The following is a 72089-nucleotide window of genomic DNA, read 5'->3' on the forward strand; positions in this document are numbered from 1 at the left end:
TTACAGTTTATACTGTAGTTATAAACTGATTAATTTCAAAGGAGGTATACTAAATGAGTAACATAACAATCTATCATCAGTTTCTGAATGAATTAGTATGTATTTTATTCTGAGAAGATTGCAGAATAGCTGAAGCTGTAGGGGGCTTTTTTGTTTAATATTGTTGGTAGAAGGTACAGTATGTATAATGTACACTTATATACGATCAGCCGATGCTGATGTTAGTATGCAGGGCCATCCTCATTGCAGGACAGTCATCCTGGGCCCGGCGGGTTTGAAGTCTGAAGTGGGTCCCAGCTGTGCCACATTCCCTGATTAGCTAGGCGCCTATTAGCTAATACTTGCCCGCTAGCCAGCTTTAAATGAATTTGTGGCCAGTCAGTTTTAGATTCATTGGTATCCAGCTGGCTAACCCTATGTGTTGTGTCCTATGCGTATGTATATTGCCAGTACACATGGGACTCTGCTACCCTACTATTAGAAATCATGGGGCCCGGTACAACAAAATTATCAGGGCACCCCTCCCCCCCCAGGGGCCAATGGTTAACACGCTTAGGGGCCTGGGGCCCTAATGGTCCCAGGTTATACATTAAAAAGAAAGATATTCCCAGAATCACAATTGTTGGTGCTGTAGTTCAGCTGGCAGGCCCTAAGGATTTGTTCAGTCAGTAATCGGAGATAGGGAATCGCAGGCTAAGGGCAGGTTTTTTCATAAAACCTATATGGATTTTTTAAATAAATGCATATTGGAAATAGGTTTCTTCTAATGGAGAACCTGGTACTGGGCTTGTAGTTTTTGACATCCCCTTTAAGGAATCTGCGCCAACTTTGTCACTAAAGGGGGTGTTCACAAGCCAGTACAGGATCAGGATTCCAAAGTTTTATTAATTAAAGAGGGAAAATGAGGAGGTGCAATTTAGACAGGTTAATTTCCATTTTCTTTAATGTAACTTTAAGGGCCCGGCCATATTGCACTTTCATGGGCCCTCTTGCTGTCAGGAAACTGCAGGTTTGGGAAGGGAGGGCAGGAACTCGGGTTCCTGCATGATCTTTTGCAGGGGCGTAACTATAGAGGAAGCAGACCCTGCGGCTGCAGGGGGCCCAGGAGGTATAGGGGCCCCACGAGGCCCTAATTCATATACAATTTCAATAAATATTGGAGAAACAAGTCAACCTCTAAACATTTTGGGGGCCTGAAAAATAATTTGCTGTGGGGCCCAGTTATATCTAGTTACGCCACTGATCTTTTGACTACACAGCTCTATGTAAGATCATTGGAGAGTCGCTTTCCTTCAGCCTATCCAATCCTCGTTCGACTTTATTTTTCTAATATTGAAGTTTAAACTTTATTTTTTTCTACTTCTCATGTCTGCCTAGAGCAGCTCTGGGAAGGGGATCACTGACTCCTCTAAATTGTTCTAAATTGATACATTATTTGATACATTAGTTATCTTTGGCCCTGCTGAGCAGAATCCCTGAGTATGTGATGTGCGGGCCAACCCAAAGGCCACGGGACCTAGTACCCCACTTCTGCAGTTTGAGCTCCTAGTTATATACTTAAGCAACGATGTGACCCACCATCTTCCATGGTGCGGGTGCAGGTGTATAAGTAGGAGCTCACGGCGGGTTAGGATCGGGTGCGGGTCAAGGTTTTCTCAACCCACACAGCACTACCCTGAGTTTCATTAAAGGCAGCTGTTAGAATTGATACTAATTGATAGAATAGTTGCTAACACCATAGATGCTGCTGCTGTGAAATGTATCGACTATTGTAGTAAATAGTAACATTGCACATATTCTACACCTAGATCACTGAGGTGCCCTCCTGAAACACCAGAGAATGGAACTTTAAACTTACATTTTAGAAAAATAAAAAATAGAAAGCAATTTATTTTTGGTGTATTATGTGAAACCCACTAAACTGAAAATGGGTTTGGAAGGTGAACAAGCCCTTTAAGAACCAAAGTTTATTCCCCTTAGAAAGTTTCTGTTGTTATGTCTTCTTGTACATTTAACTTTTAAGTGTTCGACTGGCCCACCGGGATAACAGGAAAACTCCCGGTGGGCCCAGATGTCAGTGGGCCTCTTGGTTCTAACCATTTTGCCTATTTTATAGTCATTACCTATTTCTTTTTAGGAACAAAGAGGCTTAATAATGGAAGAATAGAATATTGTATGCAAAGAAAAGAGACTAGTAGATTAGGTGGGTGAATGAGAAGTGGAGGTTTGGAAAGTGGGCCCTCAGCCTAAATTTATCTGGTGGGCCCCTGGCATCCCAGTCCGACACTGGACATAACAATCTCATACAATGCTGGGTCTAAGGTTGAGGATGCACAAGGCAAGCTCCTGCCTGGATCACCGTAAAAGCCTCTCTAAAAGGGGGGAAATGTACATTTTATTTTACTGTGGGTATATTTTATTATGAATGTTCATTAGACATAAGAGCAGTCTTATTTTCAGCAAATTCATAATTATATTAGAAGCTAGGTTGTGTGGTGACTACTGGAACAATAGGAAGTTTGTTATACATGTGCATGACCAAAGCCAGGACATAGTTGAGGCGTGATGAAAACAGTTCTGTGTAACCACTAATAGAAATAACTTGTATGGCAGCTATTCATTGGCCCAAGACTCAATTAGTTGGATACCAAAGAATATATGGCCCCCCCAGTGTCGCCATAAGGGGGGAACTGGGGGACAATTGTCCTGGGCCTCGTCTATTCAAAGTGTTAAGGGGGGGCCTGGCTGTGCTTCCTGGATTAGCCGGGCCCCCATGAGCTGCAGAAGTAGGAGCCAAAAGGAGCCAAGCCGACAAAGGGAGCTTACTGAAAGGTAAATTCCACTAAACACAATGTATCTTTTAAACCCCTGATCACCAATGGTATTTTTTTTTAAACTTTTATGGAGGGACCAATGTTTTTCTTTTTTTTACTTATGGGCTGGGCCTTGGAGCCCAGATAAATTTGTTGTGCGGGTCCCTGCAAATTCTGATGGTGGCCCTGATGATGGAGAAGGTAACCTATATGTTGTGGATACGGTTGCCACCTGGCCAGTGCTGGTAAAGATGGTGGCTGATCCCAATGTTAGGCTGGTATTTTTTTTCCAGAAAAGGTGGCCACCCTTATCATGGATGCAAGGGTGAACAGAGAACGAAAGCATCTGCAATTTAAAAGGGTGCTTCAACTTTAACAGCTTTTTGTACCAAGTAGGCCAAGTGATCTGCATTTGGTAGTCATTTTGTGTGGTGTTTAATCCCATTCGAGAGCTGTAGGCATAGGAAGAAGCCAAACAATTCAAAAAGTTGCTGAGAACTGCCTCTCATGTAACATACTTAAAAGTTAATTTCTATCTCTCAATATAAAGCAGCAAAACACATTTTGTAAGCGTAAGAGGCTTTTATTGTTATTAAAAAAAAAAAGACACACTCTTTAATACTGGCTTCATACATTTAAGATTAAGACTCAATGCGCACTCATTCCACTTGCTGCCAGCGGCACCACCTCAGTGTTACTTATGACACGGGAGAAAGGGGCGTGCGCTTCCTCTCAGGCCCGTCTAGTCTCTGTGGTGGTGAGTTCCGCTGATGAACGCACGGGCGCCATATTGTTTGCAAGGGAGAGGAAACATTTGGTTTGGTCGCTGTAATATCTCCTGAGCAGAAACAGAGCAAGACGGACGCTTAAGGCGCACACTACTCGGCGCGTTGATAGAGAGATATATGTAAGTTAAACTGTGGAGATAAGATGTCAATGATGCGAGGTCCAGCAGGAAGACAGATTTAGGCCTGAAGCCTTAGTTTAGGGGCGGGCTACTACGCGGCGCCTTTTCGCACAGATTTTTCACTGGTGAATATTTTGCACCAGAGTTTCCAATAAACGGGTATTTGAGTGCGGATAGAAGTAGGAGCCGTGTGGAGTCCTGTGGGGCGGGATGGAGAGGTGCTTCACGTGCGGCGGTCTATGTTCTATGGAAGCTTTTCTATTGACATTACATGGCTTTATACACCGTAAATGAACACTACTTTCAGCCGAAATGCAGCTGGATCGGGTCATTTCCCGGATGTTATCATGTAGATTGCTGCAATGCAATAGCATGTGGTAAAATGTAGCCTTTCCACTTTGGCATGGCGCTTTTAGCATCATTTCAGCTTTCTCTTCCAAGTCAGCTTTGCATTTTTGTTGTCCCAATACTTCTCTGAATGAAATTGGCTGTATTTTGACATTGGAATACAAGATAAGCCATTCACTATTCAGCTGACTGCCCAAGTGCTGGCCTGACCCTGTAATGTCTCTCACGTGCCTACATGTATCTCCAGCTATAGAATCCTGCCAAATGGGACTTTGTGCCTGTTGTAACTCAGTGTGAGGGGACAACCATTGCAAATGAGCCCTTATTTTAAAGCGAGTGAGAATTGCCTGCAATTTTCAAAATCAGACCCGCAAACCACATTTTTGCTTGAATTCGCTGAACACCAGTAAACCAAAAGTAATGGCAGAAATGGGCAGGGGAAAGAATGTGCTGTATAGAATATCCATAAGCCAACCTGCGCTTGTATCTGTTAGTCTAGTCCTTCCTACAGGTTACCTGCTTTTTCTGCTGCAAAGCAACTTATTTGTAAATGTTTAATCACATTCACATTATTTCACTTTTTTTTTTTTTTATAAAAACGTAAGAACAAAGATAATGGTAGTAGTAGCATGTGCAAGCATCAGGGGAGATTGTAGCCCCTGCACTACCCTGAGGTGACTTTTACAATGCCGTCCATTCCCCTTACCCATCAATTCTTGACTTTCCTGCATCAGTGGGGCTACATTGCTATGAGCCGAATCATTCTTCTCTTTTGGTTTTTGCTGCCCCTGGTAACTTGCAGGGTGCTGCCTCCTGAGGCAATGTCCTTACCTTGTCTCATGACACCCTAGTAAGTAAATATTTAATAACACTTTTTTTGGCAGAGATCACAGCTTGTAAACATCTTTTGTATCCAGCCAAGAGTCCTTATTATAGAGATTTGTGCCCACTTATTCTTGCAGATCACTTATAATTGATATATTATCTTGCATGTATAATATCTGCCCACAGTTTTTCAATGATGCTTAATTGCAAAACCTTTAGCTTGCTCTTTAAGTAGCTCATGGTGGTTTTTGAGGTATGTTTAGGACCATTTAGATCAGGGGTCCCCAACCTTTTTTACCCATGAGCCACATTCAAATGTAAAAAGAGTTGGGGAGCAACACAAGCATGAAAAAGTCCCTTGGGGTGCCAAAAAAGGGTGGGATTGGCTATTTGGTAGCCCCTATGTGGACTGGCAGCCTACAAGAGGCTCTGCTTGGCACTATACTTAGTTTTCTTGCATCCAAGCCTGGAATTCAAAAACAAGCACCTGGTTTGAGGACATGGACAGCAACATCCAAGGGGTTGGAGAGCAACATGTTGCCCACGAGTATAAGTTCAAAACGGAGGACAAAAGGACAATATGCAGGATAACTGCCAATGTGCAATTTTATTGCTATCCACACGACATGTTTCGGGCATCACAGGCCCTTTCTCAAGTGTTGCCCACGAGCTACGGTTTGGGGATCACTGATTTAGATCATGGGTCCCCAACCTTTTTTTTTTTTTTACCAGTGATCCACATTTCATGAAAAATTTTGGAGACAACACAAGCATGAAATAAATTCTTAGGGGGTGCCCATATGCAACAAAACTTACCTCCAAGTCAGAAATCCAAAAATAAGCACCTGATTGAGGCCACTGGGAGCAGCTTCAGAGGGCTTGGTGAGCAACATGTTGCTCTTAAAGGGGTTGTTCACCTTACAAACACTTTTTTCAGTTCAGTTGTTCCCCAGAAATAAAGACTTTTTTAAATTACTTTCCATTATTTATTTTTTACTGTTTTTCCAAAATCTAAGTTTAATGCCCCTGTCTCTGATGTTTGTCTGGAAGCTCAGTAATTCAGGTGCAGACTCTAAATTGTTACAATTTTGCAACATTTAGTTGATACATTTCTCAGCATCATCTCTGGAGTATTAGCAACTATTGTATCAATTCTAACAGCTGCCTATAATGAAACCCAGAGAGTCTGCTCAGCAGGGACAAATAAGAAATGTATCAACTAAATGTATCCATTTAGAACAGTTTATAGGGTCGGCGACCCCCCTCCCAGAGCTGCTTCAGAAGGTGAAAAATTACACTTTACACTTCAATATTAGAAAAACCATCACCCAGAAAATAGGAAGTCATTGGAAAAAGTCGTTATTTATGGTGATCTAGCTGAAAACAACTAGTTGTTTGAAGGTGAACCATCTCTGGTGGAACTAAAGTCTTCCTCGAACATGAAGTTCTTTCCCAAGAGGATCATGACTTCTTCCACTGATATGAGTAGACAGGAGAATACGTTTATAGGAGAATACAAAAATTTAAGCTGTGCTTGGGTTATATTGTTCCTTTATACCAGGGGTGCCCAAAAGTAGACCTCGTATTCGTAAAGTATGGACGCTCCTGATGTACATTTGCAGGCAATCATAGCTGTCACTATGAAGAAAGAATTAGATATGACAGTCAATTAAAGGAGTGGTTCACCTTAACATTTAGTATGTTCTAGAATGGCCAGTTCTAAGCAACATTTGAATTGGTCTTCATTATTTATTTTTTTATATATATTTTTTTAATTATTTGCCTTCTGACCCTTTCCAACTTTCAGATGGGGGTCACTTACAATTTTATTGTTACTTTTTCTTACAGTATATTACTATTCAGACTCTCCCCTAATTATATTTGTCTCTTATTCAAATCAGTGCATGGTTGCTAAGGTCATTTGGACCCTATCAACCAGATGAAACTGCAAACTGGAGAGCTGCTGAATAAAAACTAAATAGCTTAAAAACCACAAACAAAAAATGAAAACCAATTGCAAATTGTCTCAGAATATCACTCTCTACATGATAATAATAGTTACCTCAAAGGTGAGCAACCCCTTTAATTACTTTAACTGCAGTTGTTAGTTGGCATCAGGGGGCCGAAAATGCAACCCTTGGTTGTTTTCTGAGAGAATCAGCCTTGTGTCAAATTACCTGTTCTCCAGTGTATCTTGTAGCTATTTTGCTTTTTCTGCCTGGCACTATTTATAGTACCAGTAGAACTAAATATAAATAGTACTGTCATTTTAAGCAGTGTTTTTAATTTTTGCATTGTTTTCATAGCAGCAGTAATAACCAAAATAATTCAAATCCAAATTTTGCAAATTATTGGTCCTGTCATGTTCAATGTAGCCTGAATGTGGCTGTGCACTGGCTGAACTTCCAGGAAGCCAAACAGTTGGCCCGAGAGTCAAACTATTTGTTTTGTAGTTTCGCCTTCCAAACTAATTGCCAAATACCACTGTTAACTTCAGTCTAGCTTTTGGCCCAAACTAGCAAATCATAACCGTTTGTGTGGATGAACTTCTACATGTGTCTGATAAACTTTGTGACCATGATTGTAATCTGAATATTTTGACCCTGCCCATTTTCTTATTTTCTTGATTTACTAAAATTTTAAATATGATTTACCAAAATATTTAATTCTAGGTATATCTTTTGAGAGAAGTTAGCAGGGATGTGGGATCAAAGTGGACAACCATGGCAACAATGGCCATTAAATCAGCAGCAGTGGATGGAGTCATTTCAGCAGCAGCAGGATCCAAGTAAGTAGACAATCCAGCATTTAGTGGTGTATTAAGCATATTTTGAGATTACTCTTTAAAAGTAAATGTTAAGTGATTCGTATGAGTTAAATTCTGCTCTGTGTCTGTTGCAGGTCCCCATATGTTCCATGTCAGCACTGCTTTAATAATACATATAATAATTTTCTTGCATGTTGTGCTGAAAGAATTGTGAAAAAACTGTTTAATTATTACTACCCACTCCTTCCCTCTGATAAAGAGCAACAGGATACTGGTTTATTGATTACCATCAGAGCTGCTTCTAGTTATCATAATGGGTCTCTACTTCCAGGGCCCTCCACAATGTCTTAAAGGCTATTATTTTATGATATTTGACTGATGTCACTTGCCACAGGAAGTAAGTGCTAGTTTGAGTGTTCTTCTAAACCTGATTTGTGTTTTCCAGGCCAGATAGACTGGGCTGCTTTAGCACAAGCATGGATTGCTCAAAGAGAGGCAACGGGACAAGGAGTAGTTGAGCAGCAAAATATGATGCCTAATGGTCAGGATCTTCCACCAATGGAGCCAGGGCCTAACAATCATGCCAGTTTTCAGGGAGATCTAAACTTTAATAGAATGTGGCAGCCTGGTAAGTATTTTGAGATTTTGTTTGTTTAAACATTAGTAGTGTAGCTGTTTGTGGTTATTTTGTTAAACTATAACTATTGCATTAAATGTAGCAATATTTAATTTTTGCAGAATGGGGAGGTATGCATCATCAACCACCTCCACATCACCCTCCTCCTGAACAGCCCTGGATGCCCCCTGCTCCAGCTCCAATGGACGTTGTTCCTGTACCTGAAGACAGCAATAGTCAGGACAGTGGAGAGTTTACAGTTGAAAACAGACATATGTTTAACCAGAATAATCACAACTTTGGGGGACCTCCTCCTGAAAATTTTCCAGTGGGACCAGTGAATCAGTATGATTATCAGGTGAAAAAAATTGTTACTTTTCACATATACTTACACATTGTAGAGGGTTTTTTAAATGAAAAACCTTAACATAATGTTACATCTTACTTATTTGAAGATGAGCAGTTTTCTTATGCCTCAACACTGTCTGTACTGCTTCACACTTTTTTTTTTCTTTTTGTTCAACAGCATGGTTCAGATTTTGGTCCTCCAGCAGGATTTCACCCACCCTATTGGCAACAGGGACCACCTGGACCCCCAGGTCCCCCAGCTCCACCTCCAAACCGCAGGGAAAGGTCCTCTTTTAGAGAGAGGCAACGTTCACCTGTACCTGTTCCTCCAAAGCAAGAGCCTTTACAGATTGGTATGTTGACAATCTTTGGCCTACCTCATCTTCAAACTGTTCTAATATTTTGTGGGTTTGTGACTTCTTTGGATAGATTTCTCTTTCAATGTCTTTGTTTCATTTGACTAAAATATGAAAGAATGAGTCAGCGAAGTAATGTAGGTAGGGATAATGTTGCAGACGAGAGGATGGGAAACCATTTCACTTTGTATCACATTGTCCTCTGTGTGTGTGACAAATGTCACTGCCACTGTCCACACTTCAAAAAAAAAAAAAGCTTTACCTACAGTGAAGTATGCTGGTGTTTTGTAGCATGCAGTGGGTCTGGCTTGTTAAAATACTAATTAGAGCAGATGGTGCAAACTACTGTAAAATAACCTGATTATGTGAAAACTGAATCATGATATAATTCATCTTACAGCAGGCAAGGGCAAAGTAACTTTTTAGTGACTTGAACATAAGAAGACCTGTAAAGAAACATTGAAGTCTGACTTGTGGCACATTGTATCAAGAGATGGAACAAGCAGGAAGCAATTACTTACAATTACATTTACAAATAATTTTAAACCGTTGCAGATATTGAATGCTTAGTAAAGTTTCTACTATATTGTACTAAAAGCTAATTTAAATGTGAAGTCGAACCATGTTTTAAAACTAGCTTTCATTTGTATAATAATGTAATGTGTTCTTGATTTATTTACTTTTTGCATGACTATAAGATGCGGTTAAGAGAAGAACGCTGCCAGCTTGGATTCGTGAAGGACTTGAAAAAATGGATAGGGAAAAGCAGAAGAAGTTGGAACGCGAGAGAATGGAACAGCAACGTTCACAGATGAAAAAAGAGAGAAATAACCATGATTACACTGAAGATGAAGATGGTCCTCATTTGCCCCAAAAAAGCAAGTTTGTAAGTGTAAAACAGAAATAAAGTCGATGTATGGATATGCTTTTATTTAATGCCTCTTAGATGGGTGGCTTAGAGAATAGGTGCAAGTGAAGTGAATAATAAACTTTTATTCATTTATGGTTGCAATGTTCTGTTCCTAAATATATCCTGTCATCCTTGAACAGCCCATTTTTAAATGTTTTAGGGCTGTTACTCTTTCTTTACAAGTCTAGCGTTTCTTCACCAAATATTTTAATTGTTAAGCTTTTGTTTTGAGTGGTTAAGGAATTTGAGCTATTGTATGTTCATGCCCAGCAACAAAATGGTTGAATAAATCGATTATAGTTTTTCTCTAGTTATAGAAATCTCTAAATGTATCATTTACAGTATATGTAGCTATAACTATGTCTGGCTGCAAGTTGTACTGGTTGTTTATTTATTTTTGCAGGACAGTGATGAAGAGGATGCAGATGATGAAAATGCAGAGGACCAAGGAAGTGCCAAAGGCAGTCATAGCCCTTCACCAGCCCCACAAGAGGAGAATAATGAATCAGAATTCACTGAAGAAGAACGGGCATATCAATTGGTATAGATGAATAATTGGTTCTTATTTCTTGAATTTCACAAGTCATTTTATAGAGAAGTTTTTCTGTCAGTCTACCAAAAACCTACATATCAAATAAAATACTTAACTATCTTTAAGTGAAGAAGTGGATGAGTGGTGAAACGTTTTCTAGACAACTCTAAAAGTTTAGCTGCCTTTTGACTTAATTGTACTAGACATTGTACATATTTATTATGGTTATTTTATTTTAATTGAATATTGTCAAAATACAATTATTGTGTCCATTTGTGACTGTCCTAAACTTTAACGTTTATTTCTCCTAGATGATTCTGACAAAGATGTTGCTAACAGAAATTCTTTTGGATGTTACAAATGAAGAAATTTATCATGTTGCTAAAGAAACACACCGAAAAGCAACAAAAGGTAACCCATTACTTTTACGCATGGCTACATTATATTTAAACCCAAATACCTTATTGGCTATATAAATCTAATCTCAAAAATGCCATTAATTATGTATGCACCCAAAGAAGAACAAGGGTTCACAAAGATGTTAATATTTCTATGTCAGAGAAATTACTTTCTAAAGTATTCTTAATTTAAATCTTGGCATGTGCTTATTAATATTACATTATATTTTACTGTGCCATCTACCTTTTGCACTCACCCAAAATAAGTTCACCAGAAAAAGAACTTACTATAGCTTGACTGATATGTGGAAAATATGCTGAAATGTAGTGTTATTGCAAGATAGCCTATCTACAAAATAGCATGATGAATGCTGTATTAAATCAGCACTTTCGCTTTTTCTTTAATAAAATAAGCTTTATTACATAACAATCTAAAACAATTTCTCTAGTAACTGTAAAAATATTTATTCTTTATATATGTTACCAGAATTGGGGTAATGCAGATCTGATTTTTTTTCTTTTCATTGGATGCTGTATTTTAACCTTTTTTCTCTCCCCCAAATAGCAGCACTAGTAATAAATTTTGCATAGAAGCTCATGACTTTGAGGTCGTGGCTATGTGTTTTAACATGTTGTTCCTGTTGTTGATGTGATACAAAGCTCCTGCAAGGCAGCTGGCACAGTCCAGTGCACTGGCTTCCCTTACTGGACTCGGTAAGTATTGTCCATGATTTCTGGTTGGGTGAGGGGCTTTGGCTATAACTTGTAAATTGTCTGCACGGATTTAAACGCATGTACAATGTTTTTCCTGATTATGTGAACTAAACTATAAACGTCCAGAACTTAATGCCAGGCCTAGAGGAAGTCGCATGGAGTGGAATGGACTGTGTTGTAAGATTCCATCTGTGTTTTGAATAAAGGAATGCTAATATTTTGGGCAGGAATGAAAATTAATTGGATCACACACACATTGTTAAAATAAAGGAAGAGAAAACTTTATAAAACTTTTCTCCTGCAGTTGTTAATAAGATTTACTCAGATGGAATAATTTTGTTTATCAGTAGTGGTATCTTACAAATGCACTGTTAATCTCATTATACAGAAGTAATCTGTCAATCAGATATAATCAAAGAAAATGTAATATCCAAATATCATCCACCAAAAGTACTGATTACTGTAACTCTTGACAAGATAAAAGTGCATTCTAAATGTGATTCTTCATTTCCTGGCAAAAAACTTCACATACTAGGTGGTTATACTACAGTTTAACTACACTTTTGTAGTTTTAAGTGATTATCATTTTGTAGATGTATTTGTGTAAATTACAAATCATCTTAATATCCAAGTTTTTTTTTTGTGTAGCAAATAATCATCTTTCGCTAAAATGAAAGTATCAGCAGTTTGCTTCTCTAGGTTTTCCTTTAAAGTGTGCCTTAAAGGGAGTGTTCATCTTTACAAGACATACTCTTACACAAGTATTTTTTTTTTCCAAAAAAATATATTTGTAACTTGTCATTGAAAAAAAATGTATAGTTTAGGTACCTACAGGTCCTAACGTGCTCTGCTAAGTTTGGAACATTGCTGCATAATTAGTAAACAGTAGTGCATGTGCCCTTTATCTTCATAGTCATTTGCATATAAATCAGTGATCTGTTTAGACATTAAAGGCGAAGGATGGGGGCATTTTATTGCCAATAGATAAGCTGCAATAGGGCAAGATATTCTGTAGAATGTTTTACCATACCTGAGTAAACCGCTCTAGAAGCTCTCTGTTTGATGAGGAAAGCAGCTGCAGTATTAGCTTGGTGTGACATCACTTCCTGCCTGAGTCTCTCCCTGCTCACTTATAGCTCTGGGTTCAGATTACAGCAAAGAAGGGGGGGGGAGCAAACTGAGCATGCTCACGCCCAGGGCAAGCAGGTTTAAGCTGAAGGCAGGAAGTCTGATACAGAAGCCCATGTGTACACAATAGAAGGAAAGAAATGCAGTGTTTCTTTTGACAGGAGGACTCTGAGCAGCATTACTTTGTTGGGTTTACTGGTATATTTAGGCAGACCTTTCTGATAAGGCTTGCTTAGTTTTAACCTTTTCTTCTCCTTTAAGGAACATGTTTATTAACATTGGAGACAAGCATCACAAGTGATGTTGCCAGTAGCAACCAGTCATGTCTTTGCTTTTGTAACAGGCAACTGTTCAAATCTATTTGCTGATTGGTTGCTATGGGCAACATCACCGTTGATGCTTTTCTCCAATATTCATAAATCACATCTAATGTTCAGTTAATCTAAATAAAGGACATGCAAATGAACATGAAGAGGTAGGGTCACGTAACATTGCAGGATTCAATTTTTACATAACCCACAACAGGCAGGATCACTGCCTGGGTCAGCAATTCCAAACAGATTGGGCATTGTGGATTTGCAGAAATGCTATGTTAACAAGGTATCTAATTTAAAAACTATGCATGTTTTTCTATTGACAAACTGCAAATATGTTTTGTATGAAGAAAATGATTATGTAATATGTCTTGTAAAGGTGAACATCCCCTTTAACTTGATAAAGCTAACTGGAATATAGCATGACATTGGCATAAATTAGACTTGTTTCATCCAGACAGTTATACCTATTAAATGTTACCATCACATCACTGGTTATTTTCTAAGGCTACTAGAGCTAGGAGAAGGTTTTTCCCACCAGTTCATGCAAGCTTGAAGCTAAAAGCCCAAAAGCACCCTGTGCCACCTTTGAATGACTTTAATGGAGAATTTTTGACATTTCTACTACAGGTCTTAAAACAGTCTGTGTATTTCATACCAAGAACTATCTGTACCAGTGGGTGTCAGGAGGTTTCTATTAAAGTCAATAGTCAATTGAGTCAATGGGACTTTTTTGACTGGTGTTTTTGAAATACACCAGTCAAAAATGGGTTGTAAGAAATATAGGGATAAAAATCAGATGTCTACATATAGCTTGTTTTGCTTGATAAACAAGTGTCACCATCAGTCTCTTCAAAAAGCAGTTAATAGTGCCTTTTGCACAGTTCCTTCTAATACAAAAAAAAAGAAGCATGTCAGAGAAAAGACTTTACATAAAAGTGTTTTGTTAAAATCTGGTTTAAAAGTTTCTAAAACTGCATTTGATGTAAGTTATGAAAAGGATCCTTTACAATGTGATGGACTGGGCTTTATGCATACAGGTGGACTGGGTGGTTATGGATCAGAAGAAAGTGAAAATGATAGGAGTGACAGAGGCTCAGAATCATCTGATACTGATGAAGAAGAGTTACAACACAGAATACGTCAAAAGCAGGAAGCCTTTCGGAGAAAGGAAAGAGAGCAGCAGATACTTGAAAGGCAGATGGAAGGTATTAAAGCTGCCTTTTTCTTTTGCATATAAATAAATAATGTAAGCTACACTTTTTCTTTTAGAATGAAACACTCTGGTATTTTAATTAAAGCTGTAGAGTTGGTACATAGATCATTCGATTAAGATTCCTCAATTTTTAGTAACTCTGACTCTGTTTTTAAAAGAAAAGTAACACCAAAAACCGAAAGTGTATCAAAGTAATAAAATATAATATACTGTTGCTCTGCACTGGTAAAACTGGCATGTTTGTTTCAGAAAGACTACTATAGTTTATAAAAACAAGCTGCTGTGTAGCCATGGGGGACAGCCATTCAAACTGGAAAAAAGGAGAAATGGCACAGATAACATAACAGATAAAACACAATTGTAATGGGCAGAGCTTATCAGTTATGTGCTATGTAACCTGTGCCTTTTTTCCTTTTTTCCAGCTTGAATGGCTGCCCCCATGGCTACACAGCAGCTTAGTTATATAAACTATAGTAGTCTTTCTGAAGCAAACACAGTAGTTTTACCAGTCCATGCTAACAGTATATTATATGTTAATTACTTTAAAACGCTTTCATTTTTTTGGTGTTACTGTTCCATTAATATACTAAAGTATTTTCCATGTTGATTGAAAGAAGTTAAGAACACAACATACAAGGCATTTTATCACTGCCAAAGCTCAAAAATATAAACCATAGCCTTTCGTAATACTAAAATATTGTTCTCAGAAACAGAATTGCTTCTGCCATATCTTCCTTCATAGAAGCTCTTAAATCTGATTTGATTATTTTCAGTGCTTGTATTTAAACTTATTAGCAGTCAGAGTCAGTACATTTTTGGTGACTCTTACTCCAGATGCCCAAAATTTCTTCTGACGCCAGAGCTCTGATTATTATTTTGTATTATATATGACACATTCAAAGAAATCAATCGGCAGTATAGCTACCCCTAAAAGGGGTTTTGTTGCAACTATTTTTGTATTTTTTTTTATAAAAGGATGAAAAAAATTCAGTATATTAAAAAAAACTTCCTCCCAGTTATTTTTGATGCACAGCTCAAAATCAAATTTCTTGTCGTTTGGAAAGTAGGTTTATAGGTGAACTTTAATTGTAATTGTAATTAACCTTTAATTGTATTTATTTGTTATTAGTATTTTAGATCACGGGTTTCTGGGGTAACTTCTTTTATCAGGTGTATTCATCCTACAGCTAATTAAAGTACTTTAATAAAAGATGCCTTTAATTCGGATACTCTACTATCCGTGTTACAGCTGTATGTTTAGTCATATCTAGTTTTATAATATCTATACAGTAAAACCAATAAAAATGATTCAATTGTATGTCTGCTACAGTTTTAATGAAATCATGTTCCACCAAAATAAAACTAATTTGTAAAACCTGCACAATAAATACATAGCAGTGCCTCTCAGTAATTACAAGTTTTATATTTTTAAGAATCAGCCAGAAATAAAAAAAAAAAAAATACTTATCCTTAATCTCCTAATTGTATTTCCATCTGCCCAAGGGGGTAAAAAAAAAAAAAAAAACCTACAAAAATTAAATATTATATTGCCTGCTTGCAATTGGTTACAGCATGTCATGTTCATTGCTTTTTTTCAAACACTGAACACCATTTCTAGAAAGTATGTATTTGTTGTTTAGGGACAATTCTTCACTATATAGGTCTATATATGATAATGTACCCTGGCGTTCATTTGGAGGGGTTGAAAATAAGTATGTATGACCTAAGGCACCATTAAACACCATGTGTAGAGAATAAAGTTGGTTTTATGTGTTTAAAATATGTTTGGGGTTGAAAGTGAGTTGTATCAGTTACAATGTTTTTGTATGATAAAATAACCTATTTGCTACAATGCGTATCCTGTTTTTGTTTTGTTTTTTTTAAGAGGAAAAACAGCAAAAGGAATCAAAAGAAAAGGAACCAAGTGAGCCAGAGCCCGACTACCCTAGGGAAATAGAAGTACATGAAAAGATAAAAGCTGAGCAGGATGTAGATAATGATCATAGTGAAGTATTGCCTTCGCCAGAAATGAAAAAAGAAGTCAAAGAAAGGCCTATAGTAAGGAAGTCAAGGAGCTCAAGTAGCAGTAGTAGTAGCAGTAGTAGTAGCAGTATAGATAGTAGTAGCAGCAGCAGCCGCTCTAGTTCCTATAGCTCTAGTTCCTCCAGTAACCATAGCTCATCTCACTCCTCACCAAAGAGGAAAAAGAGACGTAGTCGATCTGTGTCACGAAAAGTGAGGAGGAGCAGAAGTAGGAGTCGTGTACGAAAGAATAGGCGGGAAAGCAAAAACAGAGAAAAAATTAGTGAGAGAAGGAGATCAAGTAAGAATAGTGTGGAAAAGGACAAACGTAGAGAACGAAGCCGCAGCAGAGAAAAGAGGAGTAACCGCTCTAGGGAGAGGCGTATTGGTCGTAGTAGAAGTAGGGACAGACGCAGAAGTGATGACCAGCGTAGAAGTCGTAGCAGGAGCAGGCACAGGCACAAGGGGAGTAGCAGGGAGAGAGAATGGGCAAGAAGTAAAAGTAAGGAGATGGACAGAAAGAAACGGGAGCAGGAAAAGGACAAGAGAAAGGAAAAGATGAAGAGGGAGGAGAGAGGTAGTAACTATTCTGTTCCAGAGGAGGATAGGGATAGGAGTAGGAGGGAAAGTGAAAGGACGTTATCACGCAGTGATTCCTCGTTATCAAAGATGTCACGGCAGGATTCTAGGCAAGATGCCAAGAAAGGTTCCACCAAAGAAAGTAAGAGACGCTCTACATCTAGTGGAAGGAGCAGTTCAGAATCACCTGTCCCCTACAAGGATAAGAAGGCTAAGAAATCAAAACGTAGTAGATCACATTCTATGGAGAAGTCGCAAAGGTCTGGTAAGAAGGCAAGCCGCAAACACAAGTCTAAGACCCGATCAAGGTAGTACACTTTTTCTATATATTGTCTACTTGTCTTATTTTCTATGATGTTGTTACTTTGTTTAACTGTTAAGCTTTTCTTTGTTTGTGTTTTAGAAATAGAAACGGTATGTCAGAACTAATACTGGTCTTGCGTTTTTTTTTTCCTTTTACAGATCATCAACTCCTGTACGTCGTAAACGCTGATTAAATGTCTCAGAAGGCATTATTATGTTTAAAAAAATTCCATGAGTTTTAAGGGCTTGTCTCATTCTAGAGGCAGATAAAGGTTACGTAGGTGTGGAAATTTTTTTCTCCTTCCCTTTCTCTCCCTTTTAAAAATGTACATATTTTCCAATTCTCTGCTTCTAAAAAAGCAAATATTAAAGCCTCTTTGTATTGCATAGTTTTCAAACTATTAGTAATAAGTTTATTTTAGCTGTAATGTTCTTAAACTTAAACTATCAATGACGTGCTGTGATGTTAATAAAGCACTGTGCTAATTTTTCTTTAAAGGTTTGTGGCTATTAATTGCAGATAATGAGACTTATGTTGGCACATAATGAAGGGTAAAGAGGTCTACACGCCCCCAGGCCTTCAGTAAAGGAGAGGGAATTACAGCACAAATAGAAACAATGCAGGCACAAAGCTGGAAATCACATAGGCACACACAAATGTATTCATTTCATTTCTACCAGTTCCTTATTTTTAGTTATTCACTCCGCTTTCTTATTTACATGGCCCCTATGTCTAATATGGTGAGCCACATTTTACATTTTTGCTGCTTGAATCAGTTTAGTTTGGATGGTGCAAAATTGTATCTCATAAAAAAATTCCAGGTAAAGATATCAAAAACAAAAACCCTAAGGCATGGTATTTGTAAGCCTTTTTTGACGTCATTCATTGAATAAACTCTTTTTTTTTTTTTTATCCCAATTAATTTGAGGTACAATTTTGCGCCTGCCTTGTTTCTGTGCCCGAGTTAATGAGGTTCTTTAAAAAGGTGGTTCAATTTAGTATAATGCAGAGAGTGATATTCTGAGACAATTTGTAATTTGTTTTCATTTTTTATTTGTGGTTTTTGTCATTTAGCAAAATTCAAAATTCAGCAGCTCTCCAGTTTGCATTTCATTTTTTATTTGTGGTTTTTGTCATTTAGCAAAATTCAAAGTTCAGCTGCTCTCCCGTTTGCAGTGTCGGCAATTTGGTTGCTTGGTTCCAAATTAACTAGCAACAATGCACTGATCTGAATAAGAGACTGAAAAATTAATAGGGGAGGACCAGAATAGAAAGATGAAGTATCAATATCGGTATATCTGTATACAGAGCATTTGTTTTTAGATGGGGTCAGTGACCCCTACTTGAAAGGTGGAAAGAGTCAGAAGAAAACTATAAGAAATGAAGAATGAAGACCAATTGAAAAGTTTATAAAGTGTATAACATACAGTTGGCTAAAAGGTAAACCACCCCTTCAATTTTGAATGCAAGAACTATATTGCCTAAGTGCATTTAGGTTAAATGTAATTTACAGTCCTAGCCAAAATGTTTCATATTATTGTACAGTGTAGAAAAACCTCACGGCACTCAGGTCTGAATGAAGATTTCAATAATTTATTGAAGCGGAGTGCAATGCAACGTTTCGGGGTAACCCCCTTTGTCAAGCATGGGTTACCCTGAAACGTTGCACTTCAATCGTTCATTGAAATCTTCATTCAGACCTGAGTGCAGTGAGGCTTTTCTACACTGTTGCATTAGGAGGTTGCCGAGCCTCCAACCACGTGCACCAGGCATATCTATATCGCTTGGAAAGGAGGGAGTGCGAATCCACACTACATTGTTTGGTCATATTATTGTACAGCCATTGCTGCTATAAGCTCTTGGTCTTTTGTATAAAATAAGTTTGCATATGGCTGTATTTGCCATTTAGAGACTATTTTGCAATTGTCAACTCCCAATTCTGGCTGTTGGTTCAGTATGTTAAAGTGGACCTGTCACCCAGACACACAAATCTTTTTAATAAAAGTCCTTTTCAAATTAAACATGAAATCCAATTTCTATGTTTTTTTTATTAAATTCATTCATATCTGTTGTAAGCTCATTTAAAAAACTCAGCTGACAATCAAATATTGTCTGCCCCTCGGCATAGAGGAGGGGCAGATAATTGCTTTCGTTTTCCATTTAGCACTTCCTAGATGTCACTGCTCTCCACACATTCCCCCATTTCTCTTCACCATTTAATTGTGTAACCAGTGCATTGGAAAGGACATCAGGCCCCCATTCTGGTGCACAAACAAGATTTTGAAATGATGCAAGGCTTGTCTTATTAACTTATTAAATTATGAATTCCCAGACTGAAGGAAACAAGATTCAAATAATTTATATAGTGTAATTAAAGTTCATTTTGCTTGACTAATGTGATAAAATAGGATTTTGAATAATTTTTGTTGGGTGCTGGGTCCCCTTTAAAGGGGATTAAAACATTTTTAAGTGATCAAACGGATGCAGCTTGGTTTCCTGTTTCTGCCTCCTGCAGAGTACCAAAAAAACCCAAAGCACTTTGGCACCTGCACCTTCCTTCTGTTTAAGTTGCATATATGGGATCCTCCGATCAATGACATGAAAATTAAAATGGTATGCCCAGTAGCACTGGATGGCCGAATTTACAGGCTTCAAGCATGGGGTCGGAGATTTGTTTTGAGAGGAGCTGTAGAGCTAGATATCTTGGCAACACCTCCTTTAAAAAAATGGCTGGCTTTTCAAATTTGGACATTTGTTAAACATCACCTTTAAACAGATATAAGATGCTATTTGTCTGTAATTATAAAACCTTCGATGAATCCATACTGGTGGCAAAACAATCCTGTTGTTATGGAAAATACCCTTTTCCAAACAATCCCAGGTCCCAAGCATTCCAGATAATGGATATTTTTTTTTTTTTTTTCAATGGATTTGTTGTTGCACTGCTCAGTGTTTATTTGTATAGATGATTAGTTTCAGTTGTGTTGGGGATTGAGTACACTTTTAAAGTGTCGGCAACACCAGGGATAAAAAAAATGCACACACAACTTTTAAAGATTGAGCACAATTTCTAGAAAACATAGATCTTCACCGTAGTTTATATGGTTGGGATTTTGGGGACAGTTCATGAATGTTTCGAAGGCCAACCACATATAAAACATGGCTCACGGCAGCCATTCAGATAAAAAATGGCTCCGCACATAACTGCTAATGCAATCAAAATATGGCTTTACCTGTAAGGGATAGAAATAAATAGTATGTTGGGTGAATCTAAATATTTGGTGTTACTGTTTTTAATAGCTGCTTTTCTCTTGCATCCAGTGGCTCTTGGCACGCTTGTACTCAAATTGGTCATTCCAAAATGTTTTTGTAGTCAGTTATAAAGTTGAGATTGTGCTGATGAATTTGAAAGGAAACAAGCTCCTAAAAAGCAATTAGCCTGGCAGGTTTAATGCAAGTAGCAGTGGAACATTATCTATTGATATGTAATGGTATATAATAGCATTGTAAATAAATTATTGACCTATACTAGATTGACTTCTACTGGGTCCAGTCTATTTTCAATTAAGACATAGACCTTGTTGGCTATTCATACAAGCCAGTACATAAAATAGACAAGCCACATCTGTATCCTACATGCTTACGAGAGATCAGAGATTGAGAGAATGGTATCCATTCATTTAAATATCCAGGTATATGTCCGTGAACAAAACTGTATTAACATCAGTTTACCTTACCTATATGGCCTTGAAGCCATATAGAAAAAAGCAAGGAAAATATAAAATCTAGATTAAAGGAACAGTAAGTAACACAAACTTTTGTATGTTTAGAAATATAAATACTGTTATGGGGTTTTTTTATACGCTATTATGTGGCCATAGAAGCTGCCATTCAAGCAGTTGCATAGCTGATAACAGATAAAACTGTTCAGAAAGCAGTGCAAGGGTATGGATTTTAAGCAAGTTGCTATGGTTTAGTAATGTCCCCCCCCCTTCCAAAAAAATCTGCCTAAAATTGGCACTAATGATGAATTGCTGGCTTAAAGGGGTGGTTCACCTTTAAGATAACTTTAATTTGGTATAGAATGGCCAAATCTAAGCAACTTTTCAATTGGTTTTCATTGTTTTTTATAGTTATGTGCCTTTTTCTTCTGACTCTTTGCAGGTTTCAAATGGGCTTCGCTGACTCCCTTCTATAAAACAAATGCTCTGTAAGGCTACAAATGTATCGTTATTGTTACTTTTTATTACTGATCCTTCTATTCAGCCCTTCTCCTATTCATATTCCAGTCTCTTATTCAAATCAATGCATGGTTGCTAGGGTAATTTGGACCCTAGTTACCAGATTGGTTAAGATGCAAGAAAAAGGGCTGCTGAATAAAAAGCTAAACTCAAAACCCACAAATAATAAATAAAGAAAACTAATTGCAAATTGTTTTAGACTATCACTCTCTACATCATACTAAATGTTATCTTAAAGGTGAACAACCCCTTTAATAACTGACAGAGTGCATTGTTCTGCTGTGCAACCAGAATATGGGGTATGTATGGGAGGTCAGTATGTTTTTGTTTTAGCAGGACATGAAGTCTCAGCTATGCACATAATTGGTTGGATAAGAGAAGGTGCAAATTATTATGGCACAAAGGTGAATTAACAAAGCAGACATTTAATGGTTGCATAATTACTCACCCCCGAGTCAATACTTGATAAAATCCGCACAACTCAAAGCATTCTTACACGCCACATACTAAAAACTTTGCCCATTCCTTGGTCAAATTGCTCAGACTGTCAGTTTGGAATAATTTTCTTGACACAGATTTGTAATAAAATTCAGTTTAAAGTGTTGACTAGACATATAAGACATTCAATTTATTGGAATTAAATAGGGATGCACCGAATCCACTATATTAGGTTTCGGTTGAATCACTTGTGAAAGTTTCGGCCGAATACTGAACTGAATCCGAGGACTAATTTGCATCTTTAAATTAGGAAATAAAAAAAAAATAGGATTTGGCCAAATTCTAATCCTGCTGAAAAAGGCAGAATCCTGGATTCTGTGCATCCCTAGTATTAAATCACTCCAGTGTTAGTGTGCAGGGCCGCCATTAGAAATCACGGAGCCCCGTACAACAAAATTTTTGGGGCCCCCTGGGCCCCGCCCACACTGACGACCAAGCTCCACCCCATATCCCGCCCACTCCACATCGCAGTTAAAAGACCACACAGACATCAGCGCTAAAAGATTAACCCCCCCCCACACACACAAGTTGTAAAAAGCTATTGGGGCCCCAAAAAAAAAAGTTTACATTTTTTAAAAAAAAAAAAAAACTGGTGGCAGGGGCCCCCTTACAAGTTAAAAAAAATTGGGGCCGCCAAAAAAAAAAAAATGTATTATTATTTTTTTTTTTTAAAAAAACAATGGTGGCAAGGGGCCCCTTACGAGTTTAAAAAAAAAATTCGGGCCCCAAAAAAACTTCGCCTCCTTTCGTGACTTCGGGTCTTTTCACCGCTTCAGGACTTCAATTTCGTCCGTTTTCGTGACTTCGGGCTTTGCGCTGCTTCAGGACTTTGGCTTCGGCTGTTTTCGTGACTTCAGGTCTTTTTGGCGCTTCGGGACTTTGGCTTTTTCCGTGACTTCGGGTCTTTTCGGCGCATCGGCTTTTCGGCACTTCCGCAAGAGGCAACGCAAGAGGCAAGACGTACGGCTCGGGTGCTCGTAAGGGAGGCCAGGATCTTCAAAAAATGCAGCGCTGCCGGGCCCCCCTTCATGCCCGGGCCCGGTACGCTTGTCCCCCCCTGATGGCGGCCCTGGCTGTGACCACTTTCCTATTGTTCTGAAAGTTCATGCGCATTGATGCAGCTACTTGATCTCATCTACCAAGGCATCAGGAACAAGCTCATGTAGTGCACTGGTAGGTTTTCTAACTAGCCAGAACATGTTAGGTAGGGTGCCATATTAATGATGTGAGGGTTGACAAATTGTCAACCCTCATCCAACCCCGAGGTAGGGTTGCCACCCGGCAATGTAGCTGCCAGTAATTTGTAATACCATTTACAAAATCCCCTGCTCGCCGATGAAACTTACATTTTCGCCGGCTTCGGGCGGTGGCCTGCCCCTTTTGTGACGCTACTCCATATGGCCCTGCCCCGTTGTAATGCTACTCCCCTGGCTCCGCCCCTTTTGCGGACCCCCTCATTGACTCCGCCTCTTTCCGCCCCCCACCATGGCCGGTAATTTTTTTTTTTTAAAAGGTGGCAACCCTACCCCCAGGTGCGCATCTACTTATATACACCTACCACACACCCCCATCTCTGATATCACAGAGGGGACAGGGAGGCCAGTGCACGTCTATAAATAGACACTTCTGGATTTAGAAGGGTGGCTATACCAAGATTGTGTGTGGAAAGGTCGGCAGCAGGAAGAGTTTGATCCAACATTTTGTGCCACTCATGGCAAACCCACAGCTTCGGGCTGGCCCACGCATCACTATACCATATACATGTCATTATTTGTACAAAACTCTTTTACTTTCACCTCTTTTTGGGATCTATCAGTAGTACCTGTTGTTTGTTACAGTTTTATCAGGAGCCAATTCATCTGCTTGTATGTTTGGAGGTATAGGAAAAAACCCACACGGACACAGGGAGAACGTACAAATCCATGCACATAATGCTCTGGATGGAATCGAACCAAGTACCCAAAAACAGCAATTAATTCATTTTTAAAGAGTATTTAGTCGTGAACAGACTAATTTCCTCATGTGTCAGGTCCCTTAGCCATACCTACCAATATAACCACACTCATATTTTTCAAGTATTGTGCATAATTGCAGAGGCCCCAGGATGTCTGCATGCATAAGGTGCTTATGTGCTAGCAGTAAGTACTGCTAGCACATAAGTAAATACCCTACTGCTGGGGCTTTCCAGTGAAGCTCATTGTGCTCAAAAATGGATCGCCAATTACACTCACCACGCAAGAAGAAGCTGCTAAAGCCATACTCCGATGGAACCTAGGAACTTCACAGCCTTCATCTCCTAAAAACATGTGGTCTCAAGCTTCTTCACCGAAAAGGTTAATCGTGGAATGGCATACAGCCTGACAGGTGTATCTTTCTCATTCCCTACCAAGATGAAAGTCCTTATTGTCAAGATACTGGCTCAGGACGCAGAGGGTCAATCCTCCACACTTCACATTTCACTTTTCTTCTTTCCCCCTCCACAAGTCGGCCTTAAGACTGTAACTAGGCACAGTTCCAGCACCATCTTCTTTCTGTGCCACAGGATGGTAACTATATTTAATGTTGGCGCACTGAATAACCTTGCTCATCTAGAGTACATACAGAACTACTTCTGTTTACAAGTTTTCCTTTTGTTGTGTTATATGCACATGGTCTTTATGCTTAAAATTGTTGCTATTCACAATTGGTTTCAGGTCTATGATCACTGGGTCACTATAAATCAGCCTAATAATGTTGTTTGTATTGATGGTAAATGCCTTGAGGTACAGCAAATAACTATATGTCAGGATGGTCAAATTTTACTCACTTAATGCCAGGGGACTGAATACCACACAGAAGCATGCCTTGCATGAAGCCTTTAGGGCTAAAGCGGACGTGATTTTCTACCAAGAGACCCATTTTAAAAGGTCCAATCATCCTCAATTTTTCAACAAAAAATTTCTGCGTAATTATCATGCATATTCCACATCTAAAACTGAAGGAGTCTCCATTCTACTGAACGCTAAACTTGCCTTCCAGGAACATCGGTTATTTGCTGACCCTTTGGGTAGATATGTTATGGTTATATGTTCTATAGAAAATCAATACTATACATTGATTAACCTGTATGCACCCAATGATAACCAAATACAGTGCTACGCAATATGTTGGCGCTATATAAATACATGTTAATAATAATAATAATAATAATAAAATACAGTTTCTGTCAAAAACCCTTACACACTTACTGGAGCATAGGAGGGGCAGATGTATTATCTAGTATGTACTAGGGATGTACCGAATCCAGGATTCGGTTTGGGATGCAGCTTTTTCAGCAGGATTTGGATTCGCCCGAATCCTTCTGCCTGACTGAACCGCATCTTAATTTGCATATGCAAATTAGCAACGGGGAAAGAAATCACTTGACTTTTTGTCACAAAACAAAGAAGTAAAATGTTTTCCCCTTCCCAACCTTAATTTGCATATGCAAATTAGGGTTTGGTTTTCAGCCAAATCTTTCTCGAAGGATTCGGGGGTTTGGCCGAATCCAAAATAGTGGATTCAGTGCATCCCTATTTTATACAGGTCGTGAACTCCGAGGTTACTTCTAATCGCCTCATATTTTCCAACAAGGGGTACTTTATTTATTATAATATACAAGTTTTAGTGAGTCATGTGACAAAAATGAACTCAATAGTCACTGTTTATAACGATATAAAATATATAGGTCTATTGCTTTAATAGTAGCCCATTGGTGTGATTACATATTTTAAGAAGCCAATATGATAGGCCATGTTTTAGTCTTTATCTGATGGAAGCTTTGAATGGTTTTATTTCTATGCAGCAAATCACATCTCAGTATTGATTACCACAAAGCATAAAACATGAATGTATTTGCGGCAGTGCACAAACGAGGACGCGCGTGCGTTTTGTAGTCAGCGGGGTAGGCTGCTTATGAGGTACGTGCCTGTGCCCCCAAGCTTGAGTCCTAGACACGTGACTGTTCTGCCTACTCCTAGTTGTGCAGTGACACGGTAAATACACACTTGGATGATACTACTGAAGTGCCCACAATGGGATAGGTTTAACTCTTCCCTTATCTGCTGAGTCCAGACTAACAGCAGTGGAGCAAAACGCAGGTCACCGAGCTCCTACTGTGATAAAGAAGAAGAAGAGGCGACCCTTGTTCGGTTCTGACATAAACTTCTGTATTCTGCACGTACTGTATTAGCTTTATGACCCAAGTGGTTATGGGACGTGCTAACAGCTGGAGCAACACATGGTCTACGGAAGCCGACTGGTGTCAGTTCCGCAGCACTATAATTAGTTGGCGTAGTTGCTAATATGGGCTGCTTGACTCGGTGAGAAACTGAAATACCGATGCATTTGTGTGGGAGTGTCAATACAACACTAATGTAAACGAATCAAAACATATTTAAATAGTATAGGCAACGCCGTATCATCTCAGGCTTCCTGCCAACTTCACGCAGCTTATCGGTAATTTCCGGGAAGTCTCCCGGCAGTGCCCACAGTTGGGAGGGGATTAATACGTTTCCGCTGTCGCTAATGAGTAGACAGTAGGAGGAGCAGAGAGATCTTCAGGGATGTCTGTTTTGCTTAGTCGGTTGTGTGTGTCTGTGAGGCCGGTGCGGGCCCTGTATGGGCTGCGGAACAGCGGCACTGGTGCTTATCGGGGGTACAACACCAACCCGGGTGAGACTATCCCTATTATTACACAGTGACCTTCTCTGTCCCCTGGCCTTCCTGCTGGAATGAGAAAATATACGCTGGCTTTAACCACAAGCACCCGAGTTGCATTATATGAACTGGTTCTCAACACTCTACCAGTCAAGAAGCTTAATAAATGTGCTTCATGTTGTAACAGCAAGATATTGGGGCTGCATCTGGGATCACAAACTGACCTATGCACTGAAGCTATTTCACCACTTGCCCCTAAATATATGAAGTGCTTATCAGTGCAGTTTTGTCACCTGCTTCATATTCAGAAAAACGAGTGTAATGTATATATGTTCTAACTGAAATATACAGTAGAACCCCCATTTTGTGTTTTTCAGGAGATCAGGAAAAAATGCTGGAAAATCTGGGGAAATATAAAATCGAGGACATGCACCGTGCATTATATATTGGTGGTACCAGAAACAAATGTGTATAATGACGGTTTCGCCGTATATTTCTCACTGTGGCAGGCTGTTTAGAAAAAAATAAGAAAACATTAAAGATATCATTCATTCTTTAAAGGTCATCCCTTTAAAGGTATCATTTAAATCAGAAGTGACACAGATGGCCAGGGGTTGAGCAGGCCCATGTGTGGCTATGGCGTGTACAGTTACAAAGTTTAAAGCCATTTAAACATTTTCATTTTTTTTTTTTTTTTAAATAGCTTTCCGTTCATTGACTTACCTCCAGAGAGGGTTGCAATACAGAAGTGTTTCAAGCAATGAAACTGAAAACCGAGGAAACCTGTAAGTTTATCCTTTGACTGGTAAAAGCTGTTTAAGGTATCCATGATAATAGTAAATACATATCTTTCTTGTACATCCCTTTATTTTGCAATGTAGGTACTATTACAGGTTTATAAGGCATTACTATGTTACAGCTCTATAAAAATTGTTTTCTTTTTCTCCCAATCATATAAACTAAGTAACCAAGGCTGCCAGCTTTTTCCAAAAAATGTGATTGTTTAGCTCAGGGGTCAGCAACCTTTACTATCAAAAGAGCCATTTTGCCCCCTCTTCCACTAAAGAAAAAAAGTCTGGAGCCGCAAAACATAACACAGCTTATAAACTTTTAAAAGTTTTAACCTTTTTTTAATTTTAACCATTACAACAACAGAATACAACAACAGAAGTGCAGTGTGTATGTGTGGGCCTACTTTGAAATAAACACTGAATAGCCCTATTAAATGCTAGCATTCTCATCTGTTTAATGTGACTTCTGTTTCTGAAGCTCCATGCTGATCTTCCCTCTCTTGTCTTGAGTGTGTGACTACGGTAAGGTCCATGATAAATCATCTTGCTGCGGCTCAGTCTTGCCTGTCACTCCTGGGACGTCTAAACAGCCCTCGCTCCTACTGGAGGCTTCCTAAGTGTGCGACCGCGGTAAGCTAACCGCTATCTTACCGCGGTCGCACACTCAAGAAGCCGTCGGCAGGTGTGGGCTGTATAGATGACGTGACATGCAAAGCCGCAAGACTGAGCCACAACAAGCTGGATGAAGAGCCACATGAGGCTCCGGAGCCGCGGGTTGCCTACCCCTTGTTTAGCTGGTATATTTCTTCACATCATCAGAGAAATACCAGCAACTTGTGTGTCAATAGTAACATGTGGTCTGTTACAGTTTTTAGCAAAGTTTAGGAAGCATTTTTTAAGGTTCTGCTGCTGAGAAATGTACTAATAATTGTATCATATCTTAAGTCTTCCTGAACTGCTACTATTTATGACATGTGCATATCAACCACAGCAATACATTATGGCTCTGTGGCATCAAATTCAAAATGCACATTTTTTTTTTTTAGGAAACAATACTATTTCTCCGTTTCAACACGTGGAGGCCTGTTTATCATTATGTTTAAAACAATGAAAGGAAAAAAAGTGTAAAAGGCTGTGTAAAATAGATGTTGAATCCATCAAGGTGTGTGTTTTATTTTACACCCCTTAAACACCGGATTTGACTGTTTTTTTACACCATTTCAGTCCTTCTACAATCTACTAAAGTCAGTGGGAAAAGTTCAAGCCACAAGTAATTTCTGATGGGGAAAAAATTAAGAAAAACCGCAGATGTATGAACGCCATAAAAATTAAGAAAAACCGCAGATGTATGAACGCTATATTTTCCCATCGCATTTTTAAATCACAGCTTCAATTTACACTGGGGTTTTGCACAATCCTAAAAATCATTACACAGCTTGATAAATAGTAAATAACGAAAAAAGAAAAGGAAAAAACCCTCTTCTGACTAGTAATTCATTGGTTCACTGCTAAATTTCAAAATTCATCCACGTACTAAATACTTTAAATTAATTCTATAGCTGCAGGATTTTAAAAATATAAATAGTGAGTAATTCAAATTAGTTAAAATTAATACTAATTAGTTTCAAGTGCTTCTTCTGCGCTAATTCATTCGCTTCTTACGCAGGCAGACCAAATCAATTCAATTCTGCCATTAAATCACTCCTTTACAATTAATCCACTGCCTAAAGTGCATAGGTGTTATAAAAATATTAAATTAATTAGATACTAAAGTGCAAGTGCGTTAGTCCGACCAGGGACTTAATAAATAGTGGAGAATAAATAAATAAATTAGTAAACCAAATTAATTAGTAATCGATTACCCAGCAACTCAACCCGATATAAAAGTAGGAAAAAGATATAAAGAAAGGTGGAGTTGTCCCAAAACTTTCTACCTATTGATTTTACTATCCCTGGGACACCACAAAGCAAAGATAGGCAGGAAAAACCAGGACTGTGGTCTCGATATTTAACTCTGGCCCTGTCTTATTTAAAGAGCTATTTAATCCTCACAAAACCACAATACCTGGTCCCCATGAGAATCCCAGTGCGGGATACAATAGACAGAGAGGAGAAAAGAGTAGGGTTTGAGTGCTGATTTCCACCAAAACAACCGCCCCCCGTTGACCAATTCTAATAATAAGTTAAAGGCTTAAAGCTAGAATTTCTGTTAAAAAAGTCTTTGTTTAAAGTCCTTGTTAAAGGGCTATTAAAAGGCAAAGTTCGCCAACGCGCTTTTCGCAAGTTTCTCTTGGCTTTCTCAAGGCGAATGTCAGGAGTTCCGGTACCTGCACTTAAGTAACTTCCGGGTGTGACGTCATAAACTAAATCACGCGATAGTTGAACTATAGGGCTATCGCTCGTCGTGCGCTGTCATCATGCGCTGCATCCTTCTTGTGGGAGCCGTCACCTGATCGGTCTTAACCAATCTGCAGGGACTCACTAGATCATTCCTCCTAATGTCATCAACACTAGCTCTCCAGCGCCATCTGCTGGAACCCCTTTGGAACGTCCTGCCATTTATTCTGCAATTCATTTGGACTACATATTATTATAAACTAAAACACAGAGGGGCTCATTTATAAACACTGGGCAAATTTGCACCTGGGCAGTAACCCAATGCGACCAATCAGTGATTAGCTTTTTTCAGTCTGCTGCAGAGTGAACACTGAAAGCAATCGTCTGATTGGTTGCTATGGGTTACTGCCCAGGTGCAAATTTGCCCAGTGTTTATAAATGAGCCCCAGAGATGCATATAATTGCCCATTTTTAACTTTTTACATTTTTAAAATCAAGTAATTTTATTAATACATATGAATTAAAACAAACATGCATTCCCTTAACATTTTAGTTATATTATTTAGTTTTTAGTTTTTCCGTTAAATAAAAGGTGGATTATAAATTGTTTTAATTAATTCCCCTTGGGGACACTGTATCCATCTTAAAAATCCAATAGGTTTCCCGTCTGAGGAGAGCCTGTTCCTTATTGCCTTTCCGTATTCCTAGGTTTACTTTTTCTAGGGCCCAGAATCGTAATTTGGAAGGGTCCATGCTGTGAAATCTTTTAAAGTGCTGTGCTACTGTGGGCATCGTATGGTCTTTCGTTTTCATATTTCCTGCCGTTCTGATAGTACTGCAATGTTGCTGCATTCTCACTTTAAACATTTGGGTCGTCATGCCTATATATTTCATCTGGCATGGGCACAGCTTGATAAATACCCAGTTTTTTTTGCACTGTGATGTCGGATAAACAGAGGTGCCTTTTGTCTCTGTATTTTTTTTTTGTTTACACAGTGTGTTAATTAGGTCCCTTGATATATTGTCTTTGTACAATTTGCAGATAAACAATGGTTATAAATAATATGCAAATCATCCCTATTCTCTTTTTATTTACATTTGACAGTGTCCCAACTTTTTTGAAAAGAATGTTGTAAGCGATAAATATAATAAACATTGTTATAAGGAACTTGACAGCTAAATTAATGTTTGAAAAATCAAAAGCATTGCCTCGAGTTTCATATCTACATTCATTACATTGCCAAATGTATCCTGACGCATTTTTATCCAAATAAATAATGAACTAAGTTGGAACAGACACCAATGTCCGCAGAATAACTATTTATAGGGAACCAGGGCAAAAAGACCTAACATCACCATATAATGCCAAGTGCTTGAGTGGAGTAAAGGTCACTGCCATTGGACCCTGGAGCAGTGAAAATGTGTCCTCTGTAGTGATGCATGTCACCATCTGGCACTGTCAGGAAATCACTACCTGCCTGGATGCATAATAGCTACAGCTAAAGTTTAGCGAATCCTAGGGGATTTCTAATAAACTGTCACCCACTATGATGTACACTTTTCCTGTTCTGACTTCCTAAAAATTTGGGAGGCTATTTTCTGTTTCAGCCCCCATGCAAAAAGTGAGCTATGAACAAAATGGGTTTGCTGAAATATGAATGAAAGAACTTGAATGACCTGCACAGAGCCCTCGCCTCATCTCAACTGATACCTGTTGGATGATTTATAATGCCAACTGCAAACCAGGTTTTATCCTCAACAACAGCAAATCCCAACAACAATGTTCAAATCTAGTGGAAAGCCTTTCCAGAAGAGTAGAGGCTGGATCAGCCAACTTATTATAATACTATTGAAATGAGATGTTAGACAGGCAGGTGTCGGAATACTTTTGACCATATAGTGTATGTTGGGATCTGTTTGACTTTCTTATACTGCCATGTGCCACCCAGCACTTCATGCTGTTGTGCCATGGAGGCTTCTCCTTAAAGGAAAACTATACCCCCAAAATGAACACTTAAGCAACAGATAGTTCATATCATATTAAGTGGTATATTAAAGAATCTTACCAAACTGGAATATATATTTAAGTAAATCTTGCCCTTTTACATCTCTTGCCTTGAGCCACCATTTCGTGATGGTCTGTGTGCTGTCTCAGAGATCACCTGACCAGAAATACTTCAACTCTAACTGTAACAGGAAGAAGTGAGGAAGCAAAAGACACAACTCTGTCTGTTAATTGGCTCATGTGACCTAACATGTATGGTTTGTTGGTATGTTTGTGTGCATAGTGAATTGTATGATCCCAGGGGGCGGCCCTTATTTTTTAAAATGGCAATTTTCTAAACAACATTTTAACAAAAGAGCCAATTTACCCAATGGCACATACTACTAGAAAAGTATATTATTATGAAAATGGTTTATTTACATGAAGCAGGGTTTTACATATGAGCTGTTTTATGCAATATCTTTTTATAGAGACCTACATTGTTTGGGGATATAGTTTTCTTTTAATAAACTGGAACTAGTCTTTGTACATGCAACTCCACTAAAACCCACATCACTCTCAAACCAGGTGCAGTCTTTTTGGCACATTTTCCAAATTAGTGCAGTCATCTTTTTTGAAGTCATTGGTGTGGGAGCAGAGCTGCAGCCAAATTTACTCTGCACTGTTTTGGGGTGGGAATTGCACCCAAAAAGACAGTGTTGGTTTGGGAGGCATTTACAGCAAAAATGAGACTTCATTTGTTTCATAGTGAAACTGCACTCTGAATGATATATGTAATTCCTTTCGGCAATAACTCCATTACTGTCAAGATTTCAAAATGAATTTCCATTTTTACTACAATAGTACCTTGCAAATGGAATTTTAACCATGACTGATTTTTCCTGGAGATGTGCCATCTAGAAGTAGCATCGCTATCAAAACAACATTTTAACAAAAGAGACAATTTAACCAACCTTTTTCCCCAGATGTCATAATTCCCGGTTGTACACAACTTCACAGACTGTCGATCCTTTGGAGATGAGAAAATTCCAAGCTTGGGTGCTGAAATGGTGGGATGAAGAAGGGATCTTTTCAGTCTTGCATGCCTTAAATGATATACGGGTGCCCTTCATCAGGTACCAAATTTATCCATATACCAGTTATGCAAGTCAATGTTTAGCAGTTGTAGTCGTTCTAGTACTCATTTGCTTCAAACCCACCATAAAGGTTCAACATATAAGGTTAGCTCAATACAAGGTTACATATACTAATGCATGAAACCATTGCTGTATCCACCATTGTGCAATAGCTCCAAAAACATATTGAATCAGGTCTGGACTGAGAATCAAAATAGACCCTTACATTTCATGTACACAAAGGCCCAAACAGCCCATAGCAACCCACTAAATAGTCTGTGGCAAATTAAAGCATCCCCTCTACCATTTGCCAGAACCCACAGTTTTAACAGCAAATATGTTTTAACCCCAAGTCTCAGCATAACTAACCTTCAACCTGGGTTTCAGGAGAATATAAGAGAGCAAACTGATATTCTTCTTAAATCTCACACTAACTTGGCTTTAGACTGACTCCTTCAACTAATTTTACTGCACTATGCCCAAAAGGGGGAGGGGTTCACAATTTAGGAACACATGCTGTACTGAGTGGTCATTGTTGTTACAAGATATAGACAAAACATCGGTTTATTATGACTGATGATTTATATCAAAAAAGAATTAAATTCTATAAGCATGTGCTTTGCAGAGAACTAAAAGAATGTTACACTTATGTAGGGTAATATAACTCTGTTTCCCTTCAGCAATTCTTGGTTCTATTCCTAGAGACATCCTTATGAGCAGGAACTATGAACATGATGTCGGGTGTCCACTCTCTGGTGTGAAACTTCTAGATGTTGGATGTGGAGGAGGATTGTTATGTGAGGTAATTTAATAGTGCTAATAACTAACAGTGCTAAGCTGACAGTTATGTGCCCTGTTGCACTCAAACATATTGAAACAGGTTGCATCTTTACAACATACAAAACTCCAGTGCATCATTTTCAGAGATCCACCAACTCGTTAACATTGTTCTGTCTCTCACAGCAACATAATGGCTTCCTAACATGGGTACTCTGCCAATATAGTTCTGTGTGCTTGTACTGTTCAGATGGGATTATTATGTGACACATTATCATTTGTGTAACTCATAAATAGTTTTTGCACTTCTCAAAATACGTTATATAAAATAGATACTGTTATGAGACCTGTTATTCAGAATGCTCGGGACATTGGGCATTCCAGATAACAGATCTTTATGTAATTTGGATCTTTATATTTTAACCCTACTAGAAAATCATCTAAACATTAAATAAACCCAATAGGCTGGTTTTGCTTCCAATAAGGATTAATCATATCTTAGTTTGGATCAAGTACAAGGTACTATTTTATTATCACAGAGAAAAAGGAAATAATTCTTAAAAATTTAGATAAAGTGGGAGATGGCCTTCCCATAATTCAGAGCTTTCTGGATAAGGGGTTTCCGGATAATGGATCCCATACCTGTATTAATGCGGTTAAGTCATTGCGGGCTCAACATTTGTTCCAGGTTTGGTAACCTTCAGCCAATTACATGTTTTCTTTAAAATGCAAAGAAAAAAAAAGATTACCTGGTCATTGTCTGAGATTACTGGAGAAATTATAAGGGCCCTTACAGGCTTTTACCTTTTTAAAAGGACAGTTTACATTAGTATTTAGTATGATTTAGACAGTGCTGTTCTAAGGTAATTTGAAGTTAGCCATTTTTTATATTTTCATTTTTTTCACACTTCAGTGACACTCAACAACCAGATAGCATTTTCAGTTGCAGGGCTTCCTAATAGGCAAAATAGGAACACCAAAAGTCACAAGTCAAACCTATACAAAATATATTCAAAAGATCAATTGAAAAGTTACTTAGACTAGACCAATAATACGACTAAAATATAATTTAAAGATTATTGTCAAAAGTTTTTGCATTTTAAAGTTTACATTCTTTAAATCAGTTACATTCTTCATAACAAGAAGAATGTATTAAAGCTACACAGTCACTACTCTGGGTACCATGTCACTCATACAAGGAAAAGGGAATGTCTCCAACTATGTCTTATTGTTTCAGACTTACATGTTTAAATAAACATGTTTAGATTGCACGATAATATGTGCTTTATTTTTGTATCTCATGAAGCAGATCTATTTTATTAATAATCAAAACTGGTCTTTCTATTATTTTAGCCTCTGGGCCGACTCGGAGCTTCAGTAACAGGAATCGATCCTTTGGAAGACAACATTAAAATTGCTGCACTGCACAAATCATTTGATCCTGTGCTAGAGAAACATGTTCAGTACAAATCATGCACAGTGGAGGAGCTTGTGGATGGGCATTTGGGATACTTTGATGCAGTTGTAGCTTCAGAAGTTTTAGAGCATGTTGCTGATGTGGAGTCTTTTATCCAGAGCTGCTTCCACGTATTAAAAGTAAGTCATGCAGATGATCTGCAGCCAGAGGCAATTTATTCCAGGGACTACTGTCTGTGTACTGTAACAATGGGAAATCTAGGAAGAACGCCATATTGAAATAATTCAAGTAACACTATTGGCATAGGTTGTAACAAGAAATATAACATTTTGTATAATGAAAGAAAGCTTCTAAGCAACTTCCTAATATATATTATTACTAATTTTCATAGATTTTAGTTATGTGTTAATATAATTGCTGTTGAAATTTTAATCCCCATTCTCCTCACTTCGCTTGCTGTAGCTGATGCTACTTTATCAGTGAAACAATGTAACATTAGCCAGTTTTCCTCCAGCCATGCCTCTGTGATTCTCCGAGGTGTGTTTGTCACAGAACATGCAAAAACCCAAAAGAGGTGCAGAACTCCAGCACTATACTTGTAGTATAAACAATCAGTGCATGTTCTGTTTTCTGTAACATAGTGCAACTAGTAATAGTTATATTTAATCCGGTAACATCATGGAAAACTAATTTTCAAAAAGATTTTAAAATATCTTGGGATACAGACTTATATATAATGACATCTGTTTCTTTTTTTTTTTTTTTTTAAAGCCAGGTGGTTCTCTATTTATTACCACAATCAACAAGACCAAGCTCTCGTACGCTTTAGCCATAGTGGTAGCAGAGAAAATAATGGGCATTGCCCCAGAAGGCACTCATGACTGGGAGAAGTTTATTCCACCTGAAGAGTTAGAGCGACTACTTGAATCAAGTAAGTATCTTTTCTGATACATTCATATGTGTGTGTAAATGTATGTACACATTGTACAGCTGTCTTGCTACACAGGAGCCATGAATATCTTGTAAATATATCCTTATAAACGGTGCTTAGTGATGTCATAAGTTATAATCAGTGCTTAGTGATGTTGTTTCTGTAATTAATGCTTAATGCCATATAAAAGAAGTCAATTTGTAATGAACAATTTTTTAAAAGTTTACTGTAGTAAACTGCTCGCTTGTAAATGCATGAAAAACTCAGAGTAAATGAGGTTGATACACAAATGTAAATTTTGGTAAGTAGGCCTCCCCATCTGCTATAAGCCTGAGGTAGAAATGGAAATGTACTGCTTTAAAGCTGTGATTGTAGTGTGATTGTTTTGGATGCCTGCATAATGAGCCTGTTTTTCGGTTTACAGATGGCTACGTTGTGGAAGCACTGCGAGGAATGCTGTACAATCCTTTCTCGGGTTCCTGGCGCTGGATAAGTGACAACAGTGTTAACTATGCACTACATGCTGTGAAAACAGTGGCACAAGAGCAACCGACAGATGTTGGAGGGGAGGGTGAGCAGGAACAGCAAAAAGTGGCAGAAGCCTCTGTATGAGGAGACCAACTGACTCGCATATCCTGAAGAAAGTTTTTCTATCCTAATGTGGAATTCAGTAAAAACAAATGACATTGTGTGATGATATTTTATCCTTGGTTCATGTACATAATTATGCTAAGATTATATTGCTGAATTCTGAGAAGACCCCTAAAGAACATATCTTCAATAGTTATTTTTTCAAAAATACAAGGATGATGTATTTTACAGCAGATACAACATACCATTTTAGAGGAATAAATATAAAAAAAAGCTATACTGAGAAATTTCAGATTTTAACATTAAATGAGAACTATCGTGAAAATTAAAATTCAATATAAGCATGTATTTAGAAACGTTATAAATACAATCAATTAAAAATTCTGCATTGTTTCTGAAATAATCACGTTTATGTTCACTATACCTCTCTCAGCATCTGTTCTTCATTCTCTTTTCATGCAGCAGTTGGGTGTCAGATATTCATTGACTGTTAGATCCAATATATAGGGGAGCTTCCTTTCCTAGCAGATGAATTAGAGCTCACTCAAATAACTGATTGTACAAGCAAAATCTAACAAAATAACTGTCTTTTGTACAAATCTCTGTATGTAGAGAGATAAGATTTCTGGTGATTTTAATAGTGAGCTCTAATACATCTTCTAGGCAAAAAGGGCCCCCTATAAGATACATATATTGGATCATTCATCTGACACCCAACTCCTGAATGAAGAGAAACAGATGTTGAGAGAGGAATAGTGAAGATAAACTCGATTATTTCAGAAACAACACAGAATGTTTAATTGATTGTATTTAGAACGTTTCTTATTTCAGTATGATGAAGCTTATATTACATTTTATTTTTCACAATAGTTCCCCTTTAACTTTTACTTGAGGGTTGAAAACCCTACCCAGCACCAATTTTTTCATTCTCTAAAATTAGTACCCTGCTTAACTGTATTCCTCACATATTAGTCACCTCTCACTCTCTCATACCCAACAGTGCTATGGCTAGTTGTGTCTCGGGAGTGAAGTTGGGCTTTGGTGTCAGTGCAGGGACTTGTTAGGCTGAAGGACAGATGTAAACTGCAGCCCAGCATACCCCTCCAGTAAAGCCTGACATTGCTCTAGAGCTGAGGGGTATAACAGAGGTGATTAATTGGGTGGGCGTATGTTAAAGGCGTTGGGAGGTAGGAGGTTACTTTTAACAAGTGAAAATGGTGCCACATAGGCCATACCAAGACACTCCTGCTAAAATCTGAATTGTTACAATTGAGTATTTTAGATTAGTGTTTTGCTGCCACTGATCCTGCTGTAATATGTTGTGAATTACACATAACATATATAAGTGGTTAAGACAGTTATAATGATATTTTTTAAGCAGCATTATATATTCTGTTTGCATAGACCGTGCATTTAGCACAATTATTGTTTTCTAATTATGGTCTTTTATTTATGGTGAGCCACCATGGAAAGGGTTTTAAAGAGTGACTATATTGCTCCCTCTCCAAAGCATGCATCCCGTCCCATTAGGTAACATTTTTGTCCCAACTCTTATATGAAAGTGTTACAATTTCTTTTTGATATGCTAAGCTGCATAGATGGTGAGCAGGAGCTTACAGTGAAGGATTTGGAAATTAAAATATCAGTGCTTAAAGGGCACCTGTTGTCAAAAAATATTGTCTCCAACCAAAGGTGCAGGCCAATAGAGCCCACACTCTGGTTGGGGATAACGGTAGCTTTTTTTTTTTAAATAAAAAAATTGCCCCCTGCCAGCGCTTGGGCACTCACACTGGGAGGGAGCTCCTGTGTGAGCTGCCATATTGGTCAGAACGCATGCGCATAATGACGTCAAGTGCATGCGCATAATGAGCAAGTTGCGGCATGCATGTGCCCAACATGGCTGCTCGCACCGGGAGCTCCCTTTTTGGCAACAGGTGCCCTTTAAAGCCTATCTGCTCCTTTGTGTAGCCCCATTGACAGGCCCAACATTTGTTTGTGTGGAGCTACACTGAATGGTTTCCAGTATGGTGACGTGAATGTTTGTATTTTTGTGCTAAAGTCTTCTCAGTGTTTCTCAAGCCAACCTTGTTCCTGTCAGTGGAGCTACACAAAGAAGCAGATGACCGTGCATCCACTTTCTCCCAATTGCAAACAAAACGGAGACTTAATAAAGTGGATGACCCACTCAATGTGCCCCTGCCTTAAGGCCTCTCATTTACTGTTATGTCCTACTGCGCTTGTGGCAGGGATCATTAGGACATGTCCACAACTTAAATGACGGACAGGGACCGTCTAATAGGGAGCTCCAATAAAGGGGCCATTTCTTAAAATATGATCATTTTTAGCCCAAAGTGAAACCATCACCATATAGTATTCATTACTGTCTACAAAATTGGAGGGTTTTCATTTATCCTATGTGTCTCCTTTAGGTGAACAATATTTATCATTGATTATTAATAGTGGCATACACAGGGGTAAGACCATATTCTATGCAGCAAGAAAAGAATGTTTGTTGTCGCAGTACAACCATTTCTCTGCCCCTTCTAGGTTGCCAAATACATCCCCTCTCTAGCTTTATGTATGAAGAAAAGGATTATGGGTCTTGCAGTTCCTCTACAAGACTCTGTGGGCAGTAATTTTACATTGTACATTTCTTTTTTTTTCACTGAAAGCCTGTAGGTTGTTGTGAACCCAGCTTTGAAATGCAGCTAGGGTGTGTTAACCTGGATATTCATAAAGTCTTCTTAAGAACATGAAGATGACAAATCGAAATATTGCCATTAAAAATGTCAGCTTACTTCAGCATGTACTTATACAGAACTTGAGGTTATCAACAAGGTTATGGGTGGCTTTTCCAATAGGGATTATCCGTTTTATGTATGTGTTTTATTATTCAGATAGTGTTTATGCATGTTTATTTGTAACTAAGCCACTTAATATTTGTCTCTTTTAAAAGGGATGAAAACTTTCTCACTACATCCCCTTTCCCCAGTGGGCGGCCCAAACTTAATTAATTATGGATGCAAAAGGATTCACTATAAGAATACTGCTTATCCGTACAACATTAGGCATTTTGCTGTTAGTGAACATACATAGTTTACTGTGCAAGTCTGTCTTCCCAGTACTATACTAAAGGTACCCTTTTATAGTAGTCAAATACAAAAGTACACTGGCAATCACGGCAAGTTTAAGCAGGGAGGTCCCCTTGTGTGTTTAGTTATAGAAATGCAACATTTCGGGGCTATGTCAAAGGGGTATAGCCCCAAAACGTTGCATTTCTGTAAACACGCAAGGGGACCTCCCTGCTTGAACTTGCCGTGAGTGCCAGTGTACTTTTGTATTTGACTACTTGGGAGGGTGCCGACCCCTCCAACACCGTGCACCAGGCATATATCTTTGAAGGCCAGGGTGTGCAAGCAGGCCATATTGTCCAACCCTTTTATAGTAACCATGTTCCCCATTGGAGGTGCGGGCTAATAGAAGAGTGTGAGCTCTGTTCCATCTGAACTGGGTTGGAGCTCCTGGTTCTTACAGCCATGTGAATAATGAGTGAAGCCTGGTGATGTGTGGTGTATTATCCTGCCATTGTTTACACAGCATAATAAATATGACCCTTAGATTGAGGAGTAAAGCAATTTTGCCAGATTAACTCCCATGTTTATACATCTGATATGATTAACCCAAGCAAAATGGCATAAATAACTCCAATAAATGTACACCAACTTTAACTTGGAGTAAGTTGTACACCAGATTTATATGGAGAAATATGGTTACCCAGGTTTGCTAAAGTGGGGCTCTACAATTTAGTTTATGCTATTATGTGAATTATTCCAAAAAGCAGGGTCAGACTGGGCTCAGACCCCCTCTCCCGATCTGCAGACCCTACAAAAAAAACAAAACAATTTGCAGCACCGCGCAGTAGGGGGGGTCTGGAGGGGCACCTGGACACCAGTCCCGATGGGCCCCGGGCCCCTTAATCCGACCCTGCCACCATGAAATACATCTCAGTCTAGAATTGTGACTTTACTTAAAAGAAGAAGGGCGTAGAGGCCTACAAACCCAAACTGTCAGCTGAGCTTGGTATAGAAAACAATCAATTTTATTTAGCAGCTATAAGTGTTTTTGTGAGGTCTTCTTTGATGGTAGACCAATCTTAAAGAGGCCAAAATAGGAAAACCAAAATGCCTTAAATGCAACTAGTGTTTCTCAACAGGCAGCAACCCCCATATATGTTGCAAAAAGTTCCAAATATGAAAAAAATGTTACCCGGAGAGCAACAATGTATTTTGACGTGCCTAAAGCGCAAATCTGGGAGTGGGCACCAGGTACCTTCACTGCCTCATCTTGGCACTCTGGCTGGCGAGTGTGGCATTTGTGTGCGTCCTATTTGGCGCTGCTACCGGCCTTGTTGCTCAGGGCCAGCTTGTTGCCCAGCCTGGTCCGGCACTGGTGTTTTTATTGTAGGAATGTCACACACTAAACATTTAGGCTTAAAAGCCTTCCTCATGTGCATAAATAAGTGACAAAAGCAAACCAACATTTAAACCTTTAACCCCACCAAACATTTTACCAGCTCCATGATGTATCCAGGTACAATAGCTTTAATGAGACAAAAGAAGTACTGCCATCTAGTGTCCTGCTCCCTAACAGCACCTTCAAATAACAGGTAGACCCCATACTATGTATCTCCCTTACCCCCAATTTCTTTATCATGCCTTCATGTTTCCACAAGTCCTATACCTTTTACATTGTTTTCCAAAGTTGGCTTTCACTACCCCAATTCATATCCAATGATTTCCTCTCCCCTACTCCCCTTAGTTACTGTGATATCCCCACCCATCCCTCATCTCTTTCATTATTTGCTGCCTGCACTCTCAGCCGTCGGAATGGTTTCATAGTGTATGTGCAGGACAGCTAGGGGTGACAGGAAGAGTAAGGAGAGTAAAAGAAGGGTTAATGTCAGTGGGAGGCCGGGTGGGTTAGGGTGAATCACAGAGAGCAGTGTGGTGAGTCAGGGACACGGGACTGGCTTGGGGGTAGGTAGAGGTGCAGGGTCGTTGCCTAGGTTACAGCGTTGAGATGCGCCCCGGTACATGGCTAAACCGGCTGCTCGGGGGCAGGATCAATTTGACTCAAATATTGGGCTCTTAATTTAAAAGAGAAGAGGGTTGCAATATTCTTTGTTGTGACAGCTGTTCCGGGTAGCAGACGACACCCCTCTAGGCACACACACACACTGACGCTTATTTAGAGCACTGAGGGCTTATGTTGTGCTGCTGATGTCATGCGGAGGCTTCTCTGCTCACCCCCATACGTGAGATCATTAGCTGGGCGCTCCCTTGGAAGATGATCCCACTCACTGCCGGTCCCCGAGGCACAGACTGGTGACATCAGCTGAGCACAAAGAGGAAGCGGAGAGCAGCATCCGAGCTAGGGGAGGAGATCCAAGTCTTCCCCAATGTGATACTGTTGCTGCCTCCTCCTGCATCTTAATCTGTGCTCATCTCACTGGCACCCCCTGCTCCCTCGCACCTTCCCTCTCCCTTCATGCATCTCCCGGGGTGCAGGGGACGAGGGCAGCCCACAGTATGTACTGGGGTGTTGGTCTAGTCTCGTCCAGACCTTGTGTAGTGGATCTGAGCCGGAATCAGACGTTGTCTCTGTGCTGGTGCTGGGGGTCGGAGGAGCATTGCTCTGTTTATGGGGACATCGTCGCTTTCCCTTTGCAGGATTACGGCGGCGTTATGTCCGGGCTGGGATCTGATTCCTGGTGGAAGAAAACCCTCTATCTAACTGGGGGCGCCCTGCTGGCTGCTGCTGCATATCTCCTTCATGAACTACTGGCAATCAGGTGAGGGAGCTACAACTGGGATCCGAAATATGAACCCCTTTATGTGTGTGGCTTGCACCCTAGACTTGCTTGTTAGTATATGCAGCCCTGCTATATGTGTATTACTGTGAGAGCAGCTTAGAATGTGTGTGAATGTGACATTGCTTGTGACACTAATAATATACTGCAGCCTAAACACTGCTCCTCACTCCTGTCCTGCTAAGCCCCAGGCCTCCCCAGCACCCACACATACACTGCCCTGCTCCACTTGCACCCTCCTCCCTCTTGTTTACCTTCAGATTGCTATATATACATATATACACATGCAGCACAGACCCAGCTCTTCCTTGGCCCTTGAATGTCAATCTGGCCTGTTTTACCATTTGCATCCGTTGTTTCAGTGTTTATTTCATAGACCAAACACTATGCAATTATTATTCTTTATGGCAAGATGCCGAGGTTAACCTTGCTCTTCCCAAATGATTTATCAATTTTATAAATGGAAATGCGTTGGGCATTTTACTTTACAGTTCCATGCAGAAAAAATGTATATCGTTTTGTTACTATATTCAGAATTCCAGAATAAAAACATGGCCCACCTAGAAAGTAATGCAATGCCCCCAGTGCTGAGTGGCCCCTGTTCCATTAGGTTAAATGCCTGGGTCTATATCATTATTTGACATTCCCTTCATACTAGGTCATGAAAACAAGAGATCTGCATGGTGTGTGGAATGTGTACAGCAGCTTCATAAATTAGAATGTCTGTTTTTATACAATGGAATCAATCTTTACTATCTATTGCCTATTGTTTATACTTACTGTATATCTATACTGTGAGACTACATAGTAGACAACAGAAAATGCAATTAGATTTGGGAAGAATACTATCTTAGACACTGCTGGAAGCTAAAGGTCAAATAGAGTGGGGGTTTGGAGGAATATGTACATTTGTGAACCTATAGCTGTTCCAGAAATGTTTTCCTATATCTACAACCTTATTATGTGTAAGGTGGGGCTCACTAAAAGTAGGGATGCACCGAATCCACTATTTTGGATTCGGCTGAACACCCAAATCCTTCTCGAAAGATTCGGCCGAATACCGAACCAAATCCTAATTTGCATATGTAAATTAGGGGTGGGAAAGGGAAAACATATTTTACTTCTTTGTTTTGTGACAAAAAGTCACGCGATTTCCCTCCACGCCCCTAATTTGCATATGCAAATTAGGATTCGGATTTGGTTCGGCCGGGCTCATGCTGAAAAAGGCCGAATCCTGGCCGAATCCCGAATCCTGGTGCATCCCTAACTAAACAAAATCTGACAGCTGTTGGTATAAGGCTTCTAATTGCTATATGGGAATGGCACATGATTGATTTCAGCACAATTCTAGAGAAGCCAGGACAGCTAATGAGTAAAGCTCCAGCTTCCCTGTATACAAAACAACTGGATTTCTGGGAAATAAATCACATGTCCCCATTACTAGTAATTAGCATTTCAATATCTTTCATATGCAGAGTAGAAACCTTATGTTGCCCAATTAGGACAGAAAACATTTGTAGGTTCCCATACAAAGTCGATAAAGTGTTGGTTACTGGTTGACACCCCTCTCCCAGCTACAGGCCAGGTTAAACCCCCAAAAACAAATTCTAAATTCTATTTTATGATGTTAGACAAGCAAAATAAATGTCACTTACACTATAAAAATTATTTTTTTATTTAGTTTTGTTTAATCTTGGAATTCACAATCATGACAAGCAGGCAAGTGCCATTCTGTAGACACTGTTGTTGTAGATGTCTTGATTATACACCAGAGTGGGGCACCTGATGCCTATGCACTGGCTACACAATTAGATGGAGAGGAGGGAGGGGGAATGTGGGGAGTACAGTGAAATCTAAGTGCAGTATGGAAAGTGAAAGTAGAAAGTAATTGCCTGCATTGCCCCTATAAAGGAGGGACAGGCAATATATGATTGACAACTCAGACTTTTAATCAAGTTTATAACAGGTATGGATGTTTTAATAACAAAAATAATTTTGGATTTCTTGTTTAATTTGAAAAGGACTTTTATTATGCAGCTTTTTTGTGTCTGGGTGACAGCTCCCCTTTAAAAAACCTGGGAATGTTTCATTACCAACTCCTTGATTCCTTTCCCCCACCCAAAAATGTTGAGTCTGTACCTACTATTGTTAATAACTGTAATTAGGCTTTCCTCCAGAGTCACACGAACAGAGAGTGTGTGATAAACATCAAGGGTTGTGTTTATCAACAAAAATTCTAAAATTTTTATACCAAGAGCATTTTAGGGATACAGGTCTCAAAAAGCCTCAGTTTTAGTGACTTTCATAGAAAAAAAACCTCATTCTCATGCACTGTGTTCTATGTTACGAAACTGTAAACACTTATTATATATTATTCATTACAGCCTCTGGCAAAGTAGGTGGATCATATCTAATTACAGATGCCAGGGAATTTTGCTTACAATACTAAAAGGATAATTTAATACAAGCGGTGTGCAGTTTTGGATCCATAACCCGACCTCGTCCCCCCAATTCAAGTGTAATTTCGACCACATGGAGAGTTGCTCTCACCACATTTGCACCTGATGTGTCAAAACAAGCACAATTGCACGTACACATGGTAACAAATCTTATCCAAGTTGCAGCTGTCATTTGTAGAATTGGCATTGTGACTCTTTTAGCCTTCAGAGTTGAAATACAGAAGTTGTTGCGTGTGATGGTTTTGGCTCAAGTCTGCAGCACCCTAATGCAACTCTGGAACCCTGGAATTACTGCCATGATCAGGGTGGCTGTAGCACCAGGGTTCTCCATCAAGTGCACTTGTAGACAATTCAGCAGAAGAACAGAACTGACACAATGACACTTGTTGCAACTTTAAGGAAATGAAAGCATTGTATTTGAACGCAAGAACCTTTAACGCATGGCGTCAGTAAGTATGACGTTTGAGTCTTAAGTAGCATGACCACATTTGCAGCTGTGTCCATAAATGACACCTTATGTTAATGTAATAGGGAAAATATTGTTCAGTTTCCACTTTGTGATATGTATCTGTTTAGGTGTTTGTTACAAAGAAAAATTGTGTTCACAAGAACAATGAACAGACACAAACTAGGCAGGATTCAAGTGGAGGAAACTTAACATCAGCTGGATCACTTGCCCTGGGGGAACTGAAGCAACACAGTGGTAATTGACAGATACAAACCTGATACACTACAGCTCCCAGCCTGCTTTAATATATTGCTGTATACATGTTTTTGCAGTAAAGCAGTACAGGTATGGAATCCTTTATTCGGAACCCGTAATCCAGAAAGACTCTGTTTTCATCAAATAATTCACATTATACAAAATGATATTCTTTTTCTTTGTAATAATAATACAGTACCTTGTACTTGATCCCAAGTACACTGTATATATGCTCTATACAATAAAGTCTATATATATGATATAATTAATATGTAATGGTGACAAAATAATCCTATTGGGTTTATTAAATGCCTAAATGATTTTTCTTCCGCAGACTTAAGGTATGGGGATCCAAATTATGGAAATACCCCTTATCTGTAAATCCCCAAGTCCCAACCATTCTGGATAATAAATCCCAAATGTGTATTGTTTACATCAGTGCCAGTGTTGCATATCAGTTGCCAGTAGCTATAAAGCACAGGCTTTAAAGGTTTTATTCCTCCCCGAGCACATTTAAATCAAAGTCTAATCTGCAACTTCCGGTTTTCCAAAGAGGTGGAGCTTTGGTCACAATTTATGCTTTTTCTTGGGTAAATTAGTGATATGCAGATTGATCTGAAAACCATGGGGACCCACAAGGTTTACCACCATTTATGTGGATTCAGGTTGAAATTTGGGCGACCATTGGGTTAGGGCTGGATGCAGATCAGACTGTGGAAGTGCACTGCTCCTCTGCTCCCGAAGATGTAAGATGATACGTTTCCTCCATTTGAATCCTGCACAATTTGAACACACCCTATCACAAAGAAAGCTCAAATACGTCTATACTATCTACTGAAGTTAAAGGACAAGCAAAGGCAAAACCAGTAACGTAACTAGGTGGGGACGGGCCCATGTGCGGGCTGTGCAGCCGGGCCCCCTCACCACCCTCCATGATGATCTGCTGGGGGGGCCCTGCGGGGTGTGGTCCCTGGTCCAATCGCACCCCCTGCTCCCCCAGTAGTTATGCCACTGGGCAAAATACAAGGGTGCCATGGAAAAGCATACCTAAATACTGTGTAATAGTGCTTCTATTTTGCTAAGCTTCTATGGCCTTTACTAGATCCAATTCTTTAATCTTCACAAAAGCACATAGTTGAGGGGGAAAAACCGCTGTACTAGTGTACTGAGCCCGGGCCTGAATTGGGGCTCGGCAGTGCTGAACTTTTCGAAAGAGCCGTGCCCCCCTTGACAGTGCCGAGGCCGTGCCGCCTTCTTCCAAAGTCCCAAACAGCCACAATGCGGACATGCCTGAAAAAGCTGAGCAGCCGGAGTCTCGATGTGCTGAAAAGACCCGAAGCCACGAAGATAGCTGAAATCCAGAAGCGACGAAAAGACCCAAAGTCACAAAAACAGCCGAAATTTAAGTCCTGAAGCGGCGAAAAGACCCAAAGTCACAAAAGGAGGTGAAGTTGAAGTCCTGAAGCCACGAGTTCAATTCTACTCCACACCAATTTGTGTTTTTTTTATTTTTTTAATCCCCTGGCCACCAATGTATTATTTTAATACTCTATAGACCCCTGCCACCAATGTTTTTTTTAAAAATATTCTTTGGGGCCCCAATTTTTTTTAACTTGTAAGGGGGGCCCTGGCGACAATGTTTTTTTAAAAAAATGTTCTTTAGGGCCCCAATTTTTTTAACTTGTAAGGGGGGCCCTGGCACCAATGCTTTTTTAAAAAAAACTTAAGGTGGGGCCCTGGCACCAATATTTTTTTTTAACTTACTGTATAGGGGGGCCCTGGGCCCCAATAACTTGTATGTGGAGTGGGGGTTACCTTTTTTAGCACTGATGTCTGTGTGGTCTTTTAACTGTGACGTGGAGTGGTCGTGTATGAGTATTTAGTATATTCTAATATATTCCTAGCACCTTTCTGTTTGGCTTGAGGGAAACATTGTCATAAATTTGTTTCTACTTGAATTTTTATTTATTTTTAATTATTTATAGGGCCTTAAATAATATAAAGCTGTTTCTTGTTTTGGGAGACCCCCAGTTTGTTCATATATTCATATTATTATACTGGTAGGCTGTACATACATTTGTGCTTTGTAAATACATTTTTAGTGGGTGATAAGTGGGAAGTGCCTATTCTTTTAGTTATAATTGTATAACTCCTGATATGTTGGAAATATGGTGATACTTGTAGCCTAGCAGCATTGGTTAGAGCAACTATCTAGAACACTTATCTCCCATTTATTAAAACATATAACTAAAGTTTCTTTCAGTCTGACTTATAAGTCAGAAACTAAACTTATTTATAGTAGGGAGCACTGATATGAACATTGGCTGCATGTTATGTTGTACATGAAAGGGGTTGTTCACCTTCTAAACACTTTTTTCAGTTCAATTGTTTTCAGATCGTTCCCCAGAAATAAAGACTTTTTTCAGTTATTTTCCATTACCTATTTTTTTAACCGTTTGTTCAAAATCTTAGTTTAAAATTGAATGTCCCTGTCTGGTGTTTCAGTCTGGCAGCTCAGTGATTCAGGTGAAGATTCTGAACTTTTTACAATTTTGCTACATTAGTTGATACATTTTTCAGTAGCATCTCTGGAGTATTAGCAACTATTGTATCAATTATAACAGCTGCCTGTAATGAAACCCAGGGATTCTGGTGAGCAGGGACAAAGATAAGAAATGTATCAGCTAAATGTATCAATTTAGGAAAGTTACAGAGTCAGCGACCCCCCCTCCCAGAGCTGCTTTAGAAGGTGAAAATAAAACTTAACACTTCAATATTAGAACAGAACAGCCACACATAGAAAATAGAAAGTCATTTGAAAAAGACGTTATTTCTGGTGAACTATCTGAAACCAACTGAACAGAAAAAAGTGTTGTAAGGTGAACAACCCCTTTAATGTTAACACAATTCTCTGTCCCCCTAGTATCTCCTTTCAGAGGCTTTATGGATAATTTATAAACATGGTGCAGTGTACAAAGTGCAATATTACACCATGTTTTTCCCCCACAATGCAGCATTTTTTCTTAGAATTCCAGAGCCATTGTGGCTGTAGGATATTGGTGCCTTCAGGTTTCCCAAGCAGCAATTGCCAATTATTGAGGAAAAAAGGTAGGATGAACACAATGGGGCTTCATGTCAGTTTATGGAAGTGCAAGGAATGTGTTTGGATGCAAATACATTTAATGAACAGAGAATGAACATAAAACATTTAGCATGATTGCACTTGCAGCTCCATTTGTAAATTACCCTTTTTGGTTATTTTTATTATGCTGCAATTGCCTATAATCACAGTACATCAATTTAGCCATATCAGGACCACTTTGTTGATATAAGTGGGGAGGTAAGGCCAAGGCAGAGACATTTTCGACCCCTATTTCGCATTTCTCCTAAAATTGACTCCTAAAAGTCTAACTTCCATGATAGAGAGTTTAGTTCTGGAATCGAAACATTATTTATTGTATATTTTTTGACATTTATATATTATTAATATTATTATAATTATTTCTTTCAGGAAAGAGCAAGAGGTAGATTCTAAAGACGCTATTATTCTTCACCAGTTTTCCAGACCAAACAATGGAGTTCCCAGTTTATCCCCATTTTGCCTGAAAATGGAAACTTACTTAAGAATGGCTGACTTACCATATCAGGTAAACCTTGTTATTATAGTTGCTTGAATAGTTACATATGCTTGGTAATTAAATTCTTCCAGGTGAATTATAAGCCAGTTCAAGCTAAACTACTTTTCACATGGCTTCATATAATATCTGCATTACTTCCCAGAGCCTGTCTGACCAGTGACACTTACCTATGAATTGCACAGTCAGTATTCACATCCACACTCTCCACATTCCTCATTCTGTTTAAGGGGGATCCAAATTGGTGTGAATGTTGTTTAATCTCTGTAAAGTGCTGTTGGCACTATATACATAGAGAATAATAATAGTCAGTTGATGCTGCATACTCAGGGTGATTCTCTGGGCACTCTTGCAGTGTACATGAATTTTCTGTTTTTAGGATTTTCTGAGCTATTAGTAGTTTTAGACTGCTGTGAAAGTCACAATGCTGGGGTTTATTGAATACAGAGAGTATGTAGACTTGCTGGCACATTGACCTTCAAAGGCAGCTTTTAAGCTGAAAGCTTGGTACAGGTATTTGTAGTCTTAAACTGCCACTGTCTCAGAAAACACTAAACATACAAAATGAATGTTATATAAGGCACTGCTTTACATCCATTTTATGACACTGAAAATAGATAGTTACAGAAATCACAACAGCTCAGCTGTAACATTTCAATATTGAGTAATAAAGCACTGTTTCCCAGTGGGTCAACTTTCTCAGAAACCCCTTAGGCTTAATTCTGCTCTGATTTTTCAAAGTAAACCTGCAAATATTAAATACATATTACATGAAAGGGTGCCATTTACCTTGTACTTGTACCTCGGTTTTCCCAAATGACAGCGTCCCTGCTAATTTGCCAAGTACTACATTTTAGAGTTGCTGTTGGAGTGGTTACACGAGGTCCTTTGCAAGGTATATTGGTGTATGCATAACTCTGTAACAGGGGCGATCCTGGCCCCTCCGCTGCCTGAGGCAGAAGCAGTTGCTGCTGCCCCCCCTCCCCCGGAAATTCGCTCTTAAAGTACCAGGAGTAGCATTTTTTCTGCCCCTGGAACCTAGTGGGGCGCTGTCGCCTGATGCGACAGCCTCAACTCGCCACATTGGCGAAGCACCCCTGTCTGTGAATGAACAGCCGAGTGTCAATCTGTGGAAGTGTTTGTGTGCAGATGAAGAATATGAATAACTAACCATATTAGCCAGTTAGGCTACGCTTCATTTATAGTAACCTTTTAAGGTCACCTGATATGCATAACCCCATAGCCTGAAGGGGTTCATAAGAACAAATGTAGTAACCACTCTTTTCACCACTCTTCTTTATCATTAAACCAATCTTTATTCCATATGATTAAAAACATTGGCCTGACGTGTGTCGTGTCCATTTGACACATACTCATAGGCATAATTCATTACTCAGTTGAATAAAACAGATATGACATCACTATGCAAGAAGTACCCCATATTACATTTAACCCCACATATGTTTTAACCCTCTGCGATAAATTTTATAAGGTAACTTTATTTCTTTATGTTTTGATTTAAAAGTTAAAAACAAGGGTTGAAGCATTATTAGCTATATAATCTACATGTCTCTTTTATAATTTTAATTATAATTTTAATTACATGCACGTATGCATGTTATGCATGTATGCCCTCCACTATCCAGCCCTTGCCCCCTGATACTCTACCTCCCACTCTACCCCCTAGCCTTTTTCTCACTTTTGGGTTTTTTAAACATGTACCTCTTTTTGGGTATATTAAATATGTACCTCTTTTTGAGTTTATTAAATATGTACCTCTTTCTTTGATTATTTAAAATGCACCTCTTACTCTTTGAAATACAGAACTGATCTATGCTTTTCCAGGCATAAGGTGTACCAGGCAGTTCCACCACCCTAGGAATTACAGATTTCTTTAGAGCAGAGATTTTCAGACTACTTGGGTCCTGCCGTGTCCTCCCCTTTTTTGTGCAACAATTTGTTGGGTGCCTTATAGCTTATAACAAGCTTTATAGATGAACTAATGAGACACCACTACAAAAGGTCCCCCCCATTTCTGGTGACCTGGGGGTTCTTAAATCAGGGTGAATGCTAAAATGACATGTCTGCCAATAATAATAATGTGATTTCTGACACTGATTTAAATGCAATTTACATCAGAGAGAAAAAACAATCCACAGATCTCCTTAACTTACTTTGCAAAATGAGCAGAAACCCACAACTCACCTTTACATGTCAACTTTTTATAAGAAACATCCCTAAGGAATATTTTTTTCAAAAAGAAAGCAAAAGCAAAAAAAGACAACATTAGGAGCAGGGAAGCACAAAGTGCAAAATGTGACATCTTGACCCAAAGAAGATTACATTCATGCTTTTTAAAGTTCTAGTCAGTGTTTTATTACAAATACATATGCACCCAATTTATATTATACATAGAGTTTTGGTTCATGATGAGTTTACTCTCCTTGCATTAATGTACATGTATTCCCCAACTGGAGAGATTGGTCTTACAGCTAAGCAGGTGGCTCTGCCCTCAAGACCAGGGTACAAGTGACCATTCTCTCTCAACATCGGCTCTCCTTAACCTTTATACAAGTCCTGCCACTGTATCTTCTCCTTTCTATCCCATTGGATAGCAGAAAAACGCTTCCGGAGAGGGGTGGGCGGTGGCTGTATGGTCTGAACCTGGGCTCGCCTCCACCTAATTACGTTACTGGAATGATGCTGACTTTATGTGAACTACAGTTTGCCGAATCCCAGCAAAGTCTTTGGTACTCAAGGTGTTAAGAAAGCTGTGGTAGCTTACTGCATAATAGTAAACAAAATAAAAGAGAATATTTATTATATTATCTCTGTCCTAAATTATTCATAATTACTGGTTGTAACAGCAGACTAAGAAATTAATCATGTTTGTATCCCTGCTCATCCTACATTATCTCCCTGATCTATAATATTGTGTTTTAGAATTACTTTGATGGGAAGCTGTCACCTCAGGGGAAAATGCCTTGGATAGAATACAATCACAAGAGAGTGTCTGGCACTGAATTCATTATTGACTTTTTGGAAGAGAAACTTGGTGTTAACTTGAACAAACATCTTAATCCACATCAAAGAGCTGTATCCAGAGCCGTCACCAAAATGGTGGAAGAACACTTCTACTGGTGAGTAGCCAAATATTAATATTGGTCTCTATTCTAATTTGTTTCAGCAACACCTTTATTAGAGCCAATAAAGAGCTGCTACCAAATTGTAAGTATAAATGTCCATTATAGGTAAGGGATCTAAAGTAGTTTACCAAAAAACATAAAATTACAGATACAAGAGACTTTACAAATGATTGCTAGTATTGGCATCTTCCCTCTCTTACGTATTTATTATTAATATGTCATTTATTGGCTTCATTAGAGCACACTGTAATCCGACATGGATATATAGGACAGCCTTGTTCACTGCTAGGAAACCTCTGCTTTAAGGATAATTAAACTTTAAAAATAATTAATGTATAATTGCTCAGGGTGCTTTCTAAGCACTTTTGCAATTTACAGTAAATTATTATTTTTTTCCATTTCAGAGCTATTTAAGTTAATTGCTAATATAATGCGTTTTGTAACAGCACCACCTGCTGGTCAGTTCCTGTAGCTTGGAACTGACCAGAGAAAGATATGGTCTGAAGGAAAACTTGTTATACTGACTTCGCAGAAGGGAGATGGGAAAGGGCAACTGAGGCTTTTGATCTCCTTTCTGAGCAGAGCAACCCCAGAATAATTCTCTGTTTATCTTCTGAAGGTATATCTCTTACACAAGATGGTGCTGTTGTTACAAAATTCATTATAATAGCAGTTAAATAGCTCTGAAACTGAAAAAAAATCATTAATGTAAATAGCAAAAGTGCTTAGTAAAGCACCCTGAGCAGTTTTACAAATATTTTTAAGGTTTACTTATGATTTAATGCTTCCAACTCCAACTGCAGGAACAAAGAACATGGAGTCTAATTTACACAGATGAGATGGTATTCTCATATTATCATTGGTGGCTTAATTTGCATTCATATGCAGGTGTGTGCCCTGGAGACCTGGGGAACAGTTTAGAGGAATATTGTTTTATGTATACGACCCTGATGTTGCTCGATTTGTAGTTAAGGGAACTTGAAAATCCATTACACATCATGGCTTTATCTAAAGTAAATAAATAAATGTGTATTTTGCCTTGCAGGACATTAGCATATTGTCAGTGGGTAGACAATCTTGATGAGACACAGAAAATGCTTAACATTACTGGACCTCTTAGTGACTTACTGAAGTGGATTCTATGCCACATTACCAAAGGAATAGTGAAACGGGAAATGTATGGACAAGGCATAGGGCGCTTCTCTGAAGAAGAAATATACAGGTTAATGGAGAAAGACATGCGATCTCTTGCTGGACTTCTAGGTAATCTGCATTCAGCTTTATCATTTGCATTTGTCTAATTATATTAAAAACTATATTAAAAAGCTTGTGCGTTGATTTTTGTCCTTACCTTCATAGAAGAGAAAAGAGATGTTTTTATCTTCTCTAATACAACACATACGTATTCCTTTAGGAGATAAAAAGTACCTCATGGGACCAAAGTTCTCAACTTTAGATGCAACAGTCTTCGGGCATTTAGCACAGGCAATGTGGACCTTACCAGGAACAAGACCTGAAAGATTAATTAAAGGTAACTACATCTTTTATAATGCAAAAAAATACCAGGATGCTTTTTTTTAAGTAGAAACAAAGGCACACTCACTACAATGCTTCTGCAAAAAATTCAAATCCTTTTCATGTTTTACACTTTACATCGGTTATTTATTCCACTGATAGCTCTCAGTTGTTCTCAATTCACTGTGTAAGATAACTTTGCCTTGAGAAAGCTATATTGTGACACGTACGTCGGCAAAGCTCTCTTTCTCTCTGCTTCCCTCACTACCCAGTTTCAACTTGAATGTTAAAAAGAGGGAAGCTAATTTTTAAATGACATTTACTTTGCTCGAGTGAAGGAATAGAATAAAAAAAACTTCGAATTTCGAATGTTTTTTTTGGCTACGTCGAAGTACTGTCTCTTTAAAAAAAACTTCGACCCCCTACTTCGCCACCTAAAACCTACCGAGGTGCAATGTTAGCCTATGGGGAAGGCTAATGTTAGGCATTCTAACAATTTTTTGGTCGAAGAAAAATCGTTCGAAGGATTTAATCGTTCGATCGAATGATTTTTCGTTCGATCAAACTATTTGCGGTAAATCCTTCAACTTCGATATTCGAAGTCGAAGGATTTACATTCGGCAGTCGAATATCGAGGGTTAATTAACCCTCGATATTCGACCATATGTAAATCTGCCCCTTGGTGTGGGGTGGCGTTTGGGAGGAACTGTTTCCTTCACATTGTACCTTCTCTTCTAGCATTTCTAAGGGTATTTTCAGGTTTATCTAGTTGTCTACCAACAGTATAGTGCAGGTAAACTACGAGACCACAGTCCTGGTTACCCTGTCTTCTGTAAGCTTTGTGGTGTCCAAGGGAAAGTAATCATTCAGACAGTAGAACTTGGTACAACTCCACCCGTCCTTATTTCAATTTTCTACCTAATATTTTATGCAATGTGAGCAGTTGGCTAAATAATTCATTCCTAATCAATTTTACTGGCTACCAATTAATTCTCTATTTTTTAATACCATGAACTGTGAATCTAAATAATTGTCTGTTTATTGCACTGCAATTGTCTATTTATTGCAAGCTACTAAACACTAACTATTAGTATAAACATAATTGATTATTGGGAATCACTGAGAGTTTGGGAATTCATTTCTCTTTTTTAATTAATGTAATTTATGAATTTCTAATTTATTGCACTGCACTTTAATTACTATTATTAAATAAGTCCTAAGGACCATTAGTGAATTAATTGTTGTTAATTCTATTTAATAGCTAATTTATGATTTATCTTACACAGTGAATTGAGAACAAGTGAGAGTGGAATAAATAACTGGTGTAAAGTTGTAACTTGATATAGTTGGGGTTCTTTCTTTTTTGAATCTGGTTTAAGTAATTGCTATACTGACATGTGTCAGACCCCAACTATAATCAAGGGAATAGAAATCCAATTGGTCGGACCAGGGGTATTACACAAATCCTTATTTCAACAATTGTAACTAATATCTGAGCAATCAGAGCTATTTGCTGATTGGTTTCTATGGGTTACAATGCCAGAGTACAATCACTCACTTTGTGAACATCCCATACGTGATCATTGGCTTTCCACAGAGGATAATAAAGGTTGTAACTTTCACTGTTCAGCACTCTGTTCAGCACTTCTCTGGAACATATAGCTGCAGAAATGCCTTAGAGCAATATTTCACATCACAACTGCAGCCTTCTGTATAGTCTGTGTATGATATGTTGGGTAGTATTATCCACATTTGCCGAAACTTAAAGAGGAGCTATCACAGAAGTAAAAAAATTAATATAAGCTTCGACATACTAAAATAAGACATTTTCTAAATGTACCCAATTAAAAATTCGGACCTGTACTCTGTACACCTTTGTGCCCTTGGATAGGTCTTGGCACAGGGGTTGACAGAGTCAACTTTTAACAGTGGGCACCCCCTGACAATGTTTAAAGCAGTGTACCAAGTCTATAGTGTTCACTAATCACTTGATGCTTAAACCACATGCCAAAGTTGGTTACAACATTATCAATTTCTTTATATAGCTTTGGGTATATGAATATTTAAAAATAGCTTTCAGAGTACATGAAAAGTAATTTATGTGTTTAGACAGAAGATAATAGCTAGTACATCACTCATAGATTGCACAGGTCACATCAGTGTATAAAGGGAATTCCCAACAGATGCCCATGCACTTAGTGGTCGTTTGATTTAATTGACATTAGTCATACTTCCAAGCTAGAAATCAGAACATTTTAGATCAAGCCCTTGATACAACAATGCCAAGTCCAGTTGCAAACAGACATACTGACGGCCTGCCAAAATTTGGGATCGGCAAACTTGTACTGTCCCTCTTGAATAGGGATGGATAGAGGCATGCATAGAGGGTGCTAATAAATTGAAACTCAAAGGTTGGCAATACTGCTAGGTTAGTTATATATAAAACATATTGTAAAATAATGACATATAATCACTTGTTTTGTAAGTGAGTGAGTATGGGTTACAACTTTTTACAGCATCTTGCCTTTAGACATAATGCAGCCTCTCTGTCTTCATTATTGCAGGAGAACTCATCAACCTCGCAATGTACTGTGAAAGAATCAGAAGGAAATTTTGGCCAGAATGGCACGATGACAATGACAACGCAACGTACGAATCAGATGACAGCGGGGAGGACAGCAGAATGAATACTCCATTCCAGGACTTCAGCTATTATTCAAGGACTGGTACCTTCGAGGACGACGGGATGGAGAACAGTATTTCCCAAACTCCTGACACAGATTTCACAGGACATTCACTCTTTGACTCCGATGTAGACATGGATGAGTTTACAGATCATGAGCAATGCAAGTGACGCACACCAAGCCTCAGTGCTAAATTCTGCACATACTTCATACAGTCTAGTTTAGTTAGAATAAATAATACAGGTTTTGCACATATTGTTGGCCTAAACAAGCCTTATGTCTTTGAGACAGGTTTAACTGCTAGGAATAAAAGCCTGTTTAGCAGAGGGTGGTACAATGGTAGCCTCTGAGTAGAGCAGGGGGGACTCTTGGTTTCAGGGGTTTAGTTTTGACAAAGGTAAAATGTGAAGATTTTAAAACTAGTAAGAACTCTGCATTATTGAGAATAAATTCAGTACATTTCCTCTTGTGCACAACTGATGAATGAAACACATTACTCACAAGGTATTATCAACAACCTATTCCTATTCAGACATTAATTAAACTCACTTAAATGGCAAGTTCAGTAATGATCTTTTTCATATGATTTAGACAGACCCATTTAAAGACTATTCTAGTTGGTTTTTCGAATGATTTTGTTTTTTGTTCTGCAGCTTCCACCTTTGGAAATGGTAATCTTTTAAGTAAGGGTCGCACAGCTTAATAGTCTGCCAATATTCAGAATGGCAGAATAGAAATGAAATTATTTCAATCACTGAAAATGAATCAATGCAAATAGCTGCTAAAATTTACTGTCTTTATCATACTAAAAGTATGATCAGGACTTCGATCAGCAGACAGCGCAGAATTTAGTGGATGGGCGTCCTGAGGCCACGTGGTCCTAGCTCCCAGTTGTGCGGTCCCAGCGCCTGCCCACATACTCCCCTCCCCACGAGCGCGCATGCGTGCCAGCACCGGAGCACTGGGGAGCTGTGCTCCCCAGAAAGCGGCTGGGAAGCATGCCGCCTCTAATATTTTGCCACCCTAGGCCTGTCAGCAGGTCAGCATCAGAGATGCGGATTCTCAGCTTCTGTTTCTCTGCAGGCCGCAGAGATCCCTAAAAAAAATCCCTAAACAGTACCCTACATAGTCCCCCTCCCTGCTCTCCCTCTGCAAGATGACTCCCATGAACTCTGCTGCGCTTACTCTGCACCTATTGGTGGGTAAATGATTAGGGGCACTTATAGGTGTTATCACCAATGTGGGTGGGGGAGCAGGGAGGGGGGACTATGTAGGGTTTTGGGTAGGGGTTTTAATTAGTGGGTGGGTTTGAGTTCTCCTTTAACCCTCAGTAATGCCTGCTATCAGTATTTGGAGAACTAAAGATTGTCTCTCTTTCAGACAGTAGGGGTCAATTACAAAGGATCTGGATGCAAGTGCTAGAACCATAAAGGGTGGATTTACCACAGTGTGAAAGTTGAGATGACCACAGAAGAACTCACCCACTTTTATGGGATTTTTGGAAGCATCTTTATGTGAACTTTCACCCATTGATAAATACGCTTCTAAAAATCCCATAGGAATGAGTTTCCCATTGCAAACATCATGCCCCTTAGTGCTCATTTAGTAAGCATTTTGTCCAGGGACTTGCTGTGCTATGATCTGCTGCATAGGGCAGTGCTAGTGGTATGCTCTTGTGCCCCAGCCCAACCCTCATGACGCAGTGCTGCTAAACACCAGCAGTATTGTATTCATGGGCAGATCTTTGAACACCCACCCACCTGGGCAAAGTGTAGGACAGGGTGCCATTGTGCAAAAAATGTCAGATTGTGCCACTTTTGTGCACTTTGCAAATTAAACCTATAATGTTTTTAAATTTACCCACAATGCACTGTGTTTGTTAAAGTGATACTGTCATGGGAAAAATTTTTTTTTTCAAAATGAATCAGTTAATAGTGCTGCTCCAGCAGAATTCTGCACTGAAATCCATTTCTCAAAAGAGCAAACAGATGTTTTTATATTCAATTTTGAAATCTGACATGGGGCAAGACATTTTGTCAATTTCCCAGATGCCCCATGTCATGTGACTTGTGCTCTGATAAACTTCAATAACTCTTTACTGCTGTACTACAAGTTGGAGTGATTATCACCCCCTCCCTTTCCCCACCCCAGCAGCCAAATAAAAGAACAATGGGAAGGTAATAACCGCTCCCTAACCCAAGATAAGAGCTGCCTGGTAGATCTAAGAACAATACTCAATAGTAAAAACCCATGTCTCACTGAGACACATTCAGTTACATTGAGAAGGAAAAACAGCAGCCTGACAGAAAGCATTTCTCTCCTGAAGTGCAGGCACAAGTCACATGACATGGGGCAGTTGGGAAATTGACAAAATGTCTAGCCCCATGTCAGATTTCAAAATTGAATATAAAAAATCTGTTTGCTCTTTTGAGAAATGGATTTCAGTGCAGAATTCTGCTGGAGCAGCACTATTAACTGATTCATTTTGGAAAATTTTTTTTTCCCATGACCGTATCCCTTTAACTATAGACAGCTGACTGTAGCTTTGCCTTGAGAACCTTCCAAATGCCCTGCATCCTTAAGGACAGGAGTGTATGAGTTTGAACAAATATATATAATGTGTGGATGTTACTGTAGCGCGGTGTAAAGCTATATTCACATGATGTACTCTACATTTATTATAGAGAAGGGTATTATAAGTGTGAGTGCTAACCGTACTGTGGTATAGAGAAAATGTCTTGTGTCTGATATAACTGGGAACAAAGTATATTTGTAGCAGAGGCATTTAGTGCCACAGATACCTTTATTCAAATATAATATCATGCATATTAGAAGTGCATCGGTAGGAGGTAGTTGACAGACACTTTAACAGTGACAATGACTCCTCTCAAATCTCAATAACTGTTTCCCTTCTACAATAAAATGTTGTTATATCTATTTATATTATTAAAAAAACAGCTGTTTGTGTATGCTTTGACTTTCCTGATAGAGTATAGAAGTTATAAACATTGTTGCTTGCAATCCCATTATAAACAAGCATATACTTATAAATGGAAGCATGATTTTGGCACTATGTTCCTTTCATTTTTATGTGGCTGCCCAAAGGCAATCAATTCAAAGTTACTTTGTATATATTTACTAGGAAATAGTCACAAATTGACATGGAAATATCTTCCTATGGCATTATGATTGTAGGAGGTCAGACATACAAATGAAGAAAACTCCATGTAAGCTGCATTTAAAGGGATAGTGACACAGTTTGTAAAGGCCTTTACCCTGACCCTCCATAATATCAAAATGTAACCAGTTATCTCATACCATGGACATTGCCCATCTCCTAATTAGTACACAAAATGGTCAAGAATTCTGAATCCTAGTGTAACACTTTCTTTATACAGCGTACATGTTGTAAGTAATTGCTGTGTACATATTGGTACTGCAAAATGTACTTATACTGTATACTCACAACTGTCATTCTGTCCACACACACCTCTATGTCATCTTCAGATTATTATTATGATTATGCAGGGAAGCCTGTAAATACTATTGACACATCTGATACCAGCACCTTATGATATAAATTGTATCCAGTCATTATGTGCTTGCAGCCAGTGCAACTGACCAAGGCTGTTATTAGTAGTTATTAAAGGAAAACTATACCCCCCAAACAATGTAGGTCTCTATTAAAAGATACTGAGTAAAACAGCTCATGTGTAAAACCCTGCTTCATGTAAATGAACCATTATCATAATAATATACTTTTTTAGTAGTATGTGCCATTGGGTAATCATAAATAGAAAATTGCCATTTTAAAAAATAAGGGCCGCCCCCTGAGATCGTAAGATTCACTGTGTACACATACAAACCACATGTAAGGTCACATGAGCTTCAACACTTCTTCCTGTTACAGTTAGTGTTGTAGTATTTCTGGTCAGGTGATCTCTGAGGCAGCACAGATAGAGTCACAAAATGGTGGTTCAAGGCAAGAGATGTAAAAGGGCAATATTTATGTAAATATATATTCCAGTTTGGTAAGATTCTTTAATATGTCATTCAATTTGATATAAACTATCTGTTGCTTAAGTATTCATTTTGGGGGGTATAGTTTTCCTTTAAGTAGAAGTACTATTATCATTTACAACAGTGTGAACATGCAGAAAGCAGCATAGTTAACTTGTCATTGTCACCCAAAGCAACAAGTCTACCGATCTGATGTCTGACACTGCGCTTGTTGAGAAACTCTGGATATATCAATGCTTATTTTAAGGTGTCAGTACTCCTTTTAAATGAATTGTTATTAACCCGTTTTGCATTGAAATGAATGCTGTAATGTGTTTTCCCTGGTCATGTGTGTAGTCTCAGTATATACATATGTAAAATAAGGACGACTGGTTACTTGCACACAAACACATTCACACAACTATGCAGTTATATCCAGTGCATCTTTATCTTTATATGCATGAGTATTAAACATGTGCTTTGTACACACAGGACAAACACAAATATGAAAACTCCAAATATCAGAGAAATATTTGCTAAGTAGTTACTTGCTTTCAAAACTGCTTTATACTCCTTTGGGAGACTGCGTAAAGGGGTTGTTAACCTTCAAACAACTAGTTGTTTTCCGATAGATCACCAGAAATAACAACTTTTCCCAATTACTTTCTATTTTCTATATGTCACCGTTTTTCTAATATTAAGGTGTAAAGTGTCATTTTTCACCTTCTAAAGCTGCTCTGTGAGGGGGGAGGGGTCGATGACCCTGTAAACTGTTCTAAATTGATACATTTAGTTGCTACATTTCTTATCTTTGTCCCTGCTGAGTAGAATCCCTTGAGTTTCATTACAAGCAGCTGATAGAATTGATACACTAGTTGCTAATATGCCAGAAATGTATCAACTCAATGTTGCAAAATTGTAACAGTTTAGATTCAGCACCTGAATTACTGAGCTGCCAGACTCAAACACCAGACACGAACATTAAACTTTAAACTTAGATTTTAGAAAAACAGTAAAAAAAATAAATTATGAAAAGTAATTGAAAAAAAGTCTTTATTTCTGGGGAACAATCTGAAAACAACTGAACTGAAAGAAAGTGTTTGGAAGGTGAACATCCCCTTTAATGTCCAAAACCATAGGGACGTCTGAAAAAGGAACATGTTACCATTTGTATCCCTTCGCTGCAATTCTATTATAAAGAGTAATAATTGGTTAAAAGTTCTCCAATCATATAGGCAATGTATTTTTGTATTCATTGCAGTGGGGTGGTTTAGGTGTTTTTAAGCATAGCCCTTGGCATAAAGAGGTTTATTCCCCTGATGGGTGAATTTATCACATGAACATTCTGGTCATCAAAATCACATCGTCCTTTTCATGATTAATTCTTGTTTATATTGTTGGTAGTTTGTGCTGTTCCTAAATCACAAAAAAAGTTCTTAAAGTCCAGTCAATAGGTGCCTCATGCTCTGAACAAACAGCCTATTCTGTATGATAACAACCCATAATAAAGACAAAGGATACAACAATAGTGGGAAGGGACCAGGCCCTACTATGTAGGGAGCAGGCAGAACTAAAAGGCTTGATCCATTATTCTGTGATGTTACCAGATTTAGAATCAAAGCAGCAGCTGCCATTAATACATCAATACTCAACCCCAGATGCTGTCTTCTTGTTGTTTTATGATGGTCTTACATTTGTTTATTGCATATCCACCACCAGCCCAGTCAGTGTATTTAGCAAAATCTTTATATAGGCAAATATTTGTCAACATTTTTTAAACAAAAAAAGCCTTACCTATGTCTACAGTCCCAAATAAAAAAGTCTTACATATGTCCACACTCCCATGTCTGTTCACTTTCATCTGAGATAAATCTACCACCAATCTACTTTAAGTGCTCTGGCACACCAGGTAAATTCATGGGGTTGCTTCAAAATTCTGTTATACACTGTCTGTATGCATCATGTACAAAAGCTGGAGAAAAGTGAAATAAAATGGCCACAAAAGCACCTTGTTTTTTGTGCATTGCAGAATGCACAAGCAATGGAGGGTTGTGAAGTCCTGTACTTAAAGGAACAGTAACACCAAAAAAATGAAAGCGTTTTAAAGTAATTTATTTGTTGTTGCCCTACGCTGGTAAAAGTTTTGTATTTTCTTCTGAAAGACTACTATAGTTTATGTAAAGATGCTGCTGTGTAGCCATGGGGGCAGCTATTCAAGCTGGAAAAAAAAGGAGAAAAGGTGCAGGTTACATAGCAGATAACAGATAAGCCCTGTCCAAAACAGTGACGTTTTATCTGTTATCTGCTATGTAACCGGTGCCTTCTCCTTATTCCATCTTGAATGGCTGCAGAGCAACAGTGCCTTATATTTAAATTACTTTGATATACTTTCAGATTTTGGTGTTAATGTTCCTTTAATGCCTTTGCCCCCAACAGCACAGCTCTCTGTACCGTTGCCACATTCTTAATTGGTGCAAGATGCAGCTAGTACCATCAATTCCACAAGTGTAAGTGAGCCTTAATGGGGATTAACAAAAGATCTGTATCACAATGATATCTCATTTTATAACGTACCTTAAATCAGTGGACAGTTAACCTGCATTAGTGGCATATATTCTTCTCAAATATAAAGGGATAATAAAACATAAAATGATTAAATAAATCATATCATGTGTTACCATGTAGGGCAGTTTCTACTTTCAATATTTTTATTGTGATCCATTTTCGTATACTTTTAACTTCTAATGTATAAAATTGCTTTTGAAATTTTCACAATGGAAAAGTAAATCCACAACAAAATTCCACCTTCTATAAATATGGTCCCCAATGTATATTTTGTATAAATGAGGATGAAACATTTCCAGTTTTTATGTTTTCAGCCCTTTGTTTGTACCAGGGGCTTAACTGCAGAGGAATCAGACCAGGCAGCTGCATGGGGGCCCAGGAGTATATAGTACCCTAATTAATGAGCAATTTCTTGGCAACTTACAAATATTATGAGGTCCTAAACATGATTTTGCTGTGGGGCCCAGTAACATCTAGTAACACAAGTTCCACCACTGGTTTGTATGTATATGATGTATTACATGGTATGGCTGCTCTATACCATTTGAAATAAGGATTGCATATTTGTTTGGTTGGTTGTTATTGTGATCTCACCAAATGGAAAAGTAGTAAACATCTGGTCAAAAGAAAGGCAAAAACAAACCGACAATAAAAAAAAGTCTGTGTATAACCTGGTGTAGAATTCTCTGATTCCAGATGCCTCCATATCTTATATCATATATTTATATGAGAAATGTGCACATGCATTCAGCTCTATAATATCTTGTAAAAAGCCATTGAAGGCTCTAATGTGCCTTGAGTTCCAGTAAATGGTATATATTCTTCTAATTAATCATAAGAAATGATGCCCAACACGTTAAAGGCCAGTTATGCATATACCATATTTACTGGATACATTTTAGATACAAATAACTGCTACTAACTTTGATAAACTGAGCCGTTGGACCTTACAAATCTTTTAGAGGGTCACATAAAACCATGGGCCAACAGTGGGGCATTCCTGCACTAGAGTATAAATGAAATACAGTAAGGAGTTTCACATGTGGATCAGGAAAATGATATAAAATGACAAAAAACGGTACTGCTTAATTTATTATGTTTTGAATATAGTGATACTTATTATCTTAGGCAAATGCCCTCGTCCAAATGCCCTCATAAATAGACTTTAGAAGTGTTATTATTTTGGATCATAATCTTACAGGTAAGTAGTTAAATCCAATTTTTGCAGACTTCCAGTGCCCAACAGATATCTAAAAATGTCAGGAAGACGTCTCTTTCCCTCCCATTGTAACTGCTGGATGAGAATGTCACAGGCATTACTTCCTCTATCCCCTCATCCATTAGTGGGTACTGACATTTATTGTAACACTGTCAATCTCTAGGTTATGTGACCCCTACAGATCATGTGATTTCAATACCCAATGAGGAAGAAGAGGATCAACATATTTCAAACCCCACCTAGAAGTTCTTATTAGAAAAACAGGGACTTCATCTAGATCAGTGGTTGTCTATTCAAGCCCCTCATGGAGATCACATCTTTTGTCAGGGCCCCTTTAGGCATACAAAGTTAGAGATATAGAAAATTATCAGTCAGCTGAGTATATCTAGGACAACAGTTAAGTGTTCATCCCATATCTTACCCTAATTGACCTTCAAGCTCAGCTTTCAGTTGTATTTAGAGGAGCAAAGAGGCAGTCTCCCCAAATCTTACTCTAATTTGTATTCAAGCTGATCCCCCTGTCATGCTCCAAGCCCTTTGCCTTCAGGTTTGGGAAACACTGTTCTGGGTACTTTCAAATGACAGTTGAGTTGAGCAAAGAAAGTCTGCAGAAAGGTGGTGAACAATATACAGTAACTAACACTGTACAGATTATTATTACTAAAGTAAAATATGTTGAGGGAATAAAAGTGTCATTATCCATTCAATACAGTTTTTTTTTAAAAACTCCTGAAATATTTTTTTAAATTAGAATTTTGTTTTATTGTGCAGCTCATTAGAGACCTGAAAGTGCTGTTTAAGTAATAGTTTATAAGCCATATTTCCAAATGTATACTTAACTTAAATACTATTTTGAAATGTGTCCTGTTAATCATATATATTTAATGTGTGCAGTCAGTCATTTTACCATGTGTACTGATGCCATATATATATTTTTGTGACTTGTAAAATACATTATTTGAAAAAGTCTTCCTGTTAGTATATGACTATTCCATTTTGAAATAAAGTGACCATCACTTGCATATAGCAAGTGCTTACTGTAATCTATTAAATCAACAGAATTTTAATATCCTTAGAATCTCAAGGACAAAAAAATGTTTTTTTGTACTGAAATGCTGTCCTGCTTCATACACCGTAAACTAACAACAGGATCTAGGATCATTTTGGACAAACTACTGTGCCTTAGTATTCTCTAATATCTTGTAATTTCTTTTAACTCCTTTGATTAACTGGTAAGTTTCTTTGTGATATAAACAACCATTATGTTTCCTTCCTTGGTGCCACGGCTTATTTTTAGTCTGTGTCATGAAATGCCTCTCTTCAGATCTGTTTTCTTTTTATCCAAAGTAAAACTAAAATAATTATCGAACCCTTTAGTTCTCCTCTAACACTTTAGTAAAAATGATCATGCCTTTATTTCTGTTTTATTCTATTTTCTAAGCCTACCACTCGCTTAGGGAAGAGGACCGTTTTGTTACATTTCTAATCATGTTTATTAAGCATGCAAGATCTCAGAATTAGTGATCTGTAAAGAAGTGTGGGCAAAAATCCCTACAAAAAGAGCTGAAATACTTGAAAGGTGAATATAAAAAAGGTGTTTACAAGCTGTGATCTGTGCCAAAAAGGTGTTACTAAATAATGAATTAGTAGGTTCCCAAACTTTTGCACATGCCACAGTTACTATTTTCTTTCCTGTTTGTAAATAGCACAGAATATCTTTTTGTATGTGACGTGGGGAGAACGTCAGAAGAGAGGACAGGGGAGGGAGGAAGAGAGGCAGAGAGGAGGGAGGGGGGTGACAAAGGGGAGAGCAGCAGAGAGGAGGGAGGGGGAGTGACAGAGGGGAGGAAGGGGAAAACAGCAGAGAGGAAGGGAGAGTGACAGAGGAAAGGGGAGGGAAAGCAGGGTAACTGAGTGGAGGGAATGGAGAGCGGTAGAGGGGAATGACTAGGGGGTAGGCAGAAGACCCATTTACAGGTGCCTCCCCAGTGGCCCCCTATCATTGCTCCCCAGACAGGTGCCTCTTCTACCTACAGCTAGTTCTGGCCCTGATTGTAAGAGAGAGGTAGCTATCCCCCCTGGGAAGAGCTTTACGCCCTTCTGGCAATACTTCATATATACCATACAAGCAAAGAAAAAATTAGGTTAACATGTAAATGAGAGGGATAGAAGGATAACGACAGGGGCAGATTTATATAGCAGAGAGGATAAGGTATGGGTGAATGAGACATAGGGAAGGTAGGGACATGGAATGGGAACGTGTGCCTGTATGAGAGTGATACATATATCACATTTTAACCATTGGCAATTTGCTAACTGGGTAAGGCAGATGCTGGATGAGTTATTATGGGAAGATTTCCCTGTTATGTAAAGGGACATTTCAATTAAGCAAAATAAGAAAATGAAACAAATGTATCAAATAAAGAATAATGAATTGCAATGATATACAAAGTAACATAACACAAACATACTGTAACATATCACATACAAGCACGTACATTTGTGCATGGTGCTGTGTGTATCAATGTCTTTATGTGGCTCACTGTCTATGGCTCATCATTTCACAAAACAAATAAGCATTAACATTAAGTATGTTGTTCATCTGCTACTGTTATCTATATGCCTGTTCCATGCATATAGCACTTGCCCTGCATGTCACTGTATGTGTGTGTCACTTACTTGGTGTTATAGCATACATCACAGAGTGTCTAACCCAACATCAAACAGGTTGTCTTACCCGAAACATAATCACTAGTAAACTGACACAAGTTATTCATATACATTCCAGCAGATGGCACCAAAGGAATACAATATCCGTTCTCTAACACTAATGCTGTATATGTTATCTTATTTTGTCCTTCAGAATATTTTCAGTTTGTTTGCCCCTGCAGAGTTCATTCCCCATCCATAAAGCAGAGCTGTTTTGGTCTATAAAATAAGCCAAATACCACATATACAAGAAATCTCATCTTACAAATCTCAATGTCACATTTTCTTGATTACATTATATCTAGAATACATGTTATTTTGTCTGTTTGCATTTCTTATGGGCCCTAGATATAAACAATCAAGCTGTACATGTAAATGGATTCCCTGTGCACACACAGGTCTTTCATCTTCTATAGGGACATGTTTAAAAAAAAAAAAACAGATCCATCAAAGCTCATGTAATATACATTTCTAGGGAAATATTCCTGTTGGTCAAAAGAAAAAAATGTTGTTTTCTCTTCCCTAAATGGATAATGTGCATTCTCTAGGAACCAAATTGTTTTTATAAATCATCTTTGAAGTAGAATGTATTTCTGAGCATAGATTTGGCCAGGGGAAGAATAAGGGCCACCACATCACACACGTGTGTTTATTGAAATCTCTTTACAAACATCTCTGAGATTTGCCACTTATTGAAATATTAGTTATAAAGAGGCAGAAAAATGAGATGTGAGTATTTTGATCCCCTAAATCTAATTCCCATTCCAGGGGATACAACTACACATAAAAGAAATAAAACATTTAGTAAAGATGTGATACGTACTTACAAATTCTGGACAAAAACAAGGTGAAAAATAGAACTACTGGCACCAGACAATTTGCATTAAATAGGCATTTCTAAATTGCCCTTGCAACAAAATGGGCATGCTTCGGGCAGGACTATATATGCATATGTGTTCAGTTAGAGCAAGAGCAGTGCAAATGGAGCCCTGATTCTAATGTCTGGTCATTGCCAGGTGTAAAATACAGCACTCTCTTGTGCTTCCAAACATTAGACCTTGTGGGTAGTGCACCATTCACAATAATAGGCACAATCAGAGAGGTATAAGACAATGCAACCACCTTCCATATGGCGTATTAACACATGCAAGTTGAATTATATGAGGCTCGTGGTATTCTAATAGATTATGCATGTCCTTTTTACAATAAACAATGTGATCATTTTGGAATAATAGAAATAATCCAGGGAAAGATGTCTGTTTTCCCCCTTCCATTCAAGTTATAGTCCCTATAGAAGCGTGTGTGTGGAGGGTGATTGCTCTAAACAGTTATTACTAAATTCCTTCTCCTTCCTTTATACTAGAGATGTAGTAGTTTTTTTTTACCATGTTCTGTAAGGGAAATATAGTGCTAGCAAGAGATTCTTGGTGACTCCAACAAAGAGCATGGGATAATCTCCTTGAGTTGATGAAGTAAACAACTTTATTTTGCTGGTATAATGGAATTCACCCAACTAGTTTTACAAATTCTTTTTACAACCTCCCTATGATGGGACCCCTTTTATTTAATTATCCCCCTGAACAGTGGTTGCTATTAACTCCATATTTTAAAATATATGTCTTGTACAATTCCTACTACCTTACGTTATCCAGACCAGTTGATAAATATCCAAATGTAGCAAACTATCCTCTGCGAGAAAATACATTGTTAGCAGGTTGCTAGATGCTCAATAAATATGAATGTGAGAGCTATGTCTTTCTTTGTATTTTGCTCGCTATACCCTCAGCAAATAGTGCTTCCCAGTGACGCAAGTAGGTAGGTGAGCAGGTCCCTACTGATCAGTGATTATCACCGTAAAACACAGTGGTGCATACTCCTGGCTAATAACCATCCATACAGGGTCACTTACAGTGCTTCTCATTCATGGCTGTGTGTCTGGCTTCCGATAGGTCCCAAAGCCTCTGATGGGGATCAGAAAAAAAGGTAATTTGAGGCAAAATGTGTGATGAATATTTATTGGCTTATTCTTGATATGAAGGCCAGTATGGGTGAGATTTGGGTGAGCACTTGTATTCACTGAACCTTAGGAAAATGACGATACAAAACCTGTCACCTAATATGGTAAAAATACTCATTGTAGTTCAACTGATTAGCATAAATAACAAATGGATGTGACTAAGTTTAGTGCCACTCACATACACTGACTTCTACTGAAATCCTAGCAAATGTAGGATCCAGTGCAATCCAATTTGACTCTTTTAACCAAATTTGAAGCATGATGGATAACACACTTGGGACTGGCATTCAGCTTCAATAGAAAAGAATGCTTGCGAGTGGCACTGGACTGTCCATCTGTTCAGCCAGATCCAACTGACAGTAACGAAAGTTGGTTTGAATGCAGTCTGAGCAGAGACATAGGCACTAATAGGGTAATGTAATACAAAAAAACAATGTTTAGCCAGGTCCCAAGCACCCTTTGTTACATTACCCCATAAGATTTTGAAAGGGTACAAGAAATGTTCCTGCTAAAAAACACAACAGTGTTACATTTACAGTAGATGATTTGATAATGTCACCAAGCATAAAATACAATGTAGAATTCAATAATAAACTTGAATTCTTAAAAGGGAATTTTTGCTCAAAAAATGTAAATCCCCTTTGGCTTTGGGGAGTGAATATAAACATTTTTCCAATAGCAAATAATTATTTTTAATTAGCAGTTTTTTAGGTTATTGCAGCACAATCTTATCCCCCACACACACCAGCTTCAGCATTTCGCAAAATCTTCACGGCCCGTGGCCGTCTCTTCTTCTTGGCTGCTTTTTTGTCTATTTGTGCTCCTGAGGAAGACCCTTAAGGTCAAAACGCGTTGGGCTCACTGTTATATTATTTAATATTTTTGTATAATTTTTGTATTTTTCTTTAATTTTTTTGTAATAAATATTCTATTATTTTTTCAAATTGGGTGTGCTATCCATTACTCTGAGTATCTTCTTCTTGGCCCGTCTGCCTCTGCTAGTCCCACCCGCCTACCAATGAAAAAATGCCTCACCGTCACTCCCACTGTCACAGCCTACTCGTTTTTCATCTAAAAAATTGCTATAAAAAATAATTATTTGCTATTGGAAAAATGCTTATATTCACTCCCCAAAGCCAAAGGGGGATTTCAATTTTTGACAATAGGTCCCCTTTAATTAATTTTCAAAAAAAATATTAAATCGCAGCTATACCCAAATTTGCGCTCTCATAAAGTGCGGCGGCTGCAAAGCAACAATTGATGCTGATAAATACAGGAAGGGTTGTCGAGGCAAAAGCATTTGATATCCCACCAGCATCTGAAGGCTTAAGTAGCTCTAAAGCAAATGAAAGCAGGGGAAAACAAACACATGTTCTGCCAAGATTTACCAGCGCGTCCTGCTGCTTTTGCTGCAATAATACAGCAACAGAAAGTGAGAGCAAGGCTTCAAGATGCAAAGCAGAGGGATAATGGATGGTTACAGCAGATTACAGTGCTAATGCTGTACCGGGGGCCTTGTGATGTCTGCTAACCACAGAAGCAGTGACTCAATGGTTGACCACCTGCAGTATTGAAATTCTGAGTATAGTACATCCTCCCCATACAATCAATATCTTAATTATATTTAGTGATAAAATAGGTACATTATGGGGGTAATTTACTAAAGGTCGAGTTTTGCTTTTCCCAAAAAAAAAATTTGAGTTTTACAAGGGTAGTTTCACTAAAAACTAAACATTTTTTGGGGGTAAAAAAAACCCAGAGGATTTATTATGCCCCCAAGATGCTAAACGCCTGAAAATACACCAACCTGTTGAGTTCATATAGAAGTCAATGGCAGTGATGTTTTTTGTCTTCATGATTTTTGGGTTTTGCAGTGCTTTCAACTCGAAAACCGATCAATTTGATGTATTCGATGTAACTAGATCAGAGTATTCGAGTTTCCCCCCCCCGATTGCATTCAATTGAGTTTTTTACATTTTGTTTTTTTCATAAATAAGCAAACATTCCAGTTGTGAGTTTATTCAAGGTAGAATAATCCTTACAAACCTCACAAACTCAACCTTTGACAAATAACCCCCTTAAAGATATAAGTCAAAATCAAATGATAAAGATACTCCTGAAGTTATTTATAATCTTCTGTAAAGGGGCATCATTCTAAAAAAAAAAAAAAAGAATAACATTGGTTTATAATATATTACTGAGATTTGCAAGCTTTGTAGAGTTCCCTATGTTAATAATTACATACTTAACACCTTTTGAGGGCAAAAAAGCCGTATTGGCACTGAGAATGATATCATGGAGCCATATACCATATCTATAACCCAGAAGCTCATTATCCTGAAAGATCTGACATATAGCATTGCCGTTTCCTCTAGAGTCCTATTTTCCCTGTTTAGTTATTTGGAAACCCATTATCCAGAAAATTATCTTAATAACATTGAAGACCATCTCCCATAGACTCCATTTTAATAAAAAAATTTAAATTTTGTAAAAATTATATCTTTTTTTCTCTGTAATTATAAAACAGTGCCTTTTACAAGATCCCAACTTAGATATAAGCAATCCATATCAGTCCAATAATGGGTTTATTTCATGTTTAATTTATTTTTAAAGTAGACTTGAGGTAGGACATGGCAAATTATGGAAATACCCATAATTTGAAAAATCCCAGGTCCAGAGCATTCTGGATAACATACCTGTACTAGTAGTAGAAATCCATGTTGAAAACAAATCAATCCCATCTTGTTACTGAACACAATGCATTGTACAAAGTGTAATCTTTGTGGCAAAGCTAAATGTTTTTTACCCACAGAACAGCATTCTTTTCTCTCAATTTCATTGTTGCATTGGAATGGTGTCCATTGGAATAAGTAAAGCCTAAAGCAATTCATCAGTTGCAACTATTGACAGAAAATCAATAAGGGGACCCTTAATGGCAATAGTTCCAGTGTCCATGCATGTTTATTTTATTATTTATCAAAGCAGACTAAACGGGCACAGAGCAAGTTGCAAGGAGCTTTTATGTGTGCAAGTACCTTTTGTGAATAGCACCTCTTCACTATCAAATTTGTGTCCAGACCAGTCATTTAGTA

General features: G+C 38.4%; 3 protein-coding genes across 3 annotated transcripts; all 3 read left to right on the top strand.

Moving 5' to 3' along the window:
• Positions 1-3588: 3588 nt before the first annotated feature.
• pnisr.L (PNN-interacting serine/arginine-rich protein L homeolog) lies at positions 3589-17594 on the top strand. The gene is made up of 12 exons (NM_001094243.1): positions 3589-3720; positions 7566-7681; positions 8106-8288; positions 8399-8634; positions 8803-8977; positions 9679-9866; positions 10294-10431; positions 10734-10833; positions 11481-11534; positions 14017-14184; positions 16078-17101; positions 17256-17594. Exons 2-12 carry the CDS (start codon positions 7594-7596, stop codon positions 17284-17286), a joined length of 2385 nt encoding a protein of 794 aa, NP_001087712.1. The 5' UTR covers positions 3589-3720; positions 7566-7593; the 3' UTR covers positions 17287-17594.
• An 8807-nt stretch (positions 17595-26401) lies between these two features.
• On the top strand, positions 26402-36575 carry coq3.L (coenzyme Q3 methyltransferase L homeolog). Its single transcript, NM_001197086.1, is given in 7 exon segments — positions 26402-26528; positions 27217-27298; positions 32612-32761; positions 33464-33563; positions 34892-35134; positions 35727-35886; positions 36311-36575. Coding segments are annotated over 7 exon segments (1032 nt in total). The 5' UTR covers positions 26402-26419; the 3' UTR covers positions 36499-36575.
• A 3160-nt stretch (positions 36576-39735) lies between these two features.
• Positions 39736-58412, top strand: faxc.L (failed axon connections homolog L homeolog). Its single transcript, XM_018263374.2, has 6 exons — positions 39736-42328; positions 49020-49155; positions 52087-52283; positions 53335-53552; positions 53704-53820; positions 56369-58412. The coding sequence occupies exons 1-6, from the start codon at positions 42066-42068 to the stop codon at positions 56656-56658; spliced, it is 1221 nt and encodes a 406-aa protein (XP_018118863.1). The 5' UTR covers positions 39736-42065; the 3' UTR covers positions 56659-58412.
• Positions 58413-72089: the final 13677 nt, after the last annotated feature.

This window comes from Xenopus laevis, chromosome 5L (assembly GCF_017654675.1).
Source record: "Xenopus laevis strain J_2021 chromosome 5L, Xenopus_laevis_v10.1, whole genome shotgun sequence".
NCBI lineage: Eukaryota > Metazoa > Chordata > Amphibia > Anura > Pipidae > Xenopus > Xenopus laevis.

Excerpts from the sequence above, each read along its gene's own strand:
- pnisr.L (NM_001094243.1), top strand. The coding sequence starts at position 7,594 with ATGTGGGATCAAAGTGGACAACCATGGCAACAATGGCCATTAAATCAG. Across the intron at positions 10,432-10,733 it reads AAGAACGGGCATATCAATTG|ATGATTCTGACAAAGATGTT; the intron begins GTATAGATGAAT and ends TATTTCTCCTAG. Across the intron at positions 10,834-11,480 it reads ACACCGAAAAGCAACAAAAG|CTCCTGCAAGGCAGCTGGCA; the intron begins GTAACCCATTAC and ends TGTGATACAAAG.
- faxc.L (XM_018263374.2), top strand. The coding sequence starts at position 42,066 with ATGTACTGGGGTGTTGGTCTAGTCTCGTCCAGACCTTGTGTAGTGGAT. Across the intron at positions 42,329-49,019 it reads CATGAACTACTGGCAATCAG|GAAAGAGCAAGAGGTAGATT; the intron begins GTGAGGGAGCTA and ends TATTTCTTTCAG. Across the intron at positions 53,821-56,368 it reads ACCTGAAAGATTAATTAAAG|GAGAACTCATCAACCTCGCA; the intron begins GTAACTACATCT and ends TCATTATTGCAG.